The 72,089-nt window shown below is 39.8% G+C and overlaps 2 protein-coding genes and 1 pseudogene across 2 annotated transcripts; all 3 read right to left on the reverse strand.

Annotated features, from left to right (window-relative positions):
- Positions 1-13,959: 13,959 nt before the first annotated feature.
- IL26 (interleukin 26) lies at positions 13,960-36,360 on the reverse strand. The gene is given in 6 exon segments (XM_068561721.1): positions 13,960-14,046; positions 14,134-14,199; positions 35,742-35,876; positions 36,050-36,065; positions 36,067-36,104; positions 36,190-36,360. Coding segments are annotated over 6 exon segments (513 nt in total).
- Positions 36,361-40,870: 4,510 nt separating this feature from the next.
- On the reverse strand, positions 40,871-43,171 carry LOC137775555 (52 kDa repressor of the inhibitor of the protein kinase-like; annotated as a pseudogene).
- An 11,360-nt stretch (positions 43,172-54,531) lies between these two features.
- On the reverse strand, positions 54,532-58,112 carry IL22 (interleukin 22). Its single transcript, XM_068561233.1, has 5 exons — positions 57,927-58,112; positions 56,942-57,007; positions 56,687-56,833; positions 55,694-55,759; positions 54,532-54,639 (listed from the first exon to the last, which is right to left on the reverse strand). Exons 1-5 carry the CDS (start codon positions 58,110-58,112, stop codon positions 54,532-54,534), a joined length of 573 nt encoding a protein of 190 aa, XP_068417334.1.
- Between the last annotated feature and the right edge of the window lie 13,977 nt (positions 58,113-72,089).

Genomic DNA, 72,089 nt, shown 5'->3' on the forward strand with positions numbered 1-72,089 from the left:
AACTATTTTCTGTGAAAGAAAGACACAGATGTTGCTAAGTGATAAAGCTAACGTATTCTTGGGTCAAACAACTTCTGAAAACAGGTTAAACAAAGTTAAAGATTTATTTTAAAGCCGAACTTCTCCAAGCCTTTAATATTCCAATGTGTAATATAATTCCTGAGGTAGAAAATATAGTTTACATCACTTTTCCAAACTTGTTAAATAAGAAAACACTTTTTGTAAGTTAAAAATAAAAACTATTACTATATTGAGGAAATGATAATATTCCATGGAACAGAGTGAGAAATTCTGGTTTTAGTCACATATTTGTTTTTTCCTTAGGAGCAAGGTACACCCTAGTTTGTGTTTAATGCTTTCTGTCAGGTCCAAAGGATCTGTATTATTAGGGTGGCCACATATTCTTGATTTGATGTCAACTTCAATTACTTGGTCCATTGTCCCTCTAAGTACTTTAGAAATGTTTCTGAATTTGTTGCCCAATTTTTGCTTCAGAAAACACATTCACTACATGTATTTAAAAAAATAGTTTGGTCAATCAAGAGAACATGGTTTTCCACAGTTAAGAAGTTGTTTCTGCTGTTTATTAAAAGTCATCAGATAACTGAGATGAGAGAAAGTAAGGCACAAAAGGCAGCTCAGAGTAAAACTTTGTAGGTTACGGTTTTAGTCTGTTTCCTAATAACTATGTGATATTACTGAAAATATTTAACATCCCCAAGCCCCAGTTTCTATAGCCACAGAAAACACAAAATCAGTAATACCTTTGCTCACCGAAAACTAATACAGCATTGTAAATCAACTATAATTTAAAAATTAAAATTTAAATTTAAAAAAAATTAATAACAAAAATAATACTACCTTTGCTACTTCTCAGTCATCGTGAGGATCCTTCAGATCTGTGCAAAAATGCTACCTCATCAGTGAGACTTTTCCTGACCATACCCTTTAAAGAGTGAACCATCCCCTGCCCTGACCCCCCTCCCAGCTTGATTGCTCTTTTTAATGCTTGTCATCATCTGACATACTTTATTTTTTTCTGGTAAGAATATTTAACATGAGATCTACCCTCAACAAATTTTTAGTGTACAATATAGTATTGTTAACCCTAGGCACACTGTTGTACAGATCTCTAGAACTAATTCACCTTGTGTTAACTGAAACTTTACACCCATGGAATAGCAACTCCCTATTCCCCCTCCCCACTCAACCCCTGGAAACCACCACTCTACTTTCCACTTCTAAGAGTTGGGCTATTTTTAGATATCTCAGATAAGTGGAATCAATGCAGTATTTGTCCTTCTGTGACTGGCTTATTTCATTCAGCATGGTGTCCTCCAGATCATCCATGAGGTTGCATATGACAGTATTTCCTTCTTTCTCATGGATGAATAATGTTCCATTGTATATGTATACCATATTTCCTTTATACATTCATCTATCAATGGACACATATTGTTTCCATATCTTGGCTATGATTAATAATGCTGCAGTGAACATAGGAGTGCTACCTGTTTGAGATCCTGATTTAAGTTCTTTGGAATACATACCCAGAAATGGGATGACTGCATCATATGGTAGTTCTATTTTTAAATTTTTGAGGAATTTCCATACTGTTTTCCAAAGTGACTACACCATTTTGCACTCCCAGCAAAAGGGTACAAACCTTCCAATTTCTCCACATCCTCACCAGCACTTGTTATCTCTTGTTTCATTTTGTTTTGTTGATAATAGCCATCCTAACAGGTATAAGGTGATATCTCACTGTGATTTTGATTTGCATTTCCTGATGATCGGCAATGTCGAGCACCTTTTCAGGTACCTATTGCCCATTTGTATGTCTTCTTTGGAGAAACATCTATTCAAGTTCTTTGCCCATTTTTTAATCAAGTTATTTGGGGGTTTTTTGCTATTGAGTTGTGTGAGTTCTTTATATATTTTGGAAATTAACCTCTTACCAGATATATGCCTTGCAAATGTTTTCTCCCATTCGATAGGTTGCCTTTATATTTACTTCTTTATTTGTTTATTGTTCATATCCCCCCAACTAGAATGATATTTTCATCTATTTAACCTTTAAAACAGAGCCTGACACAAAACAAGTAAAACAAATCAATCTTTGTTGGCTAAATAAAATTTTTAAGTGATCAAATTTATGGAAACACTTGGAAAGTGATATTAGATTCAATCAGCAGAATTGGAAATACAGTTGACCTTTGAACAACTCAGGTTTGAATTGCATGGGTCTGCTTACATGTGGTTTTTTTTCAGTAGTAAATACTGAAGTACTATAGGATCCCACGCTTGGTTGAATCTGCAGATGTGAAACTGCATATACCAGGGAACTGTGGTTACGGAGATACAGCAAATTTGTAGGGCCAATTACAATCTAATAGGGGGATTTTCCACTCTGCAGGAGAGTCAGCGCCCTTAACCCCACCCCCACCCTTATGCTGTTCAAGGGTCAACTGCGATATCAATGAAATCAGGTACATATGAAAGTTCAATATATATTTATAGCCAATCATTGATAACACTGGGAAACTAACTGATAGGAAATAGTCATTGTGGGCTACTGTGGCCACAGAAGAATCCGTAGACCCAAGGGGATCATGAAGAAAATATAGAATTGGGTGGGAAATGGAAGAATAAAGAGGGCATTGGAGCTGGGCAAAGCAGCATATACAAGATCATGAAAGCAGAATAAGCTTGCCTTATAGGGGGGCTTTTTAAAAAATGGACTAGTCTTCAAGGGAAGAATACATTTCAAGGACTAGTGAGAGATGGATTTGTAAACTCATTCAGTCACTTATTCAACAGATGCTTATTGAGTACCTACTACATGCTGGATTTGAGTGAGGACTGGTGATAGTTGAGGGCCTGATGATGGACTCTTTGAACATCAGACTAACAGTTTGGAAGATGCTTGTGCTATCCCATGGGGTTATTGCTATTTTCAAGATTAACAAAATAGTGTACTCAGGGTGCTTTGTAAGCCATTATATTCTATGATGATATACATCTCTATTGTTACCCAGCTGGACATTGATGTGGTGAAAACCTCATGTTATGCCGTATATTTAACCAGGTGGTCACAGACAGTATATTTCTGAAGATCACATGGTATTTCAGAATTTAGAAAGCATGGTTGTGGGGAAAATAGAAAAGCCATAAAATAGATTAAGCACCATCAATCAACAGACCTGTTTCACGCTTTAAGAACAGAAACTGCTAGAATTAAGTGATAAACTCAATCTTTCCCAGAATGGATCCAGACCTTTAAAAAAATTGTTCTGAAACTAATAAAACATTCTTCTGTTACCTCATTTAAAAGTTGCTGGGTGGAAAATTACAAGTGACTAAAGGAAACTGATCACTGTCTATAAGATCCAACATCTACTAGAAAAATAGAGAAAAAGCAAACCTACATCGTGTGCCTCAATGCACTCTTCTGCCACAAATTAACCAGTTTAACAGCAAGAATCGTTTTTCTCAAAACATCTCTTATTACTTTTATCCTCAAAGAACTGATCATGCCTCTTTTCATTCTGACAAACTTGTCAAAACCTTTGCTACATGTAATGGAAAATGCCTCATTAATTCATCCCTGTGATTTTTGAGCCCCTACTATGTGCTAGGCTCTCATTAAAGGTTGGCAGAACAAAGAACAATGAGGCATAACCCCTCCTCTTAATGAGTTTTGATTCGGTGAGAGAGTTAGACAAGGGAGTCAAAGGTTGCAGTATGTTGTGATAAGTGACATTGTATTTGGCAGGTATCGTGGCAGCCAGAAGAATCCAGGGGAGGAATCTAACAAGGCTAGAGATGGGAGTAAGAATATGAGGTAGATGGGTAAGCTCACAAACTATTTGGACAAGACCTCTGTTCTCATGAAGATGGTCAGGCATGTCATCTGGAAGGAAGGGACACTTGAGCTAAGACCTGAATGAGAGGAGTCGGCTGTGCAAAGAACTGGAGAAGAACATTCCAGGGAGAGGAAGTAGCAAGTGCAAAGGCCCCAGGCAGTGAACTTGGATGTTTCAGAAACAGAAAGATCAGCAAAGAGATGAGGTCAATGAGTTCACGTAGGACTTTCTACACCAGATAATAAGGTTTATTCTCAGTGCAAGGGAAGCCACTAAAAAGTATCAAACAGGAAGGGATATGCTTTGACTTACAGTTTTTAAGTTCTCTCTGGAAGCTATGTCGAGGCTAGATTCGGGGGCAGGAAGTGGGTGGAGACAATGAGACCAGTAAGATGTGAGGCTTTTGCAGAGACGCCAGTGTATACCAATAGGGGAAGGAGAAGCAGAAGGATTGGGGATGTATTTGGGAGAAAGAACTGAAAGGACATGCTGGTGAATTTGGTTTGAGTATGGGAGAAGAGAATAAATCAAAGATAACCCTAGACTGTTGGCTTTAGCAGTTGAGTATGTGCTAATTTATCATATCATAATAATAAATCATGCTTTATTGTTTTTATTATGCCCCAGTCACAGCTCTAACCGCTTTACATATATTACCTCATTTAATTCTTACAAACAACACTACAAAATAGATACTATTACCATCACCCCTATTATACAGATAAGGGAAGGGAGGAATAGAGAGATTAAGCTTTTAATTTTCAGCCTATGTTTGAACCCAGGCTCTACTCATTCCAGAATTTGTGTGCTTAACCATGACATTATTCTATCTTGTATTTCCAAGTTGCTGAAGACTAGAGGTTGGACGGATTTTAGAAGGTGAAACAAAATTTCTGTTTCTGACATATTATGTTTTAGATGCCTTACATGGAAATGTCAGGTACAGAGTTGGATGGGTGATTACGGAAGTCAGGTCAAGCTGGAGACATTAATGGAGTCATCAGCACACAGATTGTACTTAAAGCCATGGGGTTGAATTGGATATATCTAATAGCAATCTGTAATACAGTTTAGAAGAACCCCCAAACCATGTCCTGGGGTCCTCTAATTTGTAGTTTTCAGATAGAAACTCACTTGAAAGACTGAGAAGCAGCATTCAAGCAAGGTAGAAAGAAACTCAGATGAACACGGATTCCCAGAAACTGAGAGATTAAAGTATTGGCTTGTTCTCAGCCAAGCTCTGTCCTCATGGTGGCAACATGGATGCAGTGGTTCAGCCTATAACCTTTCAAGCTTAAGACTCATAGGAAAGAGAGACTCTTCCCAGGAAGCAAGTCCTGGGATTCTGTCTGAATGGACCTTCTTAAATCATGGGCCTATTTCTCAATTCTACACCAATCACTGCAACTAGGGAGCTCGAAGGTAGGGTCCCATTCATGATGTATGGATGAAAAGCTGGGATTCCATCATCCGCTGTAGCTTGTAATTTGCGTGAAACTATCACCAGAATTTTGAAAGTTACCATGGATGTAAAGTATTAGAGGGACCTGATTTCTATGAAGAGAATTCTTTCTCACCTGTTCCAAAGAATCTCAAAAGATTTTTTTACCATACGAAGGCTGCCCACACTCATGGTTGCCCATATCTAACCCTCAAATATGCCTTCTCAGTCTATGCCGCTCTAAGCCTGATCTCAAGTGGGCAGGACTCAACCATAAATGATATGGGTAAATGGAAAATAGAAAATCACCAGAGCCTCATTTCATGTCAACCGCTTTGCAAACAGTTCTATTTAAAGGAAATGTAACCACATGGTTGGGAAGCCATTTCACCCACTCTCTTGCAAGAGTTTCTATCATAGAAGAGTTTCTGTCATAGAAAGTGAGGTTAGGAACCAGCCATGGTTAGGATTTTCAGCATCCTTGGCAAGAAGGGTTTTCAGTTTTCTTCCCTTTCTCTCTGAACGCACTGTTCACTCTCTCACTCACTTATTCATTCAAGAACAGTTTATCGAGCACCTACTTGGATAAGGCACCATTTAAGTACCGGAGACACAACAGTAAATGAATCATGCAAAAACCCTTCCTGTTATGAAACTTAAATTCTAGTAGAGGGAGACAGGTGACACTAAGTAAAAATAATACGTAAGTAAGTTTTATAAGAGTGTACTATGGAGAGGGGAAAAAGGGATGTGGAGGGCTATGGTAGGAGGTGTGAAATTTAAAGAGGCTGGCCACCTCTCTTAGACACTTTTTTCTGTGCCAACTACCTTTACGTAGGAAGAATTTTTTCCTAATTATTAAAAACATAAAACCAGTGATGCATGAAGACATTTCGTGGAGGGGGAGGCATGGGGCCCTGGAGGACCCCAGTTTACCAGCCCTGGTTTTCAAAGGCTTCTGGGAGCGCAGGGATCAGAGTTCATGCTTGTGAAAGTGGAGCCAGCAGGACTCATCCCAAATCGGCTGGCATGATGGGCTGTCTTGTTTTGGGGGGTGGGGAGCAGATGGAATTGGGCGAAGCTTTGGACAGGAGCTGAAAAAGCAAGCGGGGGGGGGGTTCCTTACCCCTGGAGGACTCTGAGTCCCCACCTCTACCCTCCCACAGCAAATGCAGACCCCTACATTTACGGCTGGGCTTTTCCTTCTCCCTTGCACACCCAGCGTAGCAGAGGGATGGGGTGATGCACTCCCCAGTCTCAGCTGGGGCACACAGGCAGAAGCCATCCACACTGCAGTCTCTTGCTCACAATGCGGACTTTGTCGGGGTAGAGAGGAAGCACAATATATTATCCAGGGCATGCGTCTACTAAATTATTTGAAATGTTAAAACCAATTAAAATGTATTTTTTAGTTAGGTTTGGGTACGACTTCAGACTTATTATTGAATAAATGGCCTGACATTTTGGGGTTATGTATCTCAGAAAAAGAAAATGTAAGTGGAGTATATATAGGAAAAGATGATCTATTGAACAAGTTGTCAGAGGCATGCAAACTAAAACAATGTGATGCCATTTTCAACCATCAGGCTGGCAAAAATGGAAAAGTATTGATGATATCCGGTGCTAGCAAAAATGTGGGAGAAATTAACAATGGAAGAGTTGTGGGGGAAATTTGCCGGTATTTAGCGTATATTCTGGGGAAAATTTGCGGGTATTTAGCATATATTCTGCCCCCACAATCTTGCTTTTAGAAAGTATTCCTATAAAGATAAAAGCACAGACCAGGATATACATGCAAGGATGCTCGTCACCACCTGTTTTATACGGACAAAAAAATGAAACAACAAACTGGAATGGTTGAATCAATTAGGCCGTACTCATTCCACAGAATATTTTGTAGCTAATTAAAATCAACTTATATATAATATATACATACTTGGAAAGACATCCCTGATGTGTTAAGTGGAAAGAGCTAGTTAAAAGGTAGAATAAATGGTGTGATACCACTTTTATTTCTAAAAAAGGGGAAGATGTGTGTGTGTGTGTGTGTGTGTGTGTGTACATAATATGTATTATTGTTCTTGCTGATGAAAATAGAAAAACTGTGGGAAGAGCTCTAGCAAACCATCACCATTGGCTCGCTTGGGAAGGTGGTGATACAGAGGTAGAACCATATAATTGTTTTTTCTTTATATGCCTTGATAGTATTTCAGTAATGAGCCAAGATCCCAGCCGCCAGCAGCAGCAGTGTTCACGGGGCTGAGTGCTCCCCAGTACGTCTGCCACCAGTGTCTATGTCCCCACGGGAATAGCAGCCACTCCTCTGCCTCTCCAGGAGAATCTCCAAGACCAGCAGGCAGGTCTAGCCCAGGCTCCTATCAAATTACTGCTTTTGCCCTGTGTCCTAGTGTGCATGAGGCTTTGTGTGTGCTCTTTGAAAGCAAAGATTCTATTTCCCCCAGTCCTATGGGGCTCCTGCAATTAAGCCCCACTGGCCTTCAAAGCCAAATGCTCTGGGGGCTTGTCTTCCTGGTGCCGGACCCCCAGGCTGGGGAGCCTGACATGGGGCTCAGAACTCTCATCCCTGTGGGAGAACCTCTGCAATCTAATTATTCTCCAGTTTGTGGGTTGCCCACCTTGGGGGTGGGTATGGGATTTGATTATAGCACGAGTCTGCCCCTCCTACCCATCTCATTGTGGTTCCTTCTTTATGTCTTTAGTTGCAGGAGATCTTTTCTGGTAGGTTCCAATCTTTTTCATTGATGGTGGTTCTGTAGATAGGTGTGATTTTGGTGTGCTCGTAAGAGGAGATGAGCTCAGGGTCTTTCTACTCTGCCATCTTGGCCACTCTCTACTCTTCACCTTGAATTTAATTTTTCCTGCAAATTGATTTTATTGACTGCTTCCAGGAAGTGGGATACTCCCATGTCATAGTTGTGTGACTTTTTTTAAAGGATGACCCAAGGCTTTCCTCTGCAATAAAAATGAGGCTGTTACCATTGTTTTTAAAAAATACTCCAGGAATTTCTTCTCTGTGGGATTCCTCTTAACAGGAACTCAGACCAAGGTTTATGTTTTATGGGATAAAATTTCCAAGATGTACTTAACGCTGTTCTTCCTAAACCCGGGCCTCCTGCAGCAGCAATTTCTTCCAGCCCCTATTTTTATAATTTTTAAAAACCCTAATAAAGTATAAAAGAGAAAAGCAAGGGGATGACGCCGAGAAAACATGGCCCCAAGAACTCAACAAGGATTCATTAAGAACAATTGCGGATTCAACTGGAAGAGAGTAAGTTTTAACTATTGAAAGCACACAAAACAATGCCATTTGAGAACAGGTGGGAAAACGAAGCTGTTTACTGGAGAAGAGATTAGGTGGGAGGAGATGATGAAGCTGAGATGGAAACAAAAGGAAATGATGGATGTCTGCAAATATTTAATGTGTGGCTGCATCACCTGATATCCATTCTCCCACCACTCACAGTATGGAACCCTCAGTTTTTAGCTGGATGCATGGCTACCCCAAATAAAGGATGCATTTTCCACCTTCTTTGCAGCTGGGTGTGACTCTAAGTTCTGGCCCTGGTCTGTGCACACACAGGGTGTATGTAACTTCCAGCTTGAAACTTTGAGTCTCCCCTCCCCCAACATACCTCCTAAGTAACCCACCTGTCCTATGGAAGATGGGTCACAATTACTCTAAACCCCAAGTTTTGGAACTAGGAAAAATATATGACAAATTTCAGGAGGATAGATTTCAGATCAATATAAATAATTGTCTGATAGGCAAGATCATTTGGAGAGAGAGGGGGCTTTTCCAGGAGGTAGTCTTCCTTAATTGTAAGTGGTCAAGCATATGCTAGATGGGAACAGTGTTATAAAGAAGGTTCCAGTATAACATGCAAAGTTGACAATGCGCTCTTATTGTTCCTTTCAAATTATGAGATTCTATGCTCCTATGAAGTCCAAATTTCAAGGCATTTCTCTGTTGGCCCAAAGGAGATACTAGAATCTCACTGAAGTTTATTTTTCTGAGTCCTGGTTTACTACAAATCCATAGAAAATGTAAAACCCTAGAGTCATCCTAGGCTATTTCCTCAGCATGAATCCCTCCTCAACCAGTTGGTCACTGAGTTTTATCAGTTTTACCTCCTAAATGTCTCCCAAATCCATTTTCCTTCTCCAGTCTCACGGCCATTGTTTTTTTTCCATTGTTCCATTCCAAAAATACTTCCTGAATGCTTGCTATATGACAGCACCATGCTAAGCACTGAGGACATGATGCTGAATAAGACTCAGTCTGTGTCTTCGAGGAAGAGATAAGGAAGCAAATAGAGAGTTACAATACGATGTGGTAAATGTTATGCTGTGCAAGAGACATAGAACACAGCCTGGGAGTCGGGGCTGGGAGGAGGGATCCAGGAAGGCTTCCTGGAAGAGGCAACACCTGAGCAGAGTCTTCAAGGCTAAATTACCTCAAACTTCACCTCCTTAGTGCAGTGTGTCCGACCTCCACCCCGCTGCACCTTCTACATAGCTCCTTTATTGCTTATATTTTACCGTGTGATTGTTTACCTTCCTATCTCCCTTCCTAGATCCTAAATTGCTAAAAGAAACTATGAGTTTTATTGATAATTATGACCTCAGCCACGACCACACGACTAGCAGATAGTAAGCATTCAGTAAATGTTTCCAGAATTGATTGGTTTTCATTTTAGTTTTTAGTTAACAACTCTTAGCCCTAGTGAAGGAATCGATTCTCCTGACTTCTTAGGCTGTGTGGTCCACAGCACAGTTCTGCATCTGCTTTTGAGAGTTTCTGCTGCCCTTCTGCTCAGCCTGACTGAGCTTTCGCTTTTTGTTCCTTCCACCATGTGTACATCTGACCTCTCGTGAAGCCTCCTTAACCGTGACTCGCATAGCTTCCCTCCCTGGGAAGCCGCGTGGACCATGGCTACCTGGACAGAGACTGCTCTCCTGGAAGGCTGACAGGACAGGAGCAGGGCTGTACTGCCATCCCAGCATCCCCTGTGGAGAGCCATAGTCATCGGCCCCATGGAATGACTGACTGGGTGAGCGTGCTTTCATACCTCCATCTCTGGAAACAATGACAGGAGCTCTGAAACCTGTCTGAAACCTAAACATCGTGGCTTGACTTCTTCTAAACTGGTCTCTGTGGGTAGGTTAAAATGATCAAGTTCGAATTTCCAACTATTTCTCTAAGTTGGAGCAGAATGAGGCAGTGGAAATTCATTACAATGCAGTGTTTCCCAGTGTCTGAAGCACACCCCGCCTGGGTTTCGCAAGATGATTCTACGTGGTACACTTGTGAACATGTTTTAGTTAAGAACATACTTGTTTAAGTTGAGTGACCTATTTGAATAGTCATATATGTATTTACAGTTACCTCTTATTTGGGGCAAGTAAAAAAGTATGCTGATTTAAATTCTTTGTTAATGTAAATAATAACATAGATGTTCTTAGAGGACTTGGGTTGGAAAGCATTGTTATCTCACAGTCTTCAAGTTTCATACCAACCAGTGAAGATTATGGCAGCAGAAATGCCAGAGCTGAAAGAAACCTTGGAGGCTATCTAATCCAATTTACTACTTTATTCACTTAACAAATATTTATTGGGCACTTACCATGTATAAGGAGCAGAACTGCAGTGAATCCGAGAGGGACAGTCTAGTGGGAGAAACAGATATTAAATCTACAGAAGAATTATAATTATGACAGGTTCTGTGAAGTAAAGAGTGTATGAAACCATTAACAACAGGATGATGTTTCAATAAAATCGTAAAGGTTCAGGAGAAATGAAGCAGGCAGAGCAGGGCTTGGGGTAGTGGGGGCAGGTGGTGGGAGAGAAGAGAGTGTGTGAGGTCCTTTGAGGGCACGTGTCTGGAGTAGAGAAAGACCTCAGTCCCCCACTCTGCAGGTATCTGTACAGATCACCCGTGGTAGCTAACTTCAATCAGGATCCATCCAGAAACGGAGGCCCAGGAAGTGAATTAGCCTGACATTGGTCACACATCCTAAGAGCAGCAGGGCCAAGGCCTCGGTCCATTCTCTCAAGAGTTCACACATTCACCGTGTGCTGATGTAGTGCCCTGCGTCCAGACCCTGATCTGGATGCTGGGGACCCTCCAGAGAACAGAAAAGACAAAAGTCCTGCCCCGCAGAGCCTATATTCTGACATGGTGGAGACAGTCAATAAACAAACAAGTCAGTACAAGCACGCCGGTGCGAGAGAAGTGTTTAGAGAAAAGTGATGGGGAAGGAGGTTGATGCTTTGTATGGATGACCTGAAGGAAGTAGGGACGAATCGGGTGTCTGGACCACACTGAGGGCTGTTTCCACCACTCCACACTACTCACTGGTTCTCAGGCTCCTTCTGCCCTCCCTGTGTTAGGAGCAGATTCAATGCCCTTAACTCTAATTATCTGCTGTCAGACAAAACATTTTAATAGGAAACATAGTCTCCTAGGTATGATCCAGGAGGGATCTGTTAGAAGGAATCTCCCCCTATGAATGCTGAATGGCTTGGGGATTATAGAGCATCTCGTGGGTGTTTGGGGTTGTGCCGCCATTTCCCAAAATGCAGCCACCTCTGGCTCTGGTAAAGTGCAGAGTGGGACCTGTAATCAGAGGGAAGCTTTCACCCTGAGCCCACAGTGACCCCACCAAACACGGTTTCCTCCCTGTGCACAAGGATAACAGCTTCTCCCTTCTTAACTGCCTTTTCAGAATACCAGTCTTTACTCAAAACACACTAAGACGACGCTTTTTCCTTTGGTATCTGAAAACAGTTTGTGAATAGGCACCAGCACGTGGATGTTGGTTTTCTGCTCGGTGATGATGTTTAAGTTCCTATCGTGCTTCAGCAGCCTTTTGACTCTTCTGGGCAAACAGAAGAATTTGGGAAACGATCCAACAAATAAACACATTGAATTCAATCACCCCAAAGTACTGTGGAACACAGATGAAATTTTATCCCTAAGGACCTGAAGTTGGCAAATGAACATTTCACAGCCCCTCTAATACCCGGCGTCCCTAAGTAATGGAACACCTAAGGATGCTTTGTAACCAAGATGGAGACTCCCAGCTCTGTGGAAGTACAGCACAAACTCAGCTGTGAGGGTGCCTGATCCTGGAAATCACTGAGGGCCCTGAAAGTGGGGCAATGAGAGGCCGTGGGTGCACCACTTCCTCTCAGGTCCAGGGGAGAGCCAGGGGGTAGATCCCTGATCCCCAAGATGCCAGCTCTTCCAAATGTTTCTCAACAAAGAAGGCTGCCCCATTACTGATGGCCTAGGATCCTGCACTGGGAAGCCCTAAATCAACAGCACGAAAAGAAGACAGAGTCCCCCAGTCTCCCCATCGCCAATCCCCTCCACTCACCACACCTTTCCCTGCCTGTGGATTTGTCTAACAATGAGGTCCCCAGTAGGATAAGACATGGGGCCACGGAGTGTTGATGGGGAAGGCAGAATAGAGAAGGGGCAGAGAACAAAGAGGTAATTTTGGACTATGAGATAAACCAAGAGAGGATAGTCCCAGGTGAACAGACTAATAACCATGCGATTGAAAAGAAGAACTGGATGGTGGGAAAGCAAGGTAGAGAGGAGGTTCCAAGGATGAAATCCACAAAGGCCTTCGGGAAGTCCCGCCTATTCATATCACAAAACACCAAGTCCTGGTGTTGTCTGTGTGCAGCAGAGGCACCATGGGTGCTTTGTGGAAGCGAACTGGCCATCACACAAATTGCTGTCTGAAACTGCCCATGCCTACAATGCCGAGGCAGGATCCGTTTAATGCAAAACAATGGTCAGGCAATATGACTCATTCAACTGAAGGGCTAGCTGTGTGGGTTAGTTTTTAGATAGTAAGGAAAGTTTCCTGTGGTTGACTCTGAGCTGCCGTTCAGACTTCTATTTGGCCTCTACCAACTTTCTTAATTGTATGGCACCTGGAAGGAACATAATCACGCTACGGCATCATTCCAACTTGGTTCCTTGTAGTCTGTGTAGCTTGGGTTATCTGTCAAAGGCGTTTCTAGTAAACCATTCCAAGCAGTTAGTTTGCATGTGTGTCCGACTTGATCTGATCTGGTAGTTACCCATTGTACTCAATGAAATTCTAGCATACTGTCCTAAAAAGGACATCCAGGTGAAAGAAACACAGCTTATTTCATTAAAATCAAAATCTATTAGGGGCTAAGTTCACACTGGGCATAATTAATAATCATCAAGCCCTTAAGTAGACAATAATCATATACACGGCATCTATGTAAGTCTCAATAACATTATATTGTATCCCAGAAATCTGTCATTTTCTATGCACAAATATTACATGATTTAATTCTGGTTATACACCTTTAGATTAAACTTATGCAATGCACTTAGGAATGACAAAACATGTTCAGGATGAAAACATTCTTTGAAAATACAGAAAATGTGCATATTAGTGACAACATACTTACCTCCAAAATTTTATTACATTAAATTCCTCTAGTCTATTCTGAATCATCTAATCTGCTGTTAGTACTATGTACAAAATTTTAAAAAGGAAATACACTGCTTTAAATTGATTTCTGGCTGTTCTCATTATATTTCAAAATAACAGTCAAATCAATCCACTTGGCTTCTTGCATTACTTAACACTTTCCAGGAATTGTTTAATCCAGGAAAGAAGAATATCCAGTTCACTGATGGCTTTGTAGATTCCTTTCTTTCCAATCTGCGGATAAAGTGGAAATATTAGAAGCAGAAATATTTCACATTTTAAAAAACAAAGCATTCAAAGACAAGAATTTGGAATACTTACCTCATAAAATTTTCTTTTCATCCTGGTAATGGATTTCATTTCTCTAGCTGATGAAGCACAGGAAAACTAAGAAATCAGAAGTAAATACAGAAAATATTGTTGAAAAAGGGCTAATAATATTCACACTTCCATTCACTCAACCAACATTTTTTGAGCAGGTATAATGTGCTGGGCATGATATACACTGGCAAATAAATAGTACCTTGTCTCTATCCTCACAGAGCTTATAGTTTCATGGGGGAGAGAGATGATAAATAAGAAAACAAATGGGGGCTTCCCTGGTGGCGCAGTGGTTGAGAATCTGCCTGCTAATGCAGGGGACACGGGTTCGAGCCCTGGTCTAGGAGGATCCCACATGCCACGGAGCAATTGGGCCCGTGAGCCACAACTACTGAGCCTGCGCGTCTGGAGCCTGTGCTCCGCAACGAGAGGCCGCGACAGTGAGAGGCCCGCGCACCGCGATGAAGAGTGGCCCACGCTCGCCGCAACTGGAGAAAGTCCTCGCACAGAAACGAAGACCCAACACAGCCAAAAATAAATAATAAAATAAATAAATTTATAAAATAAAAAAAAGAAAACAAATGAAAAATTAAAATTTCCAAATTACAATTAAAGCTGTGTTTGTAATGCATAAATTCTATGATAGGAATTTACAGAAATGAGCTGCTTTCAATTGGGTGATCAGAGATGGTTCTTTCAAGGAATGACATTTAAATTAAGATGTGGAAAAGGAGAAGGAGCCAGCTATATGAGGAAGTGAAGAAAGAAAATAGGGGTTTGGGGAGGATGCACAGGAGAGAATAACTCAGGTAACCTGAGTGAAAGGTGTGCAAATGTCCTGAGTCAGGAAAGACCTAGTGCTTTCCAGAAACTGAAAGAAAGAAAGCACGGCTGGAGCAAGAGAGATATGGGAAGCATAGGAGATGTGAGAATGACAAGAAAAAAATTTACTTTTTGAAAAATCACCCTGGCTGTTATATACATTGCACAGTACAATATTCAGGTGTTGATTGCCAGGAGAAAGCACCAGGAAATTAATATTAGTTTCTAAATTAGGAGGAGGAGCAAACTAATGTCTTGAGAAGATGGCTTGTACCTTGGCGGGGCGGGGGGGTGGGAAACTGCCAGTCTCCTTTGAGGAGGTGAATTTTCAAACCCCATCTGAGCACAAGAGTTGCTTAGGACTCAAGTAGGAGGAATTCTTCATCATCTTTTTTTCTCCCACAAATTTCCATAAGGTTAAATAGAGAAAAGGGAAGGGAAGAAAAAGGTGAAAGTGTCTAATTTATCTACTTAACTTTTACTCATAAAACCTTCGCGCTGGAATTGACCAAGGACATTATATGGTTCAATTCTTCTCAATTTACATAAAAGGAAACCAAGGCCCAAGGTGTTCCAGGATGTCCTGTCCTCGTGATGAAATAATGTCAGTGCATCAATAAAGATAATACGTAATTAAAACTAGAGAAATGGAAGCAGTTAAATGACAACACCTATTAAAACAAATAAAACACGGCCAACATCAACCCACAGGTCCCTTTAGACCAGAACACAGAGGAGAAGAGGGGACGGGGGAGGGGCAACATTCAGGTCTTTCTCTTATCAAGGGAAAATAACTGAAATGATTTGACAGTTATCTCCTGAATGCTGTTGCAGGGGCCTAAAGGTGGTGATGTTGTCATGACTCTGCCCAAATGGGGACCCTACCTTCAGGTCAGACGCCGCGTAGGAAGAGATTCTTCTTGTGAAAGGGGCTTTCATGATGAGGCACAGAAGAGCTGCAGACACAGAATACTCGGGTGAAAGTTTAGTCTGCAGGACTCACAAGTGCTGGACCTCCCTGTGATAAGAGCCGTGAATTTTTTTTTTTACCATCTTTATTGGAGTATAAGTGCTTTACAATGTTGTGTTAGTTTCTGCTGTATAGCAAAGTGAATCAGCTATATGTATATATATATCCCTGTATCCCCTCCCTCCCACCCTCCCTATCCCACCCCTCTAAGTGGTCACAAAGCACCGAGCTGATCTCCCTGTGCTATGTGGCTGCTTCCCACTAGCCATCCATTTCACATGTGGTAGTGTATATATGTGCATGCCACTCTCTCACTTCGTCCCAGCTTCCCCTCCCACCCTCCCCGGGTCCTCAAGTCCATTCTCTACATCTGCATCTTTATCCCTGTCCTGCCCCTAGGTTCTTCAGAACCATTTTTTTTTTTTAGATTCCATATATATGCGTTAGCATACGGTATTTGTTTTCCTCTTTCTGACTTACTTAGCTCTGTACGACAGACTCTAGGTCCATCCGCCTCACTACAAATCACTCAGTTTCGTTCCTTTTTATGAAGAGTCGTGAATTAAGAGGACACTTCCTCCCACACCAGATCCTATGAGGCAAAAACAATGCATGACAGATCCAGGACAATGGCAGCCAGTGTCAGAGCATACTGTGGGAAGGAATTCATTCCTTCATTAAACAAGCATCCATGAAGTGCCTACTAAGTGTCCAATCGTGTGCTAGGCACTCAAGACATAACAACGAGCAAAACAGAGTTAGTAAATAGAATAGTGGTGGACAGGAAAATCAACAAAATATAAGATCCATATTAGAAGATAAAAAATCCAGCAGTTCCAGGAGCTTCCTTTTTATCCCAATTCCCCTTCATGCGACGACAGAACTACTATGAAGATTGTTAGATAAAAATAATAGCAGTCAACATGTATTTTGTTAGTATTATGTATCAGGCACTGATCTGAAGGCTTTAGTTATATTAACTCATTCAGTCCTCACAACAACCCTATGAGGTAAGTACTATTTTTATCCTCATTTTATAGATTAGGAAAGCGAAACATAGAAGTTAAAATTCTGCCTATTTTCACATAGTAAGTAGCAGAGCTGAGATCTGAAGTATTCTGACTCCAGAGTCCAGGGGAAATGTTGGAAATGCCTCTAAAAGGCTAAGCTGATTGGCAGAGAGAGACACACAGAGAGAGAGAGAGAGATTTCAACCTGAAAATGGACAATGTGATAATAAACAAAAGAAGAAATCCTCTGTGTGTTTGTGTGTGTGTGTGCGTTTCCCTTTGTTCATTTGTTTTTCAGATTGGAACTGCAAAAGCAAATTCTAGAAATACCAAGTCTAGTTCCAACCAAGTAGAGTAGCTATGGAAAAAACTTAGAGAATTCTGCCCATTATATTTTAAATGGAGAGTCTGATTAGATGCTAAATCCTTCTAGTCAGAAATTATCTAATATAAAAGTAGTTGGGGGCTTCCCCGGTGACGCAGTGATTGAGAATCTGCCTGCCAATGCAGGGGACACGGGTTCGAGCCCTGGTCTGGGAAGATCCCACATGCAGCGGAGCAACTGGGCCCATGAGCCACAACTACTGAGCCTGCGCGTCTGGAGCCTGTGCTCCGCAACAAGAGAGGCCGCGATAATGAGAGGCCCGCGCACCGCGATGAAGAGTGGCCCACGCTCGCCGCAACTAGAGAAAGCCCTCGCACAGAAAGTGAAGACCCAACACAGCCAAAAATAAATTAATTAATTAATTTAAAAATTAAAAAAATATATATATATATGGGATGTTTTCCCCCCATTTAAAAGTAGTTGGCCCAAATCTTGCAACTGGGAAAACAAAGAGGACTTCACAAAGAGAATCATTACTTGCTAATTCCAATACACTCGATCAAAGTTCTTAGATGCAAAGATCAAATCACAAAGCACCAAATAAGCAAGTCCCAGGGCATAATATCAAATATGCTTGTGTTGGGGTTTAAAGATTTCACACGGGAAGTGGGAGACCAAAGAAGTCAAGCAAATTCTGGACGTTACAGAAGCTGAATATCATGAAGGCATTCCTGCTGACTAGGCCCTCTGCCCAGAGAACTTGGGTCTGCAGTGTCTCCCATAGCAGGGTGGGAAGTACAAGAAAGGCTTCTGACTTCATCTAAGGTACAAGCTACCCTAAGAAGAGCAAGGAGAGTAGAAAAGGAGAAAAACAAGGTCGGGCAAAAAAACAAACAAACAAAAAAATCAAAACAAAACAAAAAATCACTTAACAGTACCAGTGTTGCCACCAGAACTCCACGGGTTTATGGGATGCTTTCTAGCACCTTGAGCTCCATTTACTATAAATGACTCCTAGTAAAGATCTGACGCAAGAGGTTTTCATTTTCCTCGCTGTTGTAAATATGTCTACAGACCCAGTAGGACAGCCTGATTTTACTGCTGTAATCTAGATTGCTTTGCTTGGAAGGAGGAATTTACGAAAGAATGATTTCCTTTACCTTATATTTCAGTGTATATAGTTCCATTTGCTGAAAACAGAATGCACAACCAAAGGGCAGCAGTTTTATTCTAAGAATGGCTGAATGATTTGACAAACTCAACCAAAGCAGACACGATCTAGACTAGAGGCAATTTATTAGTAGGGCTGGAATAACCAGAGACAGGCTCAAAAAAAAAAAAAAAAAAAAAATTGTGAGGTAGTCATGGAATAACAAACACAAGGCAACAGGCTAATCATTCATCATTAAGTCAATACATTTTTATTGCATGCTTACTATACGCTAGGCATCAATAGTGTCTCTGCCCACATAGCAGAGATTTATTTAATTTATAAAAGTAACTTTCATGCTGAAAATTGCCTTGGGGCACAAGGGATCGCCCATAATCTACTGACAGTGAAGCAAAATTACAATACTAAGTGATAAATACTGTGATTTAAAACAAACAAACAAACTGCTCTGGCGACAAAGCAGAGGCAGCCCAACTGCGGGATGCCAGAAGACTTCCAGAAGGAGAAAACAAGTGAGTTGCATCTTGAAGGGTGACTAAGATGGAGTGGGAGAAGCAGAAAGAAGGGACGAGTAGGCAGAGGAGGCACGATGCTCCAAGGCTGGAGAGAGCAGAAATGATTTACACACCCTTTGGGTCCCAGCTGAAATCCTCAGATTCAATTATCTATGATATGGTCCCCAACCTCCGGCCCTCAACGTCCTCTTGTTTGCACCCTTCATGGCACCTATCACATTCTGAGAGTTGCTGGAACTGGCTGAGAGCATTCTCAAGAAGTTCTGTACAGAAAGAGATATTATCTATCAACTTTTGTTGAATCCCCAGCTTCTGGAATAGTGTTCAGCAATACTAGATACTCAGTAAGTGTTTCTTGAATGAATGAATCAATGAATGAAATGCAAGCATCAGCTATGGCTTTGGGGCTTGCAAAGCCCACTGGTTTAATAATAGTTTGAAACATATCCTGGGCATTAGTGAGCACTGTTTAAAACAATTGGATTAAAAAAATAAATACAATCCTTAAATCTGCATCCCCAGTATCCTCAATGTGTTTGGAAAATCATGCAAATTTGTACTGTGTATTATAACTAAAGCAAAAATGGATAATTCCTCTCCACTGATAATTCTGAGGAAATGAAATACTTAGGCCAGGGAGTGGATAGCTACACATGGCATAGTCTCTCACCCTGTATTCTCATGAATAACGAATTCAAATCCTTTCTACAAAGAGTTTTATTATACTATAGCCTTTTATGAATATATACAGTATTCTCACAACCACTGGAGGAATGTAAAACCATACATAAGATCTTATATATATATATATTTTTTAGCCTCAGCATACAACTTCAGACAGGATTGTAACCATCTCTTTTTGTTTTGTTTTGTTTGGGGATTTTGTTTTTTGGTTTTTGTTTTTAGTTAACCTTAATAGTTAAGATAGGTCCTACTCTGGCCTTGGTTTCCTGAAACTTTCTTTCCCCCATATTGCAAATAATAGATAAGGATTCAGATTAAAGATTAAATTAACTTAATTTTACTATATGACAGTGGATGTAGAGTTTTAAGCAAATCTTATTTACTTTTTGCAGTTTTTTCCTGTGAGGTCTTACAAATATTATCTGAGGTGCAATTAAAATAATAGGTGAGAAAATTATATCAGGGTAGCCTGTTTTGAAAATAGATTTCTAAAAATTGAACGTCAGTTTAGCAAAAAATGGACACCAGGACATCGACACAAAAGTACTGAGACCATAAATGTTCATAGGAAAGCTGGAAGTAAAATTTAAAAGTCAGCGTTATTGGAAGAAAGCAGGACTATATTGGCAACCAAGGAGGTTGCATGAAAGGAGGAAAAAATGACTAAACGATTAGCCAGTGCTTTTCCTCAAAACCAAATTCATAATCAGACATTTAATTAAAAGATAATTATAGATATTCAATATCTGAGTAAATATGTATCAGAAGAGTTTACAAAACATCATCCTATTTCTATACTCTCTATAACTGAATCATCTGATATAAAGTATATATAATCTCACGTACCTACAATAATCTTAGACCCTCATAAAACATTTCTCCATGTTCCAATCATAGGCAAAAAACTAGAAAGAGTTTCTAAATACCTTAAATACAAACATATACTAGGGTAAGCATAACTTTATTGCTGATTTTTAAAAATTCCCAGCATAATAATCATTCATCAGAATGAGTCCATGCATCGATGTTAACTAGACTTATTGTGGTGATTATTCTGCAATTGATACAAATATCAAGTCATTGTGTTGTATACCTGAAACTAGTATGATGTTATATGTCAATTATACCTCAATTTAAAAAAAGAATGAATCCATGCAATTTTGCACATGAAATGGTAGAGCTATGCCCCATAATTTTGACAGAAAAGTTATATATCATTAACCAAGGAAAGAATCTGTCAGAAAAGAGATTCTATAATATTATAATTAGAAAATATACTTACCAAGATTAAAACCAATGATTCATAAATGATCTCTTTATCTTTCAGTTAAAGTAATACCATAAACAAAACACTAACATTAGGCACTAAAAATGTATTTGATTGTTTAAGAGAACCACTCCTTTGGAAATTGTTGAGAAAATGTAATTGGAAGAAAATTAGTGTTCTGTGTGTGGAAAGCAATAAGAAAAGACAGTGACAATTTTACAGAACTACTACATGTTAGGTGCTTTGATATGTTATCTTATTTAATTCTAACAACAACAAGATGAGATTATTGGTATTGTTGAAAACAGGTTTAGGACTTTGCAGTTAATGAAAGAATAAAACAGAGTTTGTCTCACTTCCTACTTCTGTTTTTATCAGTTCAATCAATTGCAATTTTTAAAATATTCGAAATTACAAGGATAAACAATTGGCAGTGCTTCACAACTTGATAAGCTAGTTGTAACTGAGGATACAAATTACTTATCAAACATCCTACAGGAATTGGAGACAAATATTCTATTTGCCAAGACTTACCAGACTTTAAAATTAATTACATACAATTAATGTAAAGAAATGGAGCTCTTTAATTACCAATTACTATTCAGGCTCTCAAAATGTTAATTAAAGAAAATGATGAAATCTTGAAAGCTAATGTAATTTTTTTCAGTTTCAACTTTGATCACTAGCAATTAGGCAAATTACTTTATGAATTCAACTAAGCAACTATTAAGTTCCCTTTCAAGTCTGAGAGTATTTGAGTTCTATAAGAATCTTTAAAATGTCTTCTAACATATACCAACTTTCCAAATACCATTAGGGCAAATACCATGGCTAACAAAGATTAAAAATAAATATATTTATGTTACCCATAACTTTTTTTCTTTAAACAGTTATACACCTGAATTACCCAAATCAGACTAATATTTTTTTAAATTTTTCTTTTATATTGGAGTATAGTTGATTAACAATGCTGTGTTAGTTTCAGGTGTACAACAAAGTGGTTCAATTATACATGTATCTATTCTTTTTCAAATTCTTTTCCCAATTAGGTTGTTAAAGAATATTGAGCAGAGTTCCCTGTGCTATACAGGTTAACCATTTTATTCTTTTTTTTTTTTTTCAGGATTTAAGCACAGATCTGTGTGACTTTATATATTTATTTTTTTGGCCGCACCCTGCCTGCGGCATGTGGGATCTTAGTTCCCCGACCAGGGATCGAACCTGTGCACCCTGCATTGGGAGTGTGGAAATATGTAATATTTTATTAGGTGCTGCAAAATTCTTAGAATGTTCTCAGAAACTATAAGATGACATTCAAATACAGTGGTACTGGGATTCCAGACCTGGGGGTCTATCACGAAAATTACTGTAGTTTTATATCTTAAGAGTGGCTCAAGAAGATGCCAGTCTTAGTGGACTTATAAAGAAATCCCAAAGGCAGGTAGCCTATAGAATCAGAAAGACTTCTCAAAAATAAAAAATAATTTAAATCCTGAGTTAATAATGAAACTAAGAGAAAATAACATCTCATTGATCACTCTGGAAGAATGTTAGAAAATCAATTCCTTATATTCAAAAGTGGTAAATAAAGAAAAAGAATTACATGTTTATTCTGCCTTTCTTATATGATAAGTTCCTCAGGACAGCCAAATAGTAAGGGGTAAGTTCTCTTTACAGAATTATCCCCACTTATAAATAAAGTAGGCATAATAGAATTTTAAAAACATCATTTTTCAGTTTTATGAATTAATAGATCAAAACAATAATTATCAATGACTGCTAACATAGAAATAGAGGCCATATAGTGCATTCTAGAAGCTAAAAGAAAGATTGATCATGTTAAGTAGAAAAAGGGAAAATATTAAAGAGACCAAATTCAGACTTCTAGAGATAAAAACTACAATTTCTAAGATGAAAAATATACTGAATGGGACTAAAGCAGATTAGATACTACAGAATAAAAGGTTTATAAACTTGATGATGTAGCAATAGAAACTATCCACAGTGAAACACAGAAAAACCCTGAAAAAAACACAGAATCAGTGAGCTGTGGGACAATTACCAATGGCCTAATGTATATGAAATTAGAATTTCAAGAATAGAAGAGATAGAAGGAGGTACAGAAAAAAATTTTTTCTGAAAAAATAATGGCCAAAAACTTCCAAATTTGATGAAAACTATAAACTCACAGACAGAAGAATTTCAATTGACTCCAAGCACAAAAAGCATGAAGAAAACAAACCAATGCACATTATAATTAAATTGCTTTAAACAAGTAATAAAGAGAAAATCTTTAAAAAGAAAGAAAGCCAGAAAAAAAAGATATGACATAAGAACAAAGATAAGAATGGGAGAAGATTTCTTGTCAGAAACAAGCCTGGAGACAATGGGGCAACACCACTAAAGTACTGAAAAAAAAACTATCAACCCTGAATTCTATATTCAGAAAAAAATATATTTAAAAAATAAAGAGGAAATAAAGGTTTTTTTTCTGACATATAAAACTGAATGTATTCATCACCAGTAGAACTGTACTACAAGATCTGTTAAAGGACAAATGCTGGAGAGGATGCGGAGAAAAGGGAACCCTCCTACACTGCTGGTGGGAATGCAAATTGGTGCAGACACTACGGAAAATAGCATGGAGGTTCCTCAAAAAACTAAAAATAGAGTTACCATGCGATCCAGCAATCCCACTCCTGGGCATATATCTGGAGAAAACTCTAATTTGAAAAGATACATGCACCCCTATGTTCATAGCAGCACTATTCACGATAACCAAGACATGGAAACAATCCATTTTTTTTTTAATGGGTGAAATATTTGAACAAACGCTTCACCAAAGACAATATATAGGTGGTAACTAGGTAAATCAAGAGATGGTCAACCTCATTAATGATTGGGGAAATGCAAATTGAAAACACAATGTAATACCACTACACTCCAGCTAGACTGGCTAACATTTTTAAACACTGACCATATGAAGTGATAGCAAGGACACTGAGCAATTTTAACTCCCACACACTACTGGTAGAAATGTAAAATGATTCAACCACTTTGGAAAACAGTTTAGCTGTTTCTTACATAGTTAAACCTACACCTAACTTATGATCCAGCCATTCCACTCCTAGGTGTTCACCCAAGAGAAATGAAAATATCTCTCCAAACAAAGACTTGTATATAAATATTAATAGCAGCTGTATTTGTGATAGTGAAAAACTGGGAAAAAAAAAAACCAAATAGCCATCAATAGATGAATAGATAAATTGTGGTATATCATTACAATGGAATACTACTTGGCAGTGAAAAAGGGAGAAGTAATTGATACACTCAATAACATGAATGAATCTCAAAATAATTATGCTGGGTGGAAGAAGTCAGACATTAAAGAGTATAACACATACACAGATTTTCCTCAATTTACGATTGGGTTAAGTCCTGATAAACTTATTGTTAGTTGAAAATATTGTAAGTCAAAAATGCATTTAATACTCGTAACCTTCCAAACATCGTAGCTTAGCTTAGCCTACCTTAAAAGTGCTCAGAACACTTACATTGGCCTACAATTGGGAAAAATCATCTAACACAAGCCTATTTTATGATAAAATGTTGAATATCTCATGTAATTTATTGAACACTGTAATGAAAGTGAAAAACAGAATAGTTGTCTGGGTACAGAATGGTTGTAAGTGAATCGGTTGTTTACCCTCATGATCACATGGATGACTGAGAGCCGTGGCTCACTACCACTGCCCAGCATCAGGAGAGAGTGCCGTACCATGGATCACTAGCCCAGGAAAAGAGCAAACTTCAAAATTTGAAGTACAGTTTCTACTGAATTCATATAGCTTTTACACCTCTGTAAAGTCAAAAAATCATACCATTGTAAGTCAGGGATCATCTGTAATACCATTTACATTAAATTCTAGGAAATGCAAATAAATCTATAGTGACAGAAAGCTGGTCAGTGGTCCCCTGGAGGCAGAGTGTCATGGGGAAAGAGGTAGCGGATTACCAAGCCACACAAAGAAACTTCTGGGGGTGATGGACATGTTCATTATCTTAATTGCGGTGGTGGTTTCACAAATATACACATACATCAAAACTACCAGATTATACACTTTAAATACATTCAGTTAATTGCATTTTAATTATATCTCAATAAATCTATTAATACATCATAAATATTAAACATACACACAATATATGAGAGAGCATACATACTACTCTTATGATTGCTTTTATGCAAGGGGCTCCTCAAACTTCTAGCAGGTCTAAAGCAATTTGTTAACCTTTCTCCAAGCTTTTTCTTTTTGTTCTCATAGTGGATGACACCACCATCCAGCCAGCTCCCCAACTGGAAACCTTAGCCTCATCCCAGTCTGCTCCCCTCCTCAGACTCCCCTCGCCCTTCCCTGTGGCTCTAGTGTGCATACTTTAGTCCAGGCACATTATTGCAATGCTCTGTTCATTGTTTCCTTTGCCTCAGGTCTCACCCCGACCTACACCCCTCTCCATTCACCAAAGAGGTCTTTCTAAAACAGAGTATTTAATCAAGCCATGCCTTTCAGTGGCTTTTCATTTTCTTCAGTATGTAATCCAAACTCCTTAGCCAGTCTTACCATGTCTTTCTTAATCTGGCCCCTATCGGCATCTCCTGGCCAAAGTCTAAACTACAAGCCTGCTCTTTAAGTTCCCCAAGCCACATTCACACACTCATACACATACATTCATATTCAATTACTTGCAACTTCCTGAATATGGTATGTTGTTTTATACCATCAAGGTTTTATTCAAGTTTCTCCCCTTGCCATTCCTGCCCGTTATTCCCCAGGAAATTAAATTCGATCATCACATCTTCTAATAGCACTATTTGTGTCTATCCCCACATACACCCCAAGCCTCAGAGCAGGTAGAATTATTAACTACTTCTTCCTTTGCACTTCCCCAGTGAATTTGTCAGAAAACTCAGCATGAGCACATGTCACATTTCATGATTCACTAAACTTCTTTGTTTACATTTCTCTCCCCAAAAGAGCGTAAGCTCTGGAGAGCAGGGACCAAATCATCCTGGTCTCTCTTATAGCACCTAGGACAGGACCTAGACAATATACAATTAAACCAAACTGCTGTAAGACAAGTTGCAAGAGGTCAATTTCCAAAATTTACTTGTTTCTTTTAGTCATTTAGTTTCAATTGATTGGGTTTTCCTTTTGTCTTTATAACACCAATTTTTGTCTGTTTCAGTTCCCTTCTTCCTCATGAAAAAAATATACTCATAACAAAAAACCATTCATTTACTAATCATGAACCACCCTGTACCATTGTGCAGTTATGTCCCACACATGAGAGCCCAGTTTAAGAAAGTGTTCCATTCATTGTAACATGCTCATGCAAAGCTATATCCTTTTTCTACTTTGCATAAAGGTACCCTATAAGCTAAGGATGGTCCTGGTCATAAATAATATACTAATGAAAAATTCTTGAATAATTATGGCACAGACTGCTAATTATTGGCCAAAATTTATTTCCTCTTCTTCCTAGCCATAAGCTAGACTACGTTTCCCAGGATTCCGTGCAGTTATTGTGGCCAGGTGACTAGTTCTTGCCAATAGAATATGACCAGAATGATATGTGTCATTTTGGGAGCCAGGCTTATAAGAAGCTGATATGTCTTCTTCCTGCTCTCATCCCCCTTTGCCTGACTAAACGCAAAAGGCCTAAGGAATGACAGAGCTGCAATGTGGAAGGCCCCTGGATCTCTAATTCATGATGTGGAGGAAAGTGACCTCATCCAGAAACATTCCAAATGGAATTTTACATGAGTGAGAAATAAAGTTCTAAAATGTGAAGCCACTGAAATTGGTGGGCATATTTGTTACAGCAATTAGTGTCTCTCTGATATTGAAGTTGGTATATATACTTGAATGTGTTCTTGACTTTGGAAAATTCTTACAAATGCATTCTTCCCATATATAAGAGTATATTAATGTTAAATATATGCATAAGAATTCTGCATGTTCAAAAAGATTCAGTTTTTATGACTTTTCTTTATTTCCCCAGCCTCCCTTCTCTCTGCTACTCAGTCTCCCATTCCAAAGGTAGGAATCTGGAACTGAGACAAATTAGAATATTTCTTAAAATGAAGGAGTTCTTCCACACGAAGATAAAAGCCAGTAAACTAAAGCCAAAGAAGTAAAAGAAATGATGGATTCAAAAAGTTGGTCTTTTGGTAAATTAGCTATTTAGCAAATTGACTTAGAGCAGGTACATGAAATATTCTGAAAATATGTTTGGGGAAAGGAAAGATGGGGGAGGGAGGAAGGAAGAAGAGGGGAATGAAAGAAGGAAGGGAAGGAAACCCTTGGTCTCAGACACTCGATGGCTACCCATCAACTATAAATCCACAAACCCTCAAAAGTGTGGATAATTATTTATTTCCTTGCCTTCAGCACATAGTAATAAGTGGCACACTGCTATGTGGAAAAAAATAAATGAGGGGAGAAAAACAGGGCAGTTTATTTGCCATGGACATTTTAACTTAGTGTTTGAATTTTTTTTTCATAAATTTATTTATTTTATTTATTTATTTTTGGCTGTGTTGAGTCTTCGTTGCTACGTGCAGACTTTCTCTAGTAGTGGCGAGCGGGGGCTACTCTTCGTTGTGCGCGGGCTTCTCCTTGCAGTGGCTTCTCTTGTTGCGGACCGCGGGCTCTAGGCGCATGGGCTTCCGTAGTTGTGGCTCGTGGGCTCTAGAGCGCAGGCTCAGTAGTTGTGATGCACGGGCTTAGTTGCTCCGCGGCATGTGGGATCTTCCCGGACCAGGGCTTGAACCCATGTTCCCTGCATTGGCAGGAGGATTCTTAACCGCTGCACCACCAGGGAAGTCCCTGTATTTGAATTTTGAACTAAGAAATCTAAAGCCTAGAAATGTTCAATGGTTGATTGGTGATATTAATGTCAAAAGAGTTGTACCATTATCTATAGCCAGTAATCTTAAAGTTCCATGGGAACTACAAAATGGGGAAGAGATATTGATCAACTCTAGCTGACAACATGTGATCCACTATCTAATTCCTGGTTGCTCTAAACGTAGTTTTCTTCTCTGGTGATACAAGACAACCTCCACCAAGAATAACTCAGATATAACCCAGGTTATACCCCCAAGGTAATGAGATTTGGTAATAAATTACATGAGCATTCCATCACTGGAATTGTAATATCTCCCCAACCCTAATAATACCAACGAAGTCCAACGTCAGTGTTAAAGAAGGAATTTAGTACTTTGCTCTTGTAAATAAGTGAAAAATTCCGCCTAGTTCAACATATAATCAACAAATTCTATTAGGTAAAATAGGGCTGATGATATGAAAATTTTTATTATCACAAAGTAAAATATCTTTGCATCTTCAGCAGAGTAATATTTTTTTAACAGTTCTGGATGTCCATTAAAAAGCATCACCAGAAATAAAACATCCACATAGAATCAGAGTATTTTAAAAATACTATATACAATTTATAAAGAGGCTGTAGTAATCCTTACTCCTTAGTATTTTCTTCAATTATTAAGATACAAAATAAATAATTGTTGGATTCGCTAAGTTACAGAAAGCAATTTGTATCATAGATTTTGCTGGTTTTGCTATTTACAAGTTTTTTTTGGGGGGGGGTGGTTTTCAGAAGAGCAAACACCAGTGCGTATGGTGGGCATAAATTCAAATCCCAAGTAAGTGAACACATTAAACAAATTACTGTATGCCAAAATTCTGTATGTAAGTTAACTGTCTAGAGCCCTGGAAGCAACATCATAAACGCAACGCTGATTTTTTAATCAACCCCTCAGAATCCTATTTATCCTAAAGCATCACATAACCAAAGCATTATTCTAGAATTCTGGGTCCTGGAAACAGGGGCTGGGCCATTTCCTCCTGTTTCCAGATCATGCAAGAAGTCTTGGACCAGTTTTGAAATGTGTCGAGGTTCTGCAGAAATAGAACCTGCAGAACTTGGGGCCCCTCTCAAAGTCCCTCCTTCTTGAAAACTTACCTGCTCCATCCAGACTCTAGCATTTCTGCTCTGAAACCCCAGAGCTTTGCTAGTACTAATATTATGCTGCTTTTCCTTTCTTCCTCTTGTTATAATTGTTTGTGAAGTTACCTTGCCATCCCCTTCCTTCTGCCTAGAACCCTCCTAGCAACACACACACACACACACACACACACACACACACACACTGCAGAACTCCTAGAGGGTAAAGTCTGTGTTACTCATTTTTCCCACGATACCCCAAATAACAAGGGCAACAGGGGAAATACAAAAAGTGTTAATTATTTTCTATGTATTGGCTGTTTCTATATTGACTATATTTAGTGTCCCTTTTTGACTAAGAAAATATCACATCTCAGAACAGTCCAACGAGAGCAGCAGAGAGAGGGAAGATGAGCAACATTCTCATGAATATTTTCTTCATCATTAATCATTTTAAAATATTTTCGGGCTTCCCTGGTGGCGCAGTGGTTGATAGTCTGCCTGCCAGTGCAGGGGACACGGGTTCGAGCCCTGGTCTGGGAAGATCCCACATGCCACGGAGCGACTAGGCCCATGAGCCACAATTGCTGAGCCTGCGCGTCTGGAGCCTGTGCTCCACAACAAGAGAGGCCGCGATAGTGAGAGGCCCGTGCACCGCGATGAAGAGTGGCCCCCGCTTGCCGCAACTAGAGAAAGCCCTCGCACAGAAAGTGAAGACCCAACACAGCCATAAATAAATAAATAAATAAATTTAAAATATTTTCCTCATTAGTGTTTTCTTATTAAGATGTTCTTTTTCAAAAACTCTTCATGGACACATCTTTCAAATTATTTCATAAGTTATTTTTTCCTGAAATATTGTTTATGGAAACATGCTTCATGAATATAAATATATTCAATGACTATATTCATTTTTTAAAAAGAACAGTTAATTAGATATAAAGTTGTTAACTAGGTAACTAAAAGGGTAAAGGGAGACATCATAGAGGTAGTAACTGCAGGAAGCAGTTACCATCTCCAGGCTGGAGGGAACAAAGGGAAGAGGTTGAAAAAAAAATGGAAATGACAGCCATTGCTGAGAGCGACCTGTTTACCTTTTGCGGTGGAGAGTCATTCTTGACTCAGAATCAGCACATCTAGGGGGGTGTCTGCATCCAGTAAAAAATGAGATGACCCAGATTGGGTTATAGATGCTATTTCTGGTTTTATTTTTATTTTTCAACCCCAAATTCTATACACCAAGACATGGATTTAGTCCCAGAATCCATTCCTAGAAAGTCCACCCAAGTTTCAGATGGTTAGAGACACAGTATGAGAGAGGAGAGCTTTAAAGCAACCAGCAGAAGCATTGGGAAGGGGGAGAAAAGTTTTCTGTAACTTGCAAAGCTTTGGTTCATTGCCATATTCAAGAATTAATTATAGCCTGAGGTCCCTGGAATGAAGAGGGAAAAGAGAAACAATATGACAATTACACATCTGGTGGAAGGCACAGCTGCTTCTGCTTAGGAAAGCTGCCCCCATCCCTGTCTCCCCGAATTAAAGCAAATGGTCAAAAAAGAAGCAAAGAAAATATCACATGTAAATTAATGTCGCCTACTTCACATTTTATAACTTCTCCCTCCTAAACTCCGCCCCAACCACTAATTTAGAATTCCACACAGAGCAAATGCTCGGTTAATTTATATTAAACAGATACTAGCTTCTGTGGCCAAAAATATAAAATTATAATTGGCAGAAAGATTAAATGCAAGGCCTATTATTAAAATTAAACCTATTTCCCTAAAGCAATGTCTGGGGAGACTTTCTAAAGCTCAGGCTAATCCTAGACTTCTTTTTTACAGTTTCACAGAGGTGGTTGGTTTACTCCAGCACATAAATGCCTTAGCTTGTGAGACAAAGTGACTGAAGTCAGCAAGGGTTGTCTTCGGGTGGGAGAATGTAAGAGGGAAAGCCCAGAGTTAGGTGGCGCTCGGGGTGGTTGTGCTCACATTTGGCCGCAAGGGGGAGCCAGCCGCTTTGGAAAGCCTCCACGACCAGCCTGAGAGGTACCGCCTGCTCCCATCGCGCTGTGGTCCAAGGCATTGAAAAAAGCATCTCTTGACAGATAAAGGTCCCTTCAGGAAATAACTTCTCCCAAAACAAATCAAGGAAAACCAGAGTTCCTAGATAGCTCTATGTTTTCTAAGTTTTTCATCTAGAACATTGCTTGGTTTGGGTTATAACTATTATGAAAAAGGAGAAGTAACAACTGACACTGCAGAAATACAAAGGATCATGAGAGACTACTACAAGCAACTATATGCCAATAAAATGGACAACCACAAAGAAATGGACAAATTCTTGGAAAGGTACAATTTTCCAAGACTGGTTCAGGAAGAATTAGAAAATATAAACGGACCTATCACAAGTAATAAAATTGAAACCGTAATTTAAAAACTTCCAACAAACAAATGTCCAGGACCAGATGACTTCATAGGCGAATTCTAGCAAACATTTGGAGAAGAGCTAACACCGATCCTTCTCAAACTCTTCCAAAAAATTGCAGAGGGAGGAACACTCCCAAATTCATTCTACAAAGCCACCATCACCCTGATACCAAAACCAGAAAACGATATCACAAAAAAGAAAATTATAGACCAATATCACTGATGAATATAGATGCAAAAATCCTGAACAAAATACTAGCAAACAGAAACCAACAGCACATTAAAAGGATCATACACCATGATCAAGTGGGATTTATGCCAGGGATGCAAGGATTCTTCAATATATGCAAATCAATCAATGTGATACACCACATTAACAAATTAAGGAATAAAAACCATATGATCAGCTCAAAGGATGCAGAAAAAGCTTTTGACAAAATTCAACGCCCATTTATGACAAAAGCTCTCCAGAAAATGGGCATAGAGGGAACCTATCTCAACATAATAAAGGCCATGTATGACAAACCCACAGCAAGCATCATACTCAATGGTGAAATACTGAAAGCATTTCCACGAAGATCAGGAACAAGACAAGGATGTCCACTCTCGCCACTCTTATTCAAGATAGTTTTGGAAGTCCTAGCCACAGCAATCAGAGAAGAAAAAGAAATAAAAGGAATACAAATTGGAAAAGAAGAAGGAAAACTGTCACTGTTTGCCGATGACATGATACTATACATAGAAAATCCTACAGATGCCACCAGAAAACTACTAGAACTAGTCAATGAATTTGGTAAGGTTGCAGTATACAAAATTAATGCACAGAAATCTCTGGCATTCTTATACACTAACAATGAAAAATCAGAAAGAGAAATTAAGGAAACACTCCCATTTACCACTGCATCAAAAAGAATAAAATACCTAGGAATAAACCTGCTTAAGGAGGCGAAAGACTTGTACTCAGAAAACTATAAAACACTGTTGAAAGAAATCAAAGATGACATAAACAGATGGAGAAATATACCATGTACTTGGATTGGAAGAATCAATATTGTGAAAATGACTATACTACCCAAAGCAATCTACAGATTCAGTGCATTCCCTATCAAACTACCAATGGCATTCTTCACAGAATTAGAACAAAAAATTTTACAATTTGTATGGAAACACAAAAGACCCTGAATAGCCAAAGCAGTCTTGAGAAAGAAAAACAGAGTTGGAGGAATCAGGCTCCCCGACTTCAAACTATACCATAAAGCTGCAGTAATCAAGACAGTATGGTACTGGCACAAAAACAGAAATATAGATCAATGGTACAGTATAGAATGCCCAGGGACAAACCCATGCACATATGGTCACCTTATCTTTGATAAAGGAGGCAAGAGTATACAATGGAGAAAAGACAGCCTCTTCAATAAGTGGTGCTGGGAAAACTGGACAGTACATGTAAAAGAATGAAATTAGAACATACCTAACACCATACACAAAAATAAACTCCAAATGGATTAAAAACTTAAATATAAGACCAGACACTATAAAACTCTTAGAGGAAAACATAGGAAAAACACTCTTTGACATAAACCACAGCAAGATCTTTTTTGACCCACCTCCTAGAGTAACAGAAATAAAAACAAAAATAAACAAATGGGACTGAATTAAACTTAAAAGCTTTTGCACAGCAAAGGAAACCATAAACAAGACAAAAAGACAGCCCTCAGAATAGGAGAAAATATTTGCAAATGAAACAAGAGACAAAGGATTAATCTCCAAAGTACACAAACAGCTCATGGAGCTCAATATCAAAAAAACAATCCAGTTAAAAAATGGGCGGAAGACCTAAACAGACATTTCACCAAGGAAGACATACAGATGGCCAAGAGGCACATGAAAAGATGCTCAACATCACTAATTATTAGAGAAATGCAAATCAAAACTGCAATGAGGTATCACCTCACGCCGGTCAGAATGGCCATTATCAAAAAATTTAAAAACAATAAATGCTGGAAAGGGTGTGGTGAAAAGGGAACCCTCCTGCACTGTTGGTGGGAATGTAAATTGATACAGCCACTATGGAGAACAGTACGGAGGTTCCTTAAAAAACTGAAAATAGAACTACCAAATGACCCAGCAATCCCACTACTGGGCATATACCCTGAGAAAACCATAATTCAAGAAGAGTCATGTACCACAATGTTCACTGCAGCACTATTTACAATAGCCAGGACATGGAACCAACCTAAATGTCCATCGACAGATGAATGGATAAAGAGGATGTGGCACATATATACAATGGAATATTACTCAGCCATAAAAAGAAACAAAATTGAGTTATTTTTAGTGAGGTGGATGGACCTAGAGTCTGTCATACAGAGTGAAGTAAGTCAGAAAGAGAAAAACAAATACCGTATGCTAACGCATATATATGGAATCTAAAAAAAAAAAGGAAAAAAATGGTACTGATGAACCTAGCTGCAGGGCAGGAATAAAGAGGTAGACATAGAGAATGGACTTGAGGACATCAGGTGGGAGGGCGAAGCTGGGGCGAAGGTAGAGTAACATCAACATATATATACTACCGAAAGTAAAATATTTGGCTGGGCAGCAGCATAGCACAGGGTGCTTTGCAATGACCTAGAGCGGTGGGATAGGGAGGATGGGAGGGAGGTTCAAGAGGGAGGGGATATGGGAATGTGTATGCATATGGCTGTTTCGCTTTGTTGTGCAACAGAAACTAACAGTGCTGTGAAGCAATTATACTCCAATAGAGCTCTATTAAAAAAAAAAAGAGAGAGAGACTATACTATTCACTGTCTTAATAAGATGACCTTATAAGTTAAGTATAGAATAAACCAAAGATAAGTGATGACCTTTCCATTATTTCAGGCAAGGGAACTGGCCCGGAGCATTCTCTCCGTGTTCTGCCAAGAGGTACCAGTTTGTAATTTTTATGCCTGTTGTTATTTTAATGGAATAGGAGAGTTCATGGAAAACTATGCAACCCAAGTCCCAAACAAGGACGTAACTTAAACACAGACTAACCAAAGAGAACATAAATTTGTTGAATTTTTTTACCTAACTGAGCAGCTCACCCTCATAAAAATGCCTCTGCACTATAGACTGGAATTTGGGTTACTGAGTACTTTCATGGACCACAAGAAAATGATGTCCTAACTCTTAAAAACTAAAACTCCACTTCCCACTGCCCAGAGTTCAAGTTTCTGTAGCCCTGGTGCCCAAGGGTAGAAAGCTCATTTCCTTCTGGCAACCCAAGGACTGTGGTATCTTCAGGAGCCCACACCCCAGTTTGTACCACCTTCAAGTACAACCACAGGAGGCTTGAGAAAGCACACTTGGAGCCCAAACAATGTCACAGAAAAGATTCAACACTTCCCACAGAGGCAAGCCAACTAATACTGCACAGATCCTGGCCTGGTTGTTTTGCTTTGTTTTGTTTTTCTGTACCAATCTTTAATATTGTGGATGTTTTTACAGAAAAGTGTGGTCACTTTTACCTTCTTAATTAATTCCCCATTGCTTAGGGTGACAGCAACCACACTGCAGCATCAAATAATTTAGGTACCAAAGAAGACACACTTCTTTTTTTCATTTTGTTTTGAGACTTTGCCTTATACAGAGTACAACTCTAAAAACTTATATAAAAATAAGACAAAAAATCAATCTAAAAGCTCTTATCAATATGGGAAAGAGAGGAGGTGACAGAAAGAGAGAAGAAAAGAAAGACAGAGGAAGGGAGGGAGGGAGGAGAAGAAAGAAAGAAAAAGAAAGAAAGAAAGAAAAAGAAAGAAAGAAAGAAAGAAAGAAAGAAAGAAAGAAAGAAAGAAAGAAAGAAAGAAAGAAAGAAGGAAGGAAGGAAGGAAGGAAGGAAGGAAAGAAAGAAAGAAAGAAAGAAAGAAAGAAAGAAAGAAAGAAAGAAAGAAAGAAAGAAAGAAAGAAAGAAAGAAAGAAGAAAGAAATGGAAAGAGAGAAAAAAAGAGAGAAAGAAAGAAAATATCCTAGAATAGCATTTGGCACATAGTTGGTGCTTAAGAAATATTTGTTAAATGAATGAATGAATTAGTTGGGAATCATATAAAGAGAGAATGATTTGAAAAACTAGATATTCATTTGAGAAGCCTCTCCTGTCACTTTAGCTCTCTTCAACATGTTTTCTGTGCCATTCCTTAAGAAATAATACATAGTGGCATTACAAGTTATACAGGGTTATTTGATACTGTTTCCCTGGTGATGGACTCTCCATTTGGACTACAAGCCAACAATTAGAAAACCCCTTTACCCACTCTTTGGGGTGAAGACAACTTCCTACATGCTGTTTTCTGGATAGATGTCTAGGATCAAATTCAAATTCACCTTATTTGCTATGCATACTTGCACAGTGGCTCGATTTCTGCCTAAGGCTGTGAAAGTCTTCCACAAAGTGTATTTTGTTGCAAACTTGTAATTGGAGTTGACCAAAAACATCTTCCATGAAAAAGGACATTAGTTGTTCTTGGAATCTGCCGTTTTTCTATAAATAAGATAGAATAAATTGCGTAAGGTAAACCATGAGTAGCTTTCGTAAAATGACACTGAAGCATCCCCCGATTATTACTTCATGACCATCTGGAAAAAATAAAATGCAAGGAAATAAAAGCATCCAACAAGTAGAAACGTGAGAAAGAAAAAGACCCTCTGGCTTACCATAAATAGTTTTTTTTTTCTTTTTTAATAACTGTACTTTTTTTACGTGATCTTCCTACAATAAAACAAAGAGAAATAAGATTTATCCAGAATTTCAAACGTCCCTTTGGTCATCATTCTAAGCAGAGCCTAATACTTACTGGAATTGTTGCTTTGAGCCTTGCTGCCTTGACACAGAGCATGTCAACAGCCTGGGACAGTGTTCCCCTTAGGTAGCAACTTGCGGCAAAGGAAGATTGCTTGTGCCTGGCAATGGCAAGAGGCAGAGTGACAAACAGCGACCCAGACCTCAAAATGCAATTCACCCACATTTCCCTCCACCCCACTCTGGGCTCATGTCACTCAGGGCCAGACAGCTACTCGTGTTGGTTAGATGAGAGGATAACCTAGTTACTTTAGCCCTCAAGGTTGCCTCTCCAATGAGATGCTGTGAAAGATAACTTACAGTTTAGAGAGAGGAAGATCACTTCAGTTGTTCTATTTTCTTAGAGCTTGCTTCATAATCAAAAAATGCTGACCACATCATCTGTGACCTTAAGTAAAAGCACAAATTTACCAGTAAGGTTGGGGCCCTGTTCCCAAAAAGAATTCAGAACCTCCGCTGCACGTCACAACAGATTTCAGTATTTTAAAAGTCATGTCATGCTAGTAAAAGAACTTGTTCTCCAGGACACCATGTGATTTTTTTTTTTTTTTAATATGAAAAAAACCTCCTTTTCTAACAAGTAGCCCAGGAAAATTTGACCAAAAGGTAGAATGAGCAGCCCTGGGAAACCTGCTCATGACCTCAAATGGGTTTGACATTTGTCCTTTGCCACATCCTTCACCTGCCTCCCTCTTCCCTCAGAAGCCATTGTTCTGCAGCCTGGCATCAAGACCCAAGTCCTCAAGAATTTTTCCAGCTCAGAAATTGCAACTCCCCCAACATATTCAAGACTTTTTTGAACCTGGACCCGGGATTAAGACCTACAATTTAATAGGTTCTCTATCATCTCTGTCCAAGCCGACCACACAGACTTTTCCTTTAACTCTAGACTTCCAGGAGAGTGCAAACTCCTTACCTTTTCATCTTTGAATTCTCAGTGCCTACCACGATGCCTCATGTAAAGAAGAAGCATATTAGCATTAGATGAGTTGTACTTCCCTTTCCACATCATGAGATGCTACTATAACTGCTTTGTTTTTTCATGTATTCCATTAGCAAATTTTTATCAAGGATCTGTCTACAAAGAACAGTGCTTGGTACCAGGGGGCTACGTACGAAAGCAGGTGTTCCATGGACTCCCATCCTCAACTCTGTCCCAGTTCTTCCCATGGCGATAAATATGGTTCCTTTCGTGTAGCGTCCCCAGGATAAGAAGTGGACACAGCTCAGAATCATACACTGAGAAGCAGAGCTAAGTCACCAAAACCCGGAATGAGTGGAGCCAACATCATCCCAGGCAAGTTAACATGAGGACTCTGGTAGTGAGTAAGTGATTCATCAAAACTAGGCAGGGTCAATAAAGCATCAGAACCCAAGACTGACTTCTAAATCAAGGCAACCAGGGCTGGCAAAGGAGCAAAGAGAAAGTATAAAGTAAAAGGTCCAAACACATAGAAGTATTTTTGGCTGTTTCAGATAGTAAGTGATCTCCTTGGCGAGGCCAAGCGTCATTTCCACAGGAGCACCTCCGCTGATAAAGGACACTCCCTCTGAAATAAGATAGGAACCCTTCCTAAAGAGCTACGACAGAAGACAGCTGATCAAGACTGCAAAGCGAGGATCACTGAAGTTTTATAGAAATTCAGGAAAAGGAAGAATTATTTTTAGCTGGGAGTAGCTTAAAGGCTGTTGGAACTGGGACATGAAATATCCTAAGGTTTTTTGTTTTGTTTTGTTTTGAGCAGAGTAATGCTTACTGTTCAGAGTTCTTTTAGACAAAAGAATGTGAACATCAGGAATCAAAAGTCCAAATGCCTTCAGTGGGCATGGGATTAACATAAGCACCCTGAGTGGGTAGACATAGGACAATCGAGACTAAACTGCTTATATGGCCACCAGACCTAAAATCTGCCCAATTATATAGCCTATTAACACACTGTGTGGGTGCAATAAAAGCACCACACAGAATACTTCCAAGAGCCGTATACTGCCTTGAGCAACTAAAATTTGGGAGCCCCTGATATGTACCAACAAAATGTAAGTGCAACTCAAATTGCTAATATTGATAAAGAAAGTCAGTGTGGGTGCTGACTGTTTTTTCACCTCTGATAGTTGCATTTCTATAAATGTCTTATATCCCTCAAATCCTCATAATCCAAGGAAGATCATACATATCCCAAGAATATTTCTGCTTTAGTTTACAACCAACTCAAGAAAACCGTGGTCTTTTCTTAAATGACTGAAAACTATGTCGCCCTGTTGATCACAGTCATCCTACACCTTAGTCAGCAGACCTGCCTCGTTAGGGTCCTTTAAACAGTCAAATCTCACCTCACAGGATGAATAGGGATTATCCTTTTGAATAAGGTACTCAAAGCGTGGGCCCTGAAGGCAATTCCAAAAGGGGGTTCCAAAAGTGTCCTGAATAACAGAACTATTGGAATAAGTACATAATGTCCTTCGGGCACCGATTTAAAAGAGAAGTGTCTGCTCATTTGGATCGATTTTTATTATATCACTTTCACAAGCTTCTTATACAGAACTGTATAAAAATTGCTGTTAATTACAAGGAGATTTGGTTTTGAAACTCAGATCCACTTCTCATTAGTTGTATGGCCTTGGGAAAGTTACTAATCCTCTCTAAGCTTCAGTTTTTGTCATCATTAAACAGGACAATAATTATACCTACTGCAGAGGGTTGTCATGAGCAAAAAATACAGCAATATAAATAGAATGCTTAGCATGATGGCAGCTATAGTAGCACTCTGCAAGTGGTAGCTATTTCATTCTTATTTTTTAAACAATAAATGAGTCTTAGTCTGTTTAGGTGCTATAACAAAATACCAGACTGGGTAGCTTTCAAATAACAGAAATTTATTTCTCACAGTTCTTCAGGCTGGGAAGTCCAAGATCAACATGTCAGCATGGTCACATTCTAGGAAGGGTTCTCTTCTGGGTTGCAGACCACCAGCCTCTCACAGCATCCTGACATGGTGGAGCCTCTTTTATAAAGGCACGAATCCCATTCATGAGGGCTCTGCCTTCATGACCTAATCACCTCTCCAAAACACCATCACCTTGGGGTCTAGGTTTCAACATATGAATTGGGGGCAAGGGAGAAAAACACAAACATTCAGACCATAGCAAAATGCATGTGTAATACCTGTATAATATTCAAGTTCATTACAGTCCTTGAGAAGCTTTGGGAAATGGTTGTAGAAAGCAAGAAAAGGGATGGACGAACAACGATCTAACATTTCACAGTGTGTGGGCATGAGGAATTCCATTTATCCCACACACATCCAGAAGGCAGACTAGAACCAATTAACTGGGTATTTTAGGGCTGCGACTCCTACGTAATATACAGGAGAACATTTAAACACTTTATCTGCCCCAAAGCACAATTGGCTGCCCCAGTTCACAAATGCCAGCATGACAGCCATTCCCCTTGAAATTTAAGTCCCTTCCCACCCAGAAGAATGCTGGCAGCCCTCTCCGATGGCCAAGCATGTCCAATAAGCAAAATGAGCACACCAGCTCAGGCAGAGAATCACAGCTCACTTTGAGTCCTCGATGATACAATGTTGCATCTGCCCCTCTGTTGGAGGAAAAAAACAATTGGGGATTTTTAATTTGCTAAACCATTTTGTTGACTCTAAGATGCTTTCCTTCCACATGTTAGTATCTCTGAAATCCCAGCCTGTTTCTTTTTTTTTTTTAAACAAAAAATTCACATTTTATTTAGGTTGAAATAAGCTATACAAAATTGATTTTCTTCACCAAAAATAATGGCAAGATTTTCTGTATTATTCCTAGATAAACCACAAAACACTTATTTTTGTAGTTTCTAGGTTTTGCTTGTAAATCAAGATGAGGCAGTAGATACCGTCATGGAAAAAGACAGAAGAAAACAGACAAACCAGTTGTCAGTATCCATGGCCTCTGATCCTGTCTTGACCATGAAACAGAAGTGTTCAACATATACCTGCCAAAAAGCTTACGAAGATGTAGGCTCAATAAAAGAATGCAAACAGCAACAACCAGATGTGGAACAACAATTGCAGGCTCTTCCTTTCAAACTTTAACTATAACTTGTTCCTTTAACTTCATTTGATAAAGACGAAATCTACACTGAAATCCTTGTTTGGCGAGCCCACACGTTTCTCTTACAGTCTGATAATTTTCTTAACTGTCCCTTACAGATTTTTAACAGCATACTTAAAACTCCTACTATTCAAAGGTCAGTCATGAGCTTCATTGTAATGTTTTATAAAATGTATTCCTTCCTCCCATACCTCCTCAAAATTTATTTCTTCAAAGAACTGATAACTCAGTACCTGACAATTGGATCCACAGTGATAAATGTTATGTGTAAAATGACTTAACTAATACAAGTCCCAAGTGCCATTAGCAGAGATCACACAGAGTGTAACGTGGTACTTTCAAGGCTATCTTCTGGAAGAACAGTTAGGTCTCCAAAGCATGGGACTTCAAACGGGCCATTTAAACAGGCAGATTATCAATGACTAATGTACTCAATGGGAGGCCTACAGGTCAAGATATTCAGTGATTAAGTAGCCTACGTACACCTTACAACTTTTCTGTAAGATATTTTCAAATTTCCTACAGATTTTTTCAAATATCAAATATAAGAGAAAGCCTATTTTAAAAGTCTCTTAGGTATTTTCAGTGGTTTCTGAATTATCTGTAGGAAGCTCTGACTTACTTGTATAGAGTTTAATATATGTATCCACCATCAAATCCAAATTGTGTTTTATATTAAAATTTGTGTTAAGTGAAGCCAAGTTCCTTGACCTTTGGTCTGTCAAAGTGTTCCTCAGGTATGCTTTGAGACTCTTTCACCCATTTTCATAGCGTTCGCTCTCAACCTTCATCACAGGAAGAATACATAGGACCTTCAGCAATGCATAAACTTTAGGAAAAAACTTGATGTCTGCCAGATGAAGGGCTTCATAAATAGTGGACAGAAGTTCTATATCTTTCCCTCTGTGTTCCACTTGATTCTCCAACAATGTAGCTCAGCAGAGAGCATGTCAGGATTAGGTAAATCACTTCTGTGCATGTCAGCACTATGCTCCTCTGATGTATTGAATTTGAGCTGTCCCATTACAGAGGGTACCAGAGATAAGCATTTAAGAGCTTTAAGGTGCTGTTCTGAGAGTATATCTTTCAGTTCCTGAATAATGTGTTCCACTGTTGGAACACTTAGACTTTCTTTATAGTAACTCGCAGAGGTTAGCTGAGATTCCAGGTTACTGTGCTGAGCTCTGGAAATTTCCCTGGGAGTTTCATCAGAATATCAAGTTTGGTTGCCAAATTTGTGACTTCCTCAAACCAAAATTCATGATAAACCGGTATTCTCCATCACTTCATTTAGTGAATGCAGCACTGCAGTCAAACTACTGGCTGCAAAGAAGACATCAGAAGTTTGCCCCTGAAGATTTTTCCCAAAGGCTCTTGTAAAAGATAGAACATTTTTAAGAACAACAATGGTAACGATGAAATCAAAATCTGTTACCGCAGCTCTCACAGACCTCTAGCATCCGTTTCTGCTGTGTTTTCGAACAGAACAATGTGTTCACTGCCGTTGTCTCAAGGCACTTTCTCAGAACCTCTTCACCAGAATTGATCTGGCACTCCAGCAGTGCTTGAAAGTTATCAGGAGTAAAGAGACCTTCTGGGATTTCATCAGCTTCATGTCCATCCAGAGGTGTGTTCTGTTTTCCCATAAGAATCAAAATTTCAAACAAAGGGGCTTCCCTGGTGGTGCAGTGGTTGAGAATCTGCCTGCCAATGCAGGGGACACGGGTTCGAGCCCTGGTCTGGGAAGATTCCACATGCCGCGGAGCAACTGGGCCCGTGAGCCACAACCACTGAGCCTGCGCGACTGGAGCCTGTGCTCTGCAACAAGAGAGGCTATCACTATTGTGATAGTGAGAGGCCCGCGCACCGCGATGAAGAGTGGCCCCCGCTTGCCGCAACTAGAGAAAGCCCTCGCACAGAAACGAAGACCCAACACAGCCAAAAATATATAAATAAATAAGTTTATAAAAAAATAAATAAATAAATAAAATTTTCAAACAAAGATTTTAAGTATTCTTTGTTTTCCTTCTCTTCAAGGGTTAAAGGTAAAATGCCTTCATCCTGCTCTTCACCGCCTTCTGCACTGGGGTTCTGAGCATTGCCGTTGTTTATTTCCTTATGTTTTCATTCCTGTTCAGAAGTTTCATCAATTTTTTTCTGTTTCAATGTCCTGATTTCATCTTCAATTTTTTTTTTTTAAGAGGGTAAGACAGGCGTTTTTTTAAAGGCAGCTCTTTTATTTATTTATTTATTTTTTATTTATTTATGGCTGTGCTGGGTCCCCGCCTCTGTGCGAGGGCCCTCTCCAGTCGCGGCAATCGGGGGCCACGTCGTGGCAAGCGGGGGCCACTCTTCATCGCGGCGCGCGGGCCTCTCACTATCGCAGCCTCTCCCGTTGCGGAGCACAGGCTCCAGACGCGCAGGCTCAGCAACCGTGGCTCACGGGCTCAGTCGCTCCGCGGCATGTGGGACCCTCCCAGACCAGGGCTCGAACCCGTGTCCCCTGCACCGGCAGGCAGACTCTCAACCACTGCGCCACCAGGGAAGCCCTCACTCAATTCTTATATTCGTTTTCTGTGTCTACTGTGTGGATTATTCAAATGACTGGTAAGATCAAATATTGTTGGTATTGCATTATCTCAAAGAACTGTCCTATAAGGACTAGTTCTGCAGATCATAGAAGTCTCAAAGTGTTTGGCACACAATCGATAATGTTTATTTAGTTGATCGGGGGTTTTGTCTTCTAAGTCTGCTCTCCTACAATTCTCCACCCACTTCTGGCATCTGGCTGGATCCCGCAGGAACCTGAAAAAGGCCAGGTCTGACTGCATGCTCTTCCACGTGCAGTTGGGGGCCTCGCAGAAGTTCGGCATGGTAGTCTGCCAGCCGGGCCGCCCAGCCCTCCCCTCCCCGCCTCCTCAGCGCAGCCCGCCAGCCCGTCGGGGCCGGGGAGGGGACCCAGCCTGTTTTATAATCCACGGAGTCTTACAATTACGTCACCGAGTCAGGAGTCCGTTCTGTGCGGTCCCTAATGACGTCATCACTTCCGCTGAACTGCGCGCATGGTTGTTACTGTGGGTGTTGAGTTTACGTGCTGTTCAAATGCCTTTGGAAAGACACCCTATGATTTGGCATTGAAACTAAAGTTAATGTGTTCACAGAAAGGCACAGAACAGCAGTGAACTGCAAATCTGCTTTTAGAGAAGCAAATATTTGTCTTTGGAGGAATGACCAAAAATACATGTTTTCTTGCAAAGCAACAGCCAAGTGCTCAATGTTACGAAAGCATTGCATCGGAGTTTATTCAGCAACATTTTTTTTTTCCTTTCTTAGTGGTAAATGAAATAATGCTGCAACTTCCAATATATTGTATCTTAAATTTGTTGAAATACGATGTTTAATGACCTCAGTGATTGGCATAATTCCTCAGGATCATAAATCCTAAAATCAACACAGATGTCAATAAGAAGCAGATAGATCTATTTAAACCAGTCATCCAAAGAAAAAAAAAACCAAAAACTCACTGAAATCCAATGTTTTTTCCAGGATAGATCCAGAAGATATAGATAAGAAATAGTCATAGATAGATAAATTTGTTCAGTACAATGATAGCTTGGTTCTCGTCCCCTCAGAAATGGTAGATCCCATTCTATTGAACACTTCCACCCAGGAAACCTGTTTATCTCATGTTTACATCCTCAGAGGGATGGATGAGGACAGGTTAGAGAGGGGAAGAAGAGTGCTGTCAATGGTCTGCACGGGAAAAGAGGGAGCTATTGAGGTCGGGTGCATGAGCAGCACGAAGAGGAAACATGCGTGGAGATTCACTGAGAGTCTCAGCCTATGTTCCCGGCCTTGTGCTGGGTGGCTGGTACTCTTATGTTTTCACCCTTCATCATTAATTGACTCATTCACCAAGTACTTAAACTGAGTGCTTGTCATCTCCCAGGCTTACTGGAGCTTGTTGGGAGGAGAATGCTTTTATATCCTAAAGTTTGAGGTATAACTAAATGCTTCCCATCATACTTGAGAATGTAGTTAGTCTTAGAGCATCTGGCACTGCTCCATTTTACAGAGGAAGAATCTGAGGTCCGGGGAAGTTGAATCACATGCCCAGTGACACTCAGCTCAAAAAGGCAGAGGATTCCATCCATGTTTGTAAGACTCCAAGCCCATGTGTTTCCCAGTCCCTGTGCAGCCTCCCTCCACACTGGAGAGCAGGATACAAGGAGTGTCTGAGGCTGTGGTGGAGATCACAGAAAACAGAGACTTAAGGAAAAAGGAACAAAAAGAAAAAAAACCTAAGGAATAGTAAAACGAAGTTTTTTGTGGTATTTTATAGCCCTCGCATATTCACTATAGGAATATCTAATTTTATGTAATACTTCATAAAGATTTTCCTTTACTTGGTCTTCCCAACATTTCTATAAAAGGTAAAGGAGGTCTTGTTTTTCTCAGTTTACAGGTAAGAGAGCTGAGACTGAAAGAGGTTAAATGGCTGTCTGAAGGCACAAAGACAGGAAGTAGCAAACCTGGGCTTTGACCCATGTCTTCGAACAGCAAGTCCAGTGGCATTTCCACTGTACCATTTTGACTCTGGGTTAATAAATAAACATTATGTATGTATGAGTCCAAGATCTTCTGATGGGCAGTGTGAGAATAAACCAACACACAAATACAAAAAAAGTATTATCCATTCCAATAGCTATTATGCAGTACCGATCTTCTTCATAGCTTTGTAGATTTTTGGTTATCTTAGCATTTTCAGTTTTGACATGATGGTAGCGTACCTATTGACCATTTATTCTCCGGCAATGAAAGGCATGTCATCCCTAAAACCTGCGAAGAATATGGTACCCTAACCATGATTTCAAAATAAAAAATAAGAAGTCAGATGCAGATTTCCCATAGTAACCACCACAATGGATGACAGAAATAGACCTCTGCTGCTGTCCCCCTCACTCTTAGCCCTGCAGAAGAAAAGGATACACAATGGATACACCAATCCAAGCATCCTCCAAAATTTTATCAAAGTACGTGACTTAAAAATAGCCTTTCTACCTCATTTTCTAAGTGCATCGAAAAGAAGTTTGGCAGTAATAACCACAAGAATTGAGATAGAGTTTAGAAATCACAATAGCAATAGTCCTAGAAATAGATACATCTTTTCTGTCAAAATGTATTAATCATTGGTCCATCTCTTCAGCCCTATGGTTCTGGGGCAGTCAGCATAAGTGCCTGATGGATTCTACTCAGACTAAGCAATGCACTTGAACCTGAACTTGCTGGCCACTAGAAGCATGATTTCTCCCTTAAGGACTTCCTGTCACACTCAGAGTAAAAGCCAAATCCTTTCAGTGGCCTAAGGGCCTGTCTGATTTTGCTATTCTCCTTGCCTTTTGGCTTCTCCTCCTGCTCTCCCCTTTGCTCACCTCCTCTAGCCACAATACCTCCTTGTTGCTCTTCAAACTCACTAAGATGCCTGTAGCTCAGAGCCTTTGCATTGGCTGTTCCCTCTACCTGAAATGTTTCCCCACTCCACCCCACCCCACCCCAGGTATCTGCATGGCCAGCTCTTTTAAGTCTTTCAAGTCTTTGCTTAAATACCACCTTCCCAGCTAGGCTTTCCTAGGATACCTGTTATGGGCTGAAGGTTGTCCCTCCAAAATTCATATGTTGAAGTCCTAACCCCCAGCACCCCAGAATGTGGCTGTGTTTGGAGGTGTAGCATCTTTAAAGAGGTAATCAAGTTAATTACCTATCGGGGCAGGCCCTAATTCAATGTGACTGATGCCCTCATAAGAAGAGGAGATTAGGACACAGACATACACAGAGGAAAAACCATGTGAGGACACAGAGAGAAAGTGGCCATCTATAAGCCAAGGAGCGAGGCCTCAGAAGAAACCAATCCTGCTGACATCTTGATGTCAGACTTCTAGCCTCCAGGACTATGTCACTCCGCCTGTGTGGTACTCTGTTATGGCAGCCCTTGCAAACTAATACAGTACCCTAATGAGAATTAACCGCACTCCTACCTCCTTTGTTTCCTTTTTCTGTTTTATATTTTTCCAAACTCCTTACCATTATCTTACATATCTTTCACTTATGCATTTTGTTTACTGTTTATCTCCCTTTGCTAAAATCTAAGCTCTATCAGGGCAGGAATTTTTTTCTCCTTGGTCATTGCTGTTGCCACGGTTCCAAACAGAGACTAGCCCATGGTATATGCTCAGTAAATACTCTTGGATTACTGATTACACCTCCATCATCACCATGGAATGCCCTGTGAGGTGAGAGAAGACCAAAAGGCTGTCAGGGCTCTAAGGAGGAAGGAGAGAGAAGTTTGGGTGCTGACATAAAGATAATAAACTCTGCTCTGGGAGCTCGACCCACTTCTGAGCCACGTTGGGCAGCCACAAGCAGCTCTTTATCTTCTCATTTTGCCTATGAAATCTACAGAGCTCACAATGGGCATCCCCTCCTCTGCCTTTGATATTGTTTCCTGTCTCTCCTCTGCATTTCAAACCAAACCAGATGCGTAGGAGGATCCGATCAGCTGAGCATCTGGGCTTGATGGGAACCTCTCATGCAGCTCTGCGCTGGGGGTGCTGGCTACTGCTTCTTGTTCTGTATCTTTCTCTCGTAACTTCCTACACACCAGCTGCTCACTTTACTGCAGTTAAATGTATCTGTGTTTTTGTATTACAGGCCTGGGTGTTCTCTGATGGCAGGAACCAGCTAATGACAGGTCTCTTATCCTTCCTACAGATTTGTTTTGGTGCTAATGTCTTCCGTGATTCTGTCCTGAATCAGTATATTTGTTAATTCCTTCAAAATTACACACACACACACACACACACACACACACACCAGTCTACTGTTCATAGTAGATCTTATCACTAAGATAGGAGATATATATGCATATATGCAGACCTTATATATATTGAGCACCTCCTATGTTCCAGGCAATACTCCAGATGGTAAGCAAAACAAACCAAAACGCTTAACCTCACGGAGCTTAGATTCTAGTAAGGAATTGCCTTAGCCCAGGTGCCTCATGCATCTGCCCACACAACCTGAGTTCTAGCCACACTGGACCTCTGACCTTCCCCTGAGCCCTCTGTCCCCTTGCATGTCTCCAACCCTTTGCTTTTCCAGGTCCTTGGGCCCAGAACCCTATTCCATCCTCTATGCATTCATCCACCAAACATTTACCAAGCACCTGTAAAGTGCCAGGCATTTTTAGTTCCTGGAATACAAAGATGAACAATAGTTCCTGTCCTTGAAACATTCTCAATACAGACACATAAATAATTAAACTTTGGTGTGATAAATGCTAAGAGGGAGATGTAGATTATGCTTGGCCAGTCCTGAAGATGGAGCAATTAACTATGACTAGATTGTAAAAGGGAAGAAAAAGAGAAAATTTCACAGAGGAGAAGACATTTTAAAAAATTGAAATATAGTTAATTTACAATGTTGTGTTTGTTTCAAGTGTACAGCAAATTGATTCAGTTACATACACACATATATGTATATGTATATATCTATATCTATACATATCTATATCTAGCTATCTAGCTATCTATATATATTTTTTCAGATTCTTTTCCATTATAGGTTATTATAAGATGTTGAGTATAGTTCCCTGTGCTATACAGTAGGTCCTTGTTGTTTACCTGTTTTATGTATAGTATTGTATATATGTTAATCCCAAACTCCTAATTTATCTCCCCCCTCCACCATTATCCCCTTTGGTAACCATAAGTTTGTTTTCTATGTCTGTGAGTCTGTTTCTGTTCTGTAAATGTGTTCATTTGTATCTTTTTTTTAGATTCCACGTATAAGTGATATATGGTATTTGTCTTTATCTGTCTGACTTACTTCACTTAATATGGTAATCTCTAGGTCCATCCATGTTGCTACAAATGACATTATTTCATTCTTTTTAATGGTTGAGTAATATTCCACTGTATTTATATACCACATCTTCTTTATCTATTCATCTGTTGGTGGACATTTAGGTTGCTTCCATTTCTTGGCTATTGTAAATAGTGCTGTTATGAATATTGGTATGCATGTATTTTTTCAAATTAAAGCTTTCTCCAGATATATTCCCAGGAGTGGGATTGCAGGATCATACGGTAGCTCTATTTTTAGTTTTTTAAGGAACCTCCATACTGTTTTCCATAGTGGTTGTATCAATTTACATTCCCACCAACAGTGCAAGAGGGTTCCCTTTTCTCCACACCCTCTCCAGCATTTATTATTTGTAGACTTTTTGATGATGGCCATTCTGACTGGTGTGAGGTGATACCTCACTGCAGTTTTCATTTACATTTCTCTAATAATTAGAGATATTGAGCAGCTTTTCACGTGCCTGTTGGCCATCTGTATGTCTTCTTTAGAGAAATGTCTATTTAGGTCCCCTGCCCATTTTTTGATTGGGTTATCTGCTTTTTTGATATTAAGCTGTATGAGCAGAAGATCTTGCATACCCTATGATTTAAATCGTTGCTTAATGAACTACATTGAATTGAAATGCCTAAGGGTGTCGGTGAGTCAAGCAGCCATGTGAGATTCATAAAGTTCCTGCGCACTCATTGTGCCTAAAAATAGCATCTGCAGCGATGGCAAGATGAAAATGTCACGGGTGAAACAACAACTCAGAAAAGCATTTCAGCTTTTCGAGGACGGCGACCGAGTCTGCGGAGCCGCCCGGGGAGCCGGAGCTGTCGCATCCCCTCCTCTTCCACTTCCCATTGCAAACAATAAAGGCCGTTCGTACCGTAGTTAAAAAAAAAAAAAAAAAGCATTTCACAGCATGTGGGTTTCAAAAAGAAACGGCGCCTACTAGTAAGGACACAGCTGGTCGATATCTAGGTGGTATTGAGGTTACCCTGCAGGCACATTGCCAAAGTAAGACAGGTGATGCAGAGGATGAGCCAGACGGTTAAACCCGTAGAAATAAGGCAGGGACTGTGCCTCCAAGAGACATGTAGGGTCACCGTGAGCATCCTTAGCAGCTGTAAAAAGAAAAGAGTTGAAGGAAGGGCCACATAAAAGAGAAGCAACCAAAACACAAGGCTGGGTGGGATCAGAATTATTCGGGTGTTAATAGCTCTCCCACCCTCTAGCTGGCACAGTAGCCTGACTCCAACAAGATTCAAGTGTGCCGGGTGTGCAAGCAGCAGGGAGAAGGGAGCCTCACGCACAAAGCAGCACAAGCACTCCTGGACCAAAAGGGAGAAGAAAGCTTTTTAGGTCCATCTGGTAATACTGCATGTTGACCTAAGCTCCTCTATTTCCCGTGGAGAAATCTATTGGAGAGATAGGATTTTTTTTTTTTAATTAAAGAAAACTATTTTGATGTTAGAAACCAAAATACCACTGTTTCTGATTTTGCTTCATTGCAGGGTCAAACACTTGCACACGACTTAGATATGCCAAAAACTGGCTTGATTTATTGTCCATAAACAATATCTAAACTAGCAGACTCCATCCTACTACTAGGTGGGAGCTGGAAGGAGAATGGAAGAGAGAACAGAGATATATAGGTCAGAATCTCAGCAGAAAACATACATTACACTCAAACTGGGTAATGGAAAAGAGTTGTCGTTTTAATGTAAGTATAGTTGATTTACAATATCGTGTTAGTTTTAGGTATACAGCAAAGTGATTCAGTTATATATGTATTTTTTCAGATTATTTTCCATTATAGGTTATTCTAAGATATTGGATATAGTTCCCTGTGTTATACAGTGAATCCTTTTTGCTTATCTATTTTATGTATAGTAGTGTGTACCTGTTAATCCCATACTCCTTATTTGTCCCTCCTCCCCCTCCCTTTCCCCTTTGGTAACCAAAACTTTGTTTTCTATGTCTGTGATTCTGTTTCTGTTTTGTATATAGATTCATTTGTTTTATTTTTTAGATTCCACATATAAGTGATATCATATAATGTTTGTCTTTCTCTGCCTGACTTACTTCACTTAGTATGGTAATCTCTAGGTCCATCCATGTTGGTGTAAATGGCAATATTTCACTCTTTTTATGGCTGAGTAACATTCCATTGTATATATATACTGCATCTTCTTAAACCAATCGTCTGCTGATGGGGACTTGGGTTGTTTCCATGTCTTGGCTATTGTAAATAATGCTGCTGTGAATATTGGGGTACATGTATCTTTTCAAATTAGAGTTTTCATCACTTCTGGGTAAATGTCCAGGAGTGGGATTGCTGGATCATATGGTAGCTCTATTTTGTTTTGTAAGGAACCTCCATACTGTTTTCTATAGTGGTTGCACCAACTTATGTTTAAAAATTTTTTTTATTAAAGTACAGTTAATTTACAATATTGCATTTGAAAAAGTTTAATAAGGGATTGGCTTTTTTTAAGGTGTGGAAAGAGTTTAAGGAACCCTATAAAGAAGTAATGCGATGCCCTGAAGCTAAGCATAGATGGAAACCTGTTAGTGAACAGGGTGGAGAGCAATTTCCAGAACCAGGAAAGAGAACTATATGGAAGAGGGCTGTCTGCAAGGAGCTGAGGTTTTGGGTAGAATATACAACCAACCTGCATGGCAACTTGGCCAGAGGGTTCCAGAGGAATACATATTCTAACTTGATTCTCTTCCTTCAATTTCCTGCTAACTTCTTTTCACGTGCCAAATGCAATCAAAAACCAGACAGCCAGTACATATAGGGGGCAATTCGTGTATGTCAGCTTCTCTGGGGACAAAGTAGAATGGGAAAGAACAGAGGATGGATCTGGAGGGCCAGATTGGCATAATCCATTCTTCCTGTCCTCAGCACCCACTCTTTTCTTTGTGCAGGTGAAAAATGCTTGTTTCCAGCACAGGAAATACTCAGAATCTCATCAACTACACTGTATGGATGATGTAAATGTGGTCATAGTCCCACCTGAAAACTGAAATATCAGTCCCCATTAGTACTCTTCATGTAAGAGGGGAGGGAGGAGGAGAAACAAGGACAAAGAATGAATAACAGAAACCATATCTTCTATAGTTCTTATTTTTATAGCTGTTCACAGGACCTAAATTAATAATCATGAATTCCTTCTTCCACCACTCATTCCGTTTTCCTCTTATCCCCTGCCTGCACCCTTACTGGATGGAGTCCTTCACCTGGTAAAGTGACTAAACCTCATTCCTATAGAAATGGAGTTCTTGAGGATCCTGTCGCTCTTGGGTTGATGCAATTTTTCATTGATGAAACTGTTGAGCAAGTTGACAAGACAATCCAGTGAACCCCTTTGGTCCAGTTACAGTCTACCTAGCCCTCAGGGTGTAGCAGTAATACAGTTTTCTCTTGGTGATTAGGATCAGTCATCCCAGCCTTGTCTACCTGTTTTTTTCAACAATAAACATTCCTTGAAGTCGATTTTAAAGATAAAGGCACTATATTGATGGTTGCCTCCAGGACAATAGGACCTCAGCTTTCAACCCTTGGTATCACTGCATTCTCCTCGTTTACGTGTCTGCACTCAAATCTTAAAATCTTAACCTGCTTTCAGGGCAAAATCACTGTCTTTACTTTCATTCCTGTATGAAGCACTGCATATGAATGAATACTATAGTATAAATGAAAAACCAGGAGAAACACTAACACTTTTCCTGTTAGTGAATCGGATCCATACGTAGCTCATATGTCCCAGGCAACCAAGCCGAGTGTCACGGTCACAAGTTTTCTCTGGCTCTATCCCCATCTACTTCAGTACAATCACCACTTTCTCCTTGGATGATTGCATTGGCCTTGCTTCTATTCTTACCCCTCCTATAGACCTATTCTCCACCCAGCAGCCAGAGTGATCTTTATGGAACATGAGTCATATCAAGTCTTTCCCACACTCGAAACCCTCCAGCGGCTTCTCTTCAGTTCTAAATGCTGGTTCGTGTCTCAGGGGGCTTGGGTCTCGCACAAGCTCACAAATTAGTCTTCTGAAATACCTGGGTGTTACCATCTGGTGCTGGGGGAGGAGACATCCAAGGCTTCTGCCAATGCCAAGAACAAGAGCAGTGCTGAAAGTGCCAGCCAAATGCTAGCCACTGCCACAGATGCCAAAGCAGATGCCAACGATTATGTCAAGACTCCCTCTGAGGAATTTGGACTATTTCATGTCGCTGCCAAATTTATCAGCACTGCCCTCCAGACTTGAAGAGGATGCTGGCACCTTATGACTTATGTCCATTGGCATTTGGAACTTTTAAATCTCTTTATTTCAGACTCCTTGTCCTAGGACGGAAGCATTTGTGAATCCAATTTTAAAGATATTCTTCCATTTATGGCTCGATTTCTAGAAGACTGGTCAAAAACAAGTACGATACCAAATTTTTCTCAAATCATTACACTGAGACTCATTTGGAAGAAGAGAGGAAAGAATTCTAAACCTCAGCTTATCTCAGAAATAATTCTCATCCCAACAACCCTGAAGCTTAGCTTTGGTACCTTTCAGCATTTGGAGCCCATACCCAAAAGTATTAACTCCGCTTTATCCACGAGTGAATGTGCAATTTACATATGTGCTCACAATCACCACCAGTCTTTTTTAATTGATGGATAGTTGCTGTGCAATATTATATAAGTTACAGATGTACAATCTAGTGATTCATGATTTTTAAAGGTTATACTCCGTTTATAGTTATTATAAAATATTCACTGTTTCCCGTGTTGTACAATATATCCTTGTAGCTTATTTTATACCTAACAGTCTGCACCTCTTACTCCCTTACACCTACATTGCCCCTCCCCTCTTCCCCCTCCCCACGGGTTACCACTTGTTTGTTCTCTATAACTTAATCATCACCAGTCTTGACCTCATCCTGCAGGAGCTTGGCAAATAATTGGTGAGTGACCTGTAGAATAGTCCCAGGGTTCCTGATTTTTTGGCGAAGGAAACACTTTAGACAGCTGACCACTGGCTTTCGCCTTTTATGGAAAGACCTATACATGCTTCAGTGCTGATGTCATTTGTCCATTCTTCTAGACAGAACTAGTCCAACTTTTATCTGTATCTCTCCTCTCTCTTCTCTGTACCACTGTACAAATCTTGAAGACATCCAGCTTTCCCCCCTCATGTGTGCTTCATGATATCTTGCTCATCTTCCACTCACAAGAATTCTCTATCAGGGCTAAACTCCACTAGCAGATAAGACTCCCCAGACTCAGTCAGCTTCCCCTTTACTTCCCTGACTTACAGGAAAACTGGAGGATGGCCTTCCTAACAAGCTCAACCTAGAACTAAAAGCAGTTCATCTACAGCAATAGAGGCGACATGCATTTCTCCCCCAGCAGGCATCACTCCTTCCTTTTAGCAAACTGCTAGTGAGGCAGATGGATTCTTTACAATGTCTTACCTTTTTTCTTTCAGAATCACATGCTGAATCAACATAACAAATCTATATAGGTAGTATAACAGATCCCCCAGAAATCAGATAGACCTAGCTTTAATAAGGGTCCACTGCTTATACTGACACAATATTTTTTAACATGTTTCTGATTCAGTTTTCTCATCTGTAAAATGTGGATAGTACTAATAGCCACCTCATTTGCTTAGAGTCAGGAATAAAATCATTTATACAGGTTCTGGGCCCATTTAGCAAATAGAAATGATTACATGATGATGATGATGATGGTGGTGGTGGTGGTGGTAATATTAAAGGGGAAAAAAAATCACAAAGCCACAAGATTTAGGATATAGAAGCGTTTATTGAGATAAAATAAACATATCATACATAGCTCCATAATTATTGTCATAAATATTAATATTAACCTTATGATTAAGTAGAAATATCTTACAATGCTTCTATAAATAAACCCATATTAGTAAAATGACATAAATAAGACAGGTACTTATAACAATAAATTAATTCATAAATATAAATTATTGATTATGGAAATGAAATTATTTAGGGGCTTTTTCCCTAAAGAGATGGGGAAGCAATCGTTTTTGTGGGGAAACAGACAACTGCTTAAAAATTAAATTTCTGTGTATAAAACACCAACTACGATAAAATGTTATTAATAGATCTCGTTATGCTTGGAAGGTCTACCTTCTGGTCGTATGGATACAGGTGACATTGTTCTCTTTTTTAAGCTAAACAGGGGTTTGTTTAGAATCCACACAGGGCTGTGGAGTTTGGCTTCCCCTTTTTCTTTTGATAGAAGAAAACCTCAGGGGATCTTATTGTTATTTCTAACAAGCAAGAAGCGTTAGTTATCCATTTCTGAGCTTTGCCCTGGACGAGTGCATTCGTTTTTCAGGGCCATAAACAGCAAATTCAGTTCTCCAATTACTTTGATCTCTCCACTCTCTCCAAGCTGTGAAAATAAGAACACACAAGTATTTCAGCATTTATACCATGTTTTCTAAAGAGGAACAAATTAGAGGGAGATGAGATGGCTAGGTTGCTGGGACAGAAACCAAGGTTTAGCCTTTTGTAAAAGATCAGTAATAATACCCTTTTAGCAAGTGTACGTGATTTGCCAAAGACTTTAAAATTACAGCTATCTGAACTGAGAGGGCACCTGTGGGCATCAATCTAAGTTGATGATGTTTCAAACCACTTCCTAACCAGAGCAAGCAGATAGAGGCTGTGCTGGGATCTGGGGGACCCAGAGTGCCACTCATCCTGCCTTGTCCTACCTCCTAGGCCCACTACTGTCTATGACCAAAATGAGTCCAGTTTGGACTTTCATTTCCCTATAATGAATCCATTACTAGTATTTTCATTCTATTTGAAACTGTGTAAAAGAAACTGGGGGTTGTTCACTCTTGCTTTTAAATTAAAATCAATAGATATTGGGTATTATAACAGTTAAATGTAAGTATCAATCATTCCAGAAATTCATCCTATATGCAAGTCCAGCTCTTTTGTTATGGTTGTTCTGGGTATTTTTCTCCAAGTTTTAAATCTTCAAATGAATGACTTCAAAAATTATTTCAAATAAATTTGTCCCCAGGCACTTTTCTGGTTTTGAACAAATGCTTCTTCAGATTAAATGAATCAGTAGGAATCTTAAATTTCCCTTAGAATTAATGAGACTAAACATAATATCCATTGCTCTGGCCTGGATGTGATTCAGAAGACTTGCATTCTATTCTGGCTCTGCCAGTGAGTGGCATATAGGGTGATGAGATTAGATGATTTAAGTTCCTAGCCAGTTCTAGAATTCTATGATTTGCAAAAATTTGGAAATTGACTTATAAACATATAGACACATCTATACACATATGCACCTAAATAGTCAACTCAATGGCAGGAGAATCAAGTAAAAAATCATGACATGGGGAGGAAAAAAAGGAAAGAAAAGAAAGGAAAGGAAAACAACATTTGTCTCTTCTATCAAATGATTTAGCATTAATAGTTATTACCTTTTTCACTGTGTCCTTCAGATTCTGTACATTTCTCTGGATATTCTGGTTGTCACACTCAATATGCTACAAAATGAAAACCAGAGTAACAATTTTAACACTGTTGTACTGAAGCTTTTTGAACCTCAGCGCCCCTAACTGAGGTATGTTACGTTCACCTGGAATTAATGTTCTTAGCAATTTTGCCCACAATGACCTAGATTTCACCAGTGGCCTAGATTTTCTGAGCTCTTGAGTTTCTTTGGACACCAAAGTCCAGTCATTTCCACTACATTGGACCTCGCTTCACTTTTGGGAAACCCTACTGAGGTTGAAGTTTGTGGAAAGAGTGGAGTGGTTTATGCAAATCCTGTCAAGAATAAAACCATAACTGCACCTCATCAAAAATGCATGCTCAGAACAAGAAACATACATAAAACATCTTATGTGAACGGGGCCCTCCTCAATAAATACTAGGCCCCCTTTGCTCTGCTCGCTCCACTCAAATCTTTTTTCATAGTTTTAAATGTTCAGAGGCATCGAGTTCACACACCTCTGATTTTGTCACTCCCCATATCAAAAGGGCAGCAGTCTTCACCCACCCACCACCAAATATTAAATCTTCTTGTTTCCCTCTTTCTCTCTTTCCAGTCCCCTCCCTCCATCAACTTATACTCAGTGGATTCATTTGCACCAACTGGCATTTTTCCTTGCAGCTCCCAACTCCCTTCTCATCTCACATTACCCGAGTTGGTTTTTCCCAGGGACAAATAAGCCTCATGTGGTCTTTCAGACCCTGTCCATCACCATCAACTCAAAATGTGACTCAATTAAAGCAAAAGTAAACATTCTGTGATTCCCAATGATTCCTGTAATGGTGTTACTGAGGCACTTCTAACTGCCAGCATGGGAGGGGCAACGAATGAGGGTGGGAAAGAAAAGGGCTCCATGCAGAAGAAAGAGGGAGAGTGGGCACCTGGGAGCAGGTGGACTTAGGTTGGGAAAAGAACTTACACATTGTCCTAGCTTTTTGTTGAGCCTGGCCAGGAAGGGCACCACCTCCTGCATGTAGGGCTTGAATCTATTGGATTGGGGTAACAGCATCTCTTCAAGGATAAAGTTCAGCACCTGCTTCAGCGTATAGCAGCGCTCCGTCATCTGCTGGTGAAAGTGAAACAGCAGGGCTCATATTAGGCGACATTCGGAAGACCCAACCCATCCTCACCACTGCTCCAAATAACCACGAGTGGCATCAGGCCTATGGCTTACATTGACTCCCTGGAACAGTTTGGTCCCAATGAGACGAACATCTGTGTTGTTATCTGCCAAACTAGCCTGGAAGAGAAGAAAAGACTAAGTGCCTGGACGTCAAGGAGCTAGAAGAAATGTCTGTAAGTAGAGCTGTACTCTATCCCCTCTCCCCAGAGCAGCCATATAAGGACTAAAGAAAGGATTCAGATATGTGCATGAGTTTAAAATAATGCTCAGGTGTTGGGGGGAAGGATAAATGAGGAGTTTGGGATTAACATATACACACTACTATATATAAAGCAGATAACCAACAAGGACCTACTGTATAACACAGGAAACTATACTCAATATTTTGTAATAACCTATAAGGGAGAAGAATCTGAAAAAGAATATGTATATACATATATATATCTGAATCACTGTGCTGTACACCTGAAACTAACACAACATTGTAAATCAACTAGACTTCAATAAATAAATAAGATACGAGGGTATAATGTACAGCATAGGTAATATAGCTAATATTTTATAATAACTATAAATCCTTAAAAATTATGGATCACTATGTTGTACACCTGAAACTTAAATAATATTGTAAATCAACTATACCTCAGTTTAAAAAAGAAATGGATTTAAAGCTCCTAGCATAGAGTTCATAACATAGTAAGTGCTCAATAAATGTCAATTTCTTTCTCTTCAAAAAATAAAATAAAATAAAGTAAAATCAAATAATGCTTAGAGGAATAAAGGGAAAATTAAATAGTCAGATGGGCTACTAAATGGCTCCTTTTGGGGTAAAACTCAATGTACGCATCCTAAAGGCCAAAATGGAAGATCTCCACAAAGTCTCAGAAGAGACAGAGAATATGATGGCTGGTCTACCAGTAGAGATAAATGTTGGTTTCTTAAAGATCTTAGATGTGCTCTGAAGAAACTTTAAGAACTATTCAGGTTCCAGGTAGATAAGGATGCAAAAGAAAGAGAGAAAGAGTGGGATGAGTACCTCCTGAGCCAACGTGAAGGTGCGGTTGGTGATGTAAGGCTGCTGGAAGTTGGCCCTGTCGAGACTGCAGTGCGACACGATGGGCACAGCCGCTTCTCTCTGCACCCACAGGGCCATGACGAGGAGGCAGCTGGCCGCCAGAGTCCCCATAAGGGAAGAGCTCATAGATTTCTGTCGGGCAGCCATTGTAGACAACACAAACTCGAGCAACTGGTGACTAGGGAAGGAGAACCTGGTATCAAGAGAACAAGAAGCAAAAACAACATAAAGGAACAAAGTAAGTATCAAGAAGTGTCACACGCAACAAACAAGCATACCAAGTTTGTTGGAGGACTTACCTGTTGATTTCAGTGATTCTGCTTGTGATGGGAAGGTAGAAGACGCTGCTTTTATAGCCCCCAGGACACCAAATTGTGTGTGTGAAAAATATGACATCAGCAATTATCTAATTTCCAGTGCTGTCTTCTGAGAACTACCTAACCACCATAGGAGCCCACAAAGCACCACCTCCTAGCTTTCCCACCTTGATATGCCAGCATTTCCCTAAAACGTCACTTTTAGGGCCCAGAGGGTGCTTTTACAGACAAATCCCAGAAATTTTCCAAACCCTACATACTTTTCAAAGAAAACAATTGCTTTGTCTTTGTAGATTCCAGGTTTAGTATAATATTTTTTGATTTCCTATAGTCAGTGAGTAAGCATTTTAGTCACGAACTCATTTTCCTACCAGCTTCATAGATTCTTATCTCATTGGAGGTGATCAAAAATAAAGCACTTACATCCTCTGCTTTAAAATAAACAGTAATGACAGCTTGAGGATAATTCCATTTTCAAAAAATAATTTTATCTCATTTTTAAAAATATGCTGAGTTCTAAAGAAGACTTACATTTTAAAAATAACAGTATTGGCTATCTAAGCACTGTTTTCCCCCCGTTCTGTGACTTTTTTTAAGTGACCATAACAATTATACTAGATGCAAATATATCTTAAATTTTTTCATTAAATTATAATCAATATCAATTTAAGTTTGGAAGTATTAATGCTGAACAATCTGATAGCTATTTTTCTTAACATGCAAGTATTTTAAGAATACAAGCAATTATACTTCAATAAAGATTGAAAAAAAAGAATATAGTAAATACAGTAGTTCATCATAAAATTTTACCTGCACTCATTCTAAACAACACACAAGTTAAGTCTCAAAAAACATTTCCAAAAACCTCATAACATTTTTTGTTATATATATGGAGGTCTAAAGAAGAGAATCTGGCAATTTAGTGATTACATGTGGACTTTATTAAAAATACATTGAATTCTAAATAATACCTAAAAACTAGACTGAAACCCTCCCAATGGGTGGGAGCAGGGAGCAAGTACACTGATCTATTGCTAAGGGAAGGAATGTAAATTCGTGCAAATTAGTTTGATCAGATATTTCTCTTCACAATGAGATCAGGAACATCAAAGAAGGGATGTGAATAATTGTAGAAACTTGAGCATTTTGTGAGATGGCACAGACCTAGGCAAGGAGCCACAGTAAAGGCTTAGGACAGCATGAGGACACTGAGCATTTGGGAAGGTGGTCTTAGGAAAAAGAGAAGGTTAAGGAGGGTAAATAAAAACTAGACCCATTGCCCACGTTTTCTTGGGGTTGTTCATGAGCCCAAGATGAGGAAACTCTTCTTTTCCAATTTCCTGTTAATAAGATATGACCATTTTTGTCCAGATCTCTATATAATTATATTAGCATTAGGGTTAAGAGTTAAGCTCTTAACTCTATATAGAGTTAAGCTCTATATATAGAGTTAAGTTATCTAATGGATTAAATAGGCTTTTGTTTGTTTGCCTGGGAACCTTATAAACATACGTAATTTTGTTCCCTGGGAAAATAAGTTCTGATATTATTGAATTATATGCTTTTGAGGGAAGAGTCTCTCTCTCTCTCTCTCTTTCATCTTTGTATCTCCAACACTTAGGACAGTACAACACACGTAGGAAGGACTTGGTAAGAGCATATTGAATGAATAAATAGATTAAGTTAAATAATTTACTAAGTATCTTTGGGAATACGCATGGAGATAATTTGGGTACTGCCTTTATAGCACTTCTAACGTTGGGGTTTGACCCAGTACTACTTGCCAGCTTCCTGCATAAGGAATAAATAGCTGTGAAACAAAAATAGAATGCCAGAAAATTGCAAACCAGTCTTTAGTAACAGTGATACATCTATTATTCATTATATGGCCCTGATGGAACCGTTAATAAGATAGTGTTAATGGAGCAAAGATCTTAGGTTTTAGTGAACTTGACCAAGCACACTAAGGGGAAAATCTGTTCTAGAGCTGTATGTGGATTTCTAAACAGTCATACAAGGAGTCTCAACAATATTTGCTATTAGAAGAGATTGTAGATACAGCATAAAACGGCTTCTGTGAAAATAGCTAGAGACATCTGTGTGCTAAATAATTTCAGATCATTAATGGGCCTTCTTTGCCGTTGTTTCTTTGTGAATTTTCAGCTCTCTCCCAGAAGCCACCCCAGACAAAGGGCAACCCCAGCGTCCTGCTTCCTGGCCCCAAACAGACTGTACCCATGGTCGATCTTAGCTATTTGCAACAATCTACCTGGTCTAATGCCAGGAAGGGCTAACCAGAGTCCTCTGCCAGAAGCAGGCTTTTTTGTCTCATTCACTACACCAGCCCCAGCACCCAGAACGGTGCCCGGCACACGGCAGGCGGTGGATATTCACTGACTGCATGATTACACTCCTTCCCAACCCGTTGGCCGATGCTTGGAAATCCACAATGCATTCCTTTAAAGTACACATCTCTCTAGAAGTAGCACTTTAGGTATCTCAGGTAAAAAGTTCTGTATTCATCATACTCCTCAGTACAACACACATGATCACTGTTCCATACAAGTTTCCTTCTGTGTGTGTGTGTGTGTGTGTGTGTGTGTGTGTGTGTGTGTGTGTGTATGTGTGATCCCACCCTCATTATTCTCCTTGCCTCTGCACCGGTCACCCACCACCACCTCTAAGCCTGCCATAGATAACTGCTCTAATGTATTTGACATACATTTCTAAATATATATGCATCCTTGTAAAACAGCAAGTAGCAAGTGTTGTTTAGTGGCAGGGGTGTATTTTTATTTTATAGGAATGGTTCTCTTTCTTAATCTTTCACTTGGCACGGTGGTCTTGCAATCTATCTGCGTTGCTGTATGTAGCTCCTATTTCTAACGTGACATGCCATACTGAGTCTCCACATTTTACGTATTTGTCCCCCCTTTGATGGGCACCTAAACCACCTCCAGTTGCCCACTCACAGCCATCACAGCACTAAGCAACCTAATCCAAGTCATTTTAATGGTAATTTTAGAGAATATCTTTGAAACAGTTACCCAGGAGTAGGTCCGCTGGGTCATAGAGATAAATTCATCTACTAGATACATCAGATTGCTCTCCAGAAAGGCAGCATTGATTTACTCTCTCACATCAGTGAAGAAAGCTTTCTGTTTTCTTACATCCCCACCCACACTTGGCATCATCCAGCTTTAAGGTTACCAGCTTTTGGAGGTTTAAAATGGTATCTCATTGTTGTTTTAATTAGCAGTTTTCATACATTTGCAGCCACTTGGGTTTCCTTTTATGAACTGATTGTTTACATCAATTGCCCATTTTTCTAATGGGCTTTGGTCTTTTATTCTTGTTGTTGATGATGATGATTTGTAAGAGTACCCTGCATATTTTATATATTATTCTCTTTTTGGTTGTAGGCAACTCTTCTCCCAATTTGTGTCCTGTCTATTAACTTTTTCTACTTGTCCTTTGTTGAACAGAAAACATAATTTGGATGTCATGTAAAACATTATCTTTCATTATATGGTTTGTGCTTCTCGAGGCTTTGTGTAAAAATCTCCCTCCATCCCTAGGTCACAAAGATATTCCTCTGTCTTTTCTTTTATTTACCCTATAATTTTGCCTTTCACAATCAGGTTTTTAATGCCTTTGTGTAGATGATGGAAAGTAGGGAATCAGTTTTATTTTTTCCACATAGCGAGCCAGTTTTCCCAACACAGTTTACTAAACAGTGAGTCCTTTATCATATGTGAATTTCCCATTTATAAGTAGCTATCTTTGAGCTCTCTGTTTTGTTACACTGGTTTATTTATTTTTCCCTTTTTGTTCTTGAGCTAGTTCCTTATTTTTTATTACTGAGGAGTGTCATTATATCTAGACAGGAAAGTCTACCCTCTTTTCTTTACTTTTTCAAGGCTGGCTTAGCTATTCATGAACTTTTTGTATATATTTTGCATAAATTTTATAATAGATTTGCCAAGTTTCTAGAAAAATGCAGAAACTTTAGAATATCATTTAATTTAAAGATTAACTTGGGAAGAATTAGCATCTTTATAACATAAATTCATTCCATCCCAGAGCATTTACCATCTATCTCTCTTCTATGGAAGATCTTTTATACCCTTTGATGGTCTTTCAAAATTGTTTCCCTGAGATCTGGTGTATTTTTTAAATTCCTAGCTACATTATAGTAGATGTAAGATATTAAGCTGTTATTTATCACTTTCACCTGTGTGTGAATGAGTACCAAGATGGCTTGGAGAAAGAGACTATGTGGGCTACTCATCTCCTGGGAACATAAAGAGCATGTACTTTCTTCAGCTTCAGTAGAGAGGAGAGAGAGGCACCCAGCACAGAACAAAGCTAGGGACTGGGGTTCCCAAATGTGAACTTCCTTTACTTTTCAGTTCTGCTCAAATATAACCCTGTCAGTACCCAGGACAACTTCCTACCATGTCCACCCTCCCTCTTAACACCCTGCCCACAAAGACACTTGTCAACCATCGCCACCTTTCTCTCCTTCCTGAGGACTAAATCTTGTGAATCTGTACTTTACCTCATCTTAAAGGGAAGACTATACCCACAGGGCTGTGTCATAATATAAATGAGTACAGTTTCCTCTCTAGTAATAACCAAGTACTGAAATTGATTTAAATGATAGAAGAAAGCAACGTTTATGCAGTTCCTCACTACTCTAGGACATAAACACAGAATTTGACATTGGCTTCTTAATGTCCGCCCTCTACTGTCAGATTTTTTTTAACCCATAGATCCATCCCAGTCTCTCTTTTCACTGATTATTTTGACTAGTAAATAAATCTTAAAAAATCATAATTCACCCTTGCTTATATCACCAGATATTCTAAATCATAGCTAATTGCCTATTATCAGTGAAAGTTTTATCCCAACTCTCTAATCAGTTTTAGGATTATTAATGTTTCTCACAATCATTTGCACAGGTTAAATAGTATTTTAAAACATGACTTTAAAAACTCATATTAAAAACTCTATGTATCTTGGTGCAGTTTAACCAGACCCTCTCAGTCTCTGATAAGAAAATTTGGGGCCATGTGAACTAGACATTTCCTATATTCTCATGATCCTGTTGAACTTGTTAAAATACAACTGATCAAACACAGTTCCAATTCTGAGGTGATTTGGTTTTAAAATATCACAAACGTCAATCCTGAGAAAATGTCCCCTTTCCCTTTTCTTTGTCCTAATTCAAAAGTTGTGTGTGCTATACATAGGACAAAGCATCACCAATTTAGGTCAGTTGGACAAGATGTCACTCTAAATCAGTGCAAGTCTGAAATGCAGTATGTTTTAAAAGAAGTGCCATTTTGTTATTACCTCCAAATTCTTATAACCAGATAAACTAAGCTAATTTATTTCATTCTGTTTAACAATTACCTGCTTTGTTTCTATTGGAATATTTTACCAAGGGTTCTTGAACCCATGTTTAATACTTTTTAAAAATACAGTAACAGTTAACATACTAATTGTGTTGTAGTAGCCTTAGGATTAACCTGAAGTGGGCTTACCTTTGAGAGGAAACACTGAAGTACCTGAACACTGATTAGAGAACTGGAATTGAGATTGAACTCATATTAGTTAATTAACATACCTTTAGAGAAATTTGACCTACAGGCCTTTATATGAGTAGGGAGGGAATTAAATGTAAGAACCAGATAGAAATAGTATTGTAATACTTAAAAGCCTAGAAAAGGGAGGAGTTAACAATAAATAATAAAGTCATAGACAGCGGGTTCATCTATTAGAACATCTAGTTGAATGGGTCCAAGAGGAAATATCTGAGTGAAGTTTACCAGGAAATGGAGCAGAGACAAAGGGCTATGCACAGGTTGCTGAATGAGAGTAAAAGGGTAATTTGCTTTATTTATTCATTTCCTCATTCATTTCTTCATTGTAACATCAGCTCCATAAGAGCTCAGACTCTATCTGGCACAGTCCTTAGAACATCCTTTTCTATGTGTTTATTATGGTTTAATAAAAGTTTTCTTAACATTCTTCAGAATCAGTTACACCTTTTCAGTGGTGACCCTGTCCACATTTTTCTCTTACTTGGGCAATAATTTCCAGGGCGGCTTCTGCTCAGTTCTGTACTTCTCAAGAAGTGATCAGTGTTGACCTTCACTATCTGTTCAGGGTTCTCTTCTTAGGTAATGGACAAAACCAGGGCCACACCTTGATTTCTAGAGCTGATCCTACACATCCCAGATTTAGTCTCTTTTCAAGCCTACTCCCTTCCAAGCACGAGAATTCCTACTTCTTCATCTTGAGAACTCAATGTAATAATGACTGCTGAATATCTGCCATGTGCCTAATACTGTCTTGGGCTTTCAGAGATGCAAAATGACTAAGACATGGCCCTGGCCTCAAGAAGCTTATTAATACAATTGATTCAATAACATTTTTAAGTCAACTGCTATGTCCCAGGCACTGGGCTGGACACTAGGGAGACACAAATGAATAAGGTGTATTTCTTGCCTTTGGAGCACTCAGAGTATAATGGAGACGGTGATCACTCAAAGAGAAAAATAATGATTCTTGTAGTATAATCCTACAAATATAAAATAACATTAAATGAATAAAACATGTTACAATGGAATTATAACCATGACAGTAGAGGTGCCTGATTAGAAATTGATACTGGAAACTCATTCAAGACTTCAAGATGTTGAATTTGAGTAAAATTGTTAATACTATCAGTATTTGGATCAGTTTAAGGCATGGAAGAAGGGTTTCCCAAGAAGAGGAAATGGCAGGGAAAAGAAACCTTGGAGATGGGGCTGGTGGAAGAGAAATGACTAGCTAGATTAGAATAGAATGATGTGGAGAAGTGATGGCAAAGAAGGGGGGGGTAGGTAGGGTAAGAGCAGCTTACGAGCAGCTTTGAATACCAGCCAGAATAGTCTAGACTTGAGACAATGGGCAATTGAGAGCCATTATGGACAGTTGTGCATGGAAGGGACTTGTATAAAGCAATACCTTAAAAAGACAGCCTGAGAGTTATGGGAAACATGAATTGGAGAGGCAGAAACTGACATCAGGAAGATGAGCTAGGAGACTGTGACAGCAGCAGCAGGGGTAATTTAGTGCTACTGGTGCCGTAAGAAACAATGAAGACAAAGGTCAGAATCCAAATATACTGGTGCCACCAGAGGGTAAGATTTAGACTTAACACTAGTTTGAGTTTGTGACACAAAATATTTTTTGACCACTTTAATTGAGGCAATTCAGTTAAAAAAAAAAAAAAGTCAGCTACTTAAGATGTTTTAGGAACTAGTGATCCTTGAAGCATAGTCCCATACACAGCTGGGGATCAGTCGAATGATCTGGTAAACAACTGGCATACCCAGAGTGCAGAGATGCCTTATGGGGGTCCCTGAGAAGGTGCAGCCACTTAGGAGAAAAAGATAAATGGAATAGGAACCGCTGACTTTGAGGGAAATTTAGGCCAAATTTGAAGGCTTCGGGAAGAATCACCAAACTGCTGCCACTGATTATATCTGCAGCAGCCCAAAGGCTTCTAACCAACTTTCTCCTCATAATTGATTCATGAGCCCAAAGAATTCTTTCCTGTCCTCAAGGGTCACCCCTCCTCCCCCAATCTAGCTGAAATGACAGGTGGGGAACCAACTGAAGCCAAGATCAAATACGCTTCCCCCGTGGAATGGGGTGCAATGGGGGGAAAGGATAAGAATGAGAATGCTGGGGCCGTGGAGATCGTATGTTTGGAGAGAGGGGTAAAAGGGACTTGGTGGCTCCTGGATTTTGCCCTCATAGAGATGGCCTACGCACCCAAGCCAGAGAACTGTTAGTGAAAACAAAATTATCAGTTGGTTGACAAAGATTCTAGTTGCTTTGACAGCTTCTCGACAGAGCCTGAGCAAGAGCGTGCACTGACAAAACCCTGCTGTTCCTCATCAGACACTCAGGCAATCTGGAGGCAACTGAGTAATGAAAGCTGATTTCTTCAGCTTCAGTCTCGTCTCCACACATTCCCAACAGAGAGAAGCACGTGGGAGAGTGGTTTCCGCTGAGTTTGACCTCAAGGCAGAACTTTATCCAAAAACATCAAGGACGTGACTAGAGACGTTCCTGCTTGAGGAAGATCTTTGGCGTGACCTTTTTTACTCTCTTTCATACAAACACCCAATCACAGCTCACCATTGATCTCTTCTTCCCATTCTCAATCTCCAGCCCCATCCAGAATCTCTCTTTTCAGGTTCCATAAGAATTGAGTTAAAATTCTTTAACTTGGCACCATCTTGGTCTCTGAATCTGATTTGTTCTGATAACCACATTCTCAGGCTGTTCTCAGCCAGCCATGAAAATGTGCTCCTGTTGGGCTTTCAGGAACTCCGCCAGATCCTTTGAGACTGAGGAAAAAAAGGAAGTTTGATGATGTCAGTATAGTTTCCATTGGAAGGAAAAGAGGTGGTTTATCTGTGGACAGCATAACACTGACTGAGTCACACACATTCTAGTCTTTCTGTCCTTTTCCTCGTTAACAATGGGGTCAATTATTCACATTTCTCAATAACTATTATCTTCAGTTAGAATGGATTTGAAGCAAAACCGTGGAATAAAACAAGCGTGCTTTGGGACTGTCATCTCTTCCTTTCCACACCATTTCATTCACCATCGTCTCTCTCCTTCTCTCCAGCTCCAACCTCTAGCCCAGACTGTTTTATATGCATACTAAGTGATAAATCATGAAACTAATATCATCCATAATTTTCATCTGTTCCCCTAGATTTTATCTCATTTGATCTTCATAATAACCTGTTAAGTTATGTTATTCCAATTCTACAGATAAGAAATATGAGGCTCAGAAAGGACAAATAACTTTCTCCAAGTCGCACGGTTACACAGTGACAACTTCAGGGCTAATGAAGGGCTTTTTCCATCACCATGCTATCTCGTAGTGAAGTGTCAAGCTAAATGCATCTCCAATTATAAGATTTCAAGTATGAGCAATCCAGGCAAAGGAAATACTTGGTCAGCAAAGAAAGTTTCCTGGAATCCATGAAACTATACCACTTCCTCTTCCACTAAGTCACATAGTACCTTGTGGGCACTCCCATCATGGCACATGTGAATCTGAATTAAAATACCCTGGTTATCTCTCTATCTCCTCAACTAGATGGCTGGCTCCATCAGAGCAGGGAGCATGGATAGGTCAGTTTTTATGTGCTTCTCCCTGTAATTCCATTAAATACCGTGGTCTGTCTGTCTGTCTGTCTCTCTCTCTCACACACACACACACACTACAACACTTTATGTTTTGCCTAGGGATGACCTGGAGTAAAGTGAAAAGAACAACAAGTGAGGATATGGCTATTCTACATAACATTTAATATGTTACATGATTACTCAAACTGAACGTAGAGAGTTTTTTTATGGGAAATCTCCCTCATATATTAGGAAGAGATATTGAGAGAGAATGGCAAGGAAAAAGAAGGGGAGTGCCATGGGCACCAAAGGGAGAGGAGGAGCAAACTGCCCACTTCCTTATTTTGTGAAGGATAAAGCCTGCACTCACGTGAACCCAGCCTCTCTGTGGTTCATTCTTTGAGCTAAGATCAGACCTGGAAGATTCACTGAAAGAAGGTCGGCTTGGGAAGGTTGCTGTCTCTGTGTCTCATGAGAGTTACCCAGTTCTTCCCACCACAAGCAGACACACATGCCCCCAGAGTGACCCAACTGCAATGACCACCCAAGTTCACCGCTTTTCTGCTTTCTCCACAGTTGCAAGGCCATCCTGAGGGCACTCTAGATGAAAAACGGAAACTGTGGGTAATTATTAGTCAAATCCTTTTCACCTGCCTTCACTAAACAAGCTCGTTTTAAGACTTGCATGTCCTCCAAGCAGCTTGTAGCCTAAACAATGGGATGTTTGCCCAAGTGGCTTTCCAGTAACTTGGGGTCAACTGTGTCTAGTAGGAGCTGAGCTGGTTATGACTGGATAGGACCATGGACCCTCCAACTGGGCATGAGTAAGGGTCCCCTTGTGACCTTTTGACCTCAGGGAGCCAAAAACTCTACCATAAGATGCTGCTAGGCACCTCCATATTTGAACGTGCAGAGGTCTGGAGCGTAGTTACACCTGCCCAGAACCACGAGCACTGCACCTTTTTTCAATCACCTTTCCCCACGCTCCCCTCACTCCCCATGCCTCAAACCACCCTGCAGCTTCATTCCTCATCCCATAAATACACTGAGCCCCTCGCCTTCGGGAAGGTGAATCGGAGACTTGTTCTCCCATCTCCTCGCTTGGCTGCCTTGGGAATAAACCCTCTCTTTGCTGCAATCCTTAGCATCTCAGCATTTTGTCTTGCTGCACTCAAGCAAACAAACCTGGCTTGGTAACAAACCCACAGTGGCAGCCACGCTCACCTTCTTTACTAGACCTGTTCTCCTCCACTCTTCCACCGTTATGTTGACCCCCAGACTGCTCGGGGTTTCCAACGTTTCCCCCATGGAGGCATAGCCTCAGCAGAAACACGCCATGCCCTGGTCCTCACCTCCTGCCCCAAACCTTATCAAAAATTGTTCTGACCTGTATTGCTACTACCCACTGTGGCACCAGGTAACTGAGACAATAACGGCTAACTAATCCACACCTAGGCATTAATAGCTAAGAAATTCTAAATGCAGATAGGCATTTTTGCAGGATTCTTTAACATCTTAGCTCAAAGGAACAACTGGTGGGAAACTGGTACAAAATGACAGGCTTATAGAGGAAAGATTTCGGATATGTGTCTCTGGGCAACTTTCCGTGCCTCTTATGCATGTGTTGGGCTACACCCTACCCTGACCCCCTGACTTTCTTATAACATTAACATTTCTGTGACCTCTTTGGAAATATTTGTGGTTGGCTGCATTCACTGTAATTGAGAAAGAGTAGAGGGTTTTTTATATTTTCACATAAGATCCCAAAATGTATGATTGCATTATTGGCACCAGGTTGACTTGGGGGACTTTATAGCATGCTCACTACCAGGTAGCCATGAATTAACTCCCCCAGGAGGTCCAGAAAACCTCTTCCAGGGACCCTTCTGAGAACATGTTCTAACATCATGTTTGCCTATGGGAATCCCCTGAAGCACCCTGGTGGTTTAGTGTTCTCGACAATGACTTACACAATGAAGAGGATTGAGGGAAAGAACTGGAAGTCAGCATCACTTTACCTCAAGAGCCACAAATGCTTCCTTCTTTCATTTTTTCACACCCACAAATAGAACCGAAACTCTATCTTTTGAGATCTTTTGAGATAATCCACTTTCCTAGATGTCTACATTTGTCACACGATGTTGCTAGGTGCTGGCAAAAGCATCATTCATCATCATGAGTTAAATTAATTAAACTGATTTGAAATAAAATAATAGTTCTGACACTCAGATAGAAGTTATGTCCTGAAATCCTGATCTATCCAGAAAGGACCTTTCCATGAGTTTATGAAAAGCCACTTCTCCCCATAAGTCAGTCTCTCACAAGAGCATTTATTGAGTGACTGCTGCATGCCTGACCCTGTGCTGGTCCTCATTATGTAGGAGGAAAGAAAGGTAAGGAACACCTCCTTATCTTATATTTGAATCAGTGAGACAAACACAAAGAAGAAGCAATTAGGAAACATGAAAGTAATGGTCAGAACAGTCAGTGTTGACATTAAGTATGATAGAAATTCAGATCAGGGTGAGTGTTGGGCTGCACCCCAGAGGCCTGCAAGCCCTGTGCTTGCCCAGCCACAAGACCAAAGAAAGAGCCCCCGGAGCCAGCGACAGAGACATCAATGGTTGAATGGATGGGGGATCTTACTTGTCTGAAGCAAGGTCCTGGAGCAACACCCCACCGTGTGTGCAGCAGTCTTCGCTATTGGGAGAGGGAGGTTGCCAGTTACAGGGGGAATTGACGTCAGGTTGATTTATCAGTTACCAGGGAAACCAGCAGAGTAGCAGACCCCTTACTGCCCTTTTGATAAGCTATCATAGTGGAGCCCTTCTGATCTAAAGTTTAGAACAATCACGAACTGGGGCTGGGGGCAAGTATGTAGGCATTTACTGGTTAGGGTTTATGATTAAGAGAGAAGTTTAGGCTTGTGAGTAGGGTGTAGGTGAAACAGGCACTGGTCGAGCAGGGCATGTACAGACAGCAAGAGAACAGCCGTCTTAAATGGCCTGACCATAGTGAGAAACATGTACATGTGCAAATTTCTTATTAAAAATGTCTCTTTTTTAAGAAATCTTGCCATCTTCCTTTTTCTACCCCTATTAGAGAAGAGAAAGGGATCTGACCTTCAGGGTCCCAAGTGAAGCTAAAAAGTTATCCTTGCCTGTTCACAATTTCTGCTCTGAGCCACAGTCATAAAAGGAATCTGAATGCAGTATAACAACATGACTTTGGAATAATAGCCTTCTAGGCCAGCAGAGAATCAACCCAAAACACAGGCAACCCGTTGGATGTCCAGACCCCAAACACTGAGAGAACAAGCCAGAATAATTTGAAATTAGAGAATTCCATTTTAGCAGAGAGCAGAAGTAGTGTAAGAACTGTACACTGCTTTGAGTTGTCATCAACAGAGAATTAATAGAAAGTTAAAATCTCTTGACTGGAAGTGGTAGTAAGACCGTATACATTTGTCACGATTCATAGAACTGCACTTCGAAAAAGGATGGATTTTATTATGCATACATTATATCTCAGTAAACCTGATGAAAGAAGAGAAAGAAGGAAAGAGGGAAGGAAAGAAGGGAAGAAAAAGGATGGGAGGGATTGAGGGAGGAAGGGAGGAAGGAAAGAAGAATCTGGCTAATATTTGTCTCTTGTACCCTAAAAGCTAATTGTGATTGAAAAAATAAAACAGGGCTTACCCAGAGAAGGTATTAATCCCCAATTTTGCCAGTTTCAAGGCAATTGCTTTCTCCTAAATAGACTGTTCAATAATAGAATGGAATGCACTGTCTTGTAAAGGAGCAAATTCCTACCACTAGAATGTGGCCAATACGTAAATAAAACTTACTCAGCTAGGTGATTTACATAGCCCATTTATGATCCTTAGCATAATCCTCCAAGGGAGGTATTTTACAGATGAGGAAACAGAGACTCAGAGCATTTATGTGACTGCTATTTGGTGATGGAGGTTGGTCCAAGCAGGAGCAGAATATCTTCTTGCACTTGATACATATGTATTGAGTTCCTACCAAGTGTCCATTGCTCTGCTGGGTACATGTTATCACTGTGATAGACCTGGCCCTATCTTCACAGAGAGTACCATCTACCTAATGAAACCCCCCCCAGAAAAGGCCATCATCTCACAGTGTTTGTCAAGTGCTATGAGGGTGGGTGGGGGGGAGGGGACAAAAGGAAGCACGAGGAAGGCATACTTACCCCAGACTAGGCAGATATGAAGAAGTGGCATCTAAGCTAAGACCTGATGGCTAAATGAGGAGTTAGTGAGGAGGTCGGCAGTGGGAGTGGGATGGGGTGCGGTGGCAGGGAGGGAGCAAGGGGTGAGTTATGGGTGAAGGAAATAACATGTGGGAAGACCTGGAGTTAAGAAGGAAAATAGTGCATTCAAATAACTGAAGTAAGTTCCGTATGACTTCAGTGCTATAGGAAGAGTAACAAGACATCTTCCCTAGATGTGCACATGACTCACTCCCTCATGTCCTTCAGGGGTTCTTTCTCTCTCCCCATCTTTAGGAGCAGTTTTTAGTTCATGGAGACTTTCCACGTACCCTCTGGCTCCATGCTTAAACTCCCCACTATCAAC

Source organism: Eschrichtius robustus, chromosome 13 (genome assembly GCF_028021215.1).
Source record: "Eschrichtius robustus isolate mEscRob2 chromosome 13, mEscRob2.pri, whole genome shotgun sequence".
Lineage (NCBI taxonomy): Eukaryota > Metazoa > Chordata > Mammalia > Artiodactyla > Eschrichtiidae > Eschrichtius > Eschrichtius robustus.

Coding starts and splice junctions, on each gene's coding strand:
- IL22 (XM_068561233.1), bottom strand. CDS start 58,112: ATGGCTGCCCGACAGAAATCTATGAGCTCTTCCCTTATGGGGACTCTG. Junction 55,760..56,686: donor ACAAAAAGCTAGGACAATGT/GTAAGTTCTTTT, acceptor TTCATTTTGTAG/CATATTGAGTGTGACAACCA. Junction 54,640..55,693: donor TGAAGGACACAGTGAAAAAG/GTAATAACTATT, acceptor TTATTTTCACAG/CTTGGAGAGAGTGGAGAGAT.